Consider the following 70741-nt stretch of genomic DNA (forward strand, 5'->3'; position numbering starts at 1 on the left):
TACAGGAGTGGGGTTCAGTGTGGGCTGTTCAGGAGTGGGGTTCACAGGATACAGTATACAGTAAGGTACAGTACACACCTGTATTAGATGAGCATATAGATATAAGGTGCTTTGGATCCTGAGCTGTTATGTAATTAGCTGCTCGTTAAGACGGAAGTACAGTGAGGTGGTGGAAGGCCCTGAAGTGTTAATGGGCATTTTCAGAACTGCTAATACATTGAAAGGTAAGGCCTCTCCATTCCCACGCCCGGTTTGTACCGACAGGTTAGAGCCTCCAGAAACGGGCGCAGTACGAAAGCCTACCTTGTCCGGGCGCAGCTGATGGACGCGAGGCCGCAACGGTCTGTCAACAGACAAAAGGGAAGAGTTTGCCTTTAATTGTGTTTCGTGTGCTGCTTGCTGGGGTCTGTATTGTAATTTATTCAGAGCGATAGCTCCCCACAGACAGTCTGCTTCCTGCAGGGCAGTCCAGGGCACTAATGGAAACGGGCAATGGCTGGATCAATATGGGGATGGCAAGCAGCCCAGCCTGACAGCTGTTGCTGGGCGAAACAGCCTCTGTAATGGAGTGGGGGAGGGGAGAGTGTGTGTGTGTGTGTGTGCACATGGTTTGGTATGTGTGTGAGTGGAAGGGGGGCAAGCTAACCATATAGCAAATTAATGGGCTACAGTTTGTTCTTTAGTCATTAGTATTGAGCGCGTATTGGATTCCCAGTTCAGGGATGGGGGGGGGGGGAATATTCTCCTATAATGGCTCATACTGTATTTGTCTCCCATTTCACCCGCGTGTGGTGTCTCGTAACGTCCTTCTGCGGTGCCACCCTGCGCTCCTCCCCCCTTCCCGGGACTCGCAGCCCTGTGCCCAATCCCGGCCCCTCCCCCCCCGCCCCAGAAAGCGAAAGGCTCCCCCTTTCCTAACGCGAGATCCCCCCCCCCCGCCCCCACGCGCTCGCCGCCAGCTCTGACGCAGGCTGAATTCGCGCGGCCCGAAAGCGCCCTGGCCTGCGTCAGGGTCCACAGGCCGGCCGGCGCAGTCACGGTGAGCTGCAGCCGCAGGAACGCCAGGCACTCAGGAGTGGGAAACCCACTCATGACTGTGCTGTAAAGATATATCGCAGATCAGTGCGATTTAAACAGGGTTTCATTGAACTGCCCTAAGGTGGATTCTTCTCTGCAAAACACTGCTTGTGCAGGTTTTATTTTTAATAACGCTACCTACCGAGTTTTGCAGTGTAAGGAAATGTCATGCAATCTTTCCCCCCCCCCCCCGAGTTTTTAATTCATATCTCAGAAGTATTTTAAAATACAGATCGTGAATCCCAAGCGCTGTGTTTTTACTGCATGCTTTCTGCTGTAAAGCAATTAGTCAGTTCCAGGGGAGAAAACCTTGCATATCTGAGCCTCACCGGTTTAAAGTAAGTGGATTATTATATTTCTCCAACTGGAAGTGAACTCTAATAATCACCTGCTAGGGTTATTTACTGCTTCACTGAGGTGATCACAGGGCTGCTGTCAACAGGCCTGCAAAGCTGTTAAGTATTCTGGTAATTTTGACTTCAGCGCTATACAGAGCTGTACGCTCCAGCGCTGGCACTGACAGATTTTATGTTTCTAAATGAGAAAAGCTAATTAATTAATCCTTGCACCATAAATTACATTGTAGGAACCTGTAGCCCCGAAGAAGGAATATAGCTCAGACTCCCCGTGTCTGCCAGATTAATCACTTCATATTTAAAAAATGATTCATAAGAACCTGCAGTGGTGCTACTCTCCTGGTTTTGCCAGTCTCTGACTCTCCCCCTTCTTCCACCCCCAGCTCTTCGAGAGGCTTTTGGATTTTTGCTTAGTTCCAAAAAGACCGTCATGGGGCCAGGTTGGATCAGCGGTTAAACACGCACAGAAAAAATCCCACCAGCGTGAGTTTGCGCTCACAGGAATGGAGCATTAAAGGGCTCGCAGTCGTGATTGCTCATCTTCCCCAGCGAGACAAAGGCAGCTCCCCATCAGCACTCTTTCTGTTCAGCTTCAGAGAGCTAGCAGTGGGTTTTGATTTCCAAATCTGTTTCTCTTCTAAAGAAAACGCCAGGCATATCAGGTAGAGTTTAAAACTGCCGGGGAGGACCACATATAAACATGAAGCCATTGGCTTGAAGAGATCGGTTTCTTTCTTTCCTGCAAAATGCGTTTTTTTTTTTTTGGATGAAGCTACATAAAGATTAAAAAAAAAGTCGCTGAAAAATGTTCCGTTTCAAATGCCCTTAAATTAAAGCCTTTAGGGGATTGACAGCATTTTTGTGAGGCAGTGATGGGGGGGTCATCTGTGTCTTGATTTCAGCTGGCATCAAGGACACTTTAATTGGGACAAAAGCACAACAGCTTACATGGAGACTCACTGGCTGTCTGGAAGTGATAAACACCCCAAGAGCATCAGGAATAACAATCCTTTGTGTCAATCGGGAAAGACGGTCATGGGGAGGGGCTGAGGCGTGGAGAAACAAGAAGGAATGTGTCTTATTTAACCCAGCCTGCTGCTGGTATGTGAAGAATTCCTGGTCAAAGTAGGGCCGGTGGTCCTACAAAAGACACAGTTCTCTATCTCCAGTCAGAGCTGCGGGAGCTTTTCAAGAAGAGCACATACTGGCGGCAGGGGCTTCCCGAGTAATAGGAGGAAAAATTAAACACTCCTGTTTTAACATTTTGGTTCAAAAGTAGAAGAAGGTATCATGAATGGAAAACTCCTGGTAATGTTTTATTGGAATAAAATACAAAACAGGCGATCGATCCCTACCGGCAGGGATGGGCAGCGGGAGCTGAGGGTTGTGTCCACGGTGGAGCCGGCAGACAGCCCCAGCCTGGCGTCCCGATGCCTTTAACAGAGGCACAGCTGTGGCAGACCGGGCAGAGAACAGATCCACCAAAAGAGACACACTGTAGAAAAAAAGCAAACAAGAAGACTCTTAAAGAAAGTGAAAACAAGGTGGAACACGCCCTTACAACCTGGTTTTTAAAAAAGGCCAGGAGGCACTTCTCTACCCAAAGAGTTGTGGGAGCGGGCTGTTCTCGAACCTTCCCAGGCTGCGGTCGAGAAAGGGGCGGCGTGAGATGCTTGAATCAACGAACCCCTCGTTACCAAACGAGCTCACTGGAGTGAAGGGCCTCCTCCCGTGTGCGTAACCTCTCCTACAGCCGCGCGTCCTCCTGCTCTTCGCTGCTCCGAAACGCCCTGGCGGGCAGCACGACTGTGCGGAAGTGCCGGCTGGCGCTCAAGGAGAGGCCTCTTCTGGCTGTGGTTCAGGAGTGGGTATGACCCAGCCCTCCCCTGCCCTCTGTCACGGATGTCGGAAAGGGCATGGCGTGGAAAGGCCGGGAGAGCAATAAAGACCCCATGCGTAGTGGCAAAACGGGGGTTAGCCGACGTCAGGTAGAAACCAACGCCCTCAGGCCGCGGAGGAGACGACCTGGTGCTAGGCATCCCAACCTGGAAATATATAGCCCCACACAAAGACACACCGGAAGGACAAGAAAAGCACAGGGAAACTAGGGACAGGACAGAGTAGGAGCGCCCTCTAGACGTGACCTCCTCCCCCTGCCCCCCCCCCCTCACTGCGACACTCTCTCCCAGCCTCTGCGCGGTTCCTGACTCTCCACCCCTGTCCGCTGCCGCTGGGGTCGTGTCCCCTGCCAGGCCCGTCACCCTGCTGTCTCCTTCCTGCCCGCGGATCACAGCACGCTGCTTCCCTGGGCTCGCTGGAGAGATGGGGAACTGGTCGGGGAGGGGTGGAGGGAAGCAGGCCAGGCCCTCGCAGCTCAGGCAGGTGCATCTTTTTCATCTTTCGCCATTTTCTTTCGTTTTCGATGCGTCTGCGTACACCCCTGCTACGCCATTTGTTATTACACTTCTTACAGCCTTACGGAACCAGGGCCTTCCGGATCAGCTTCCAATGTCGATCAACAAGCAAAAAACAACAACAAAATGACTTTGACACTGGCAAGGTTAGTAGGTCAGGAAGTTCAACGTCACCCAGGGAGCCGTCAGCCCGCTGCTTGCTACAGCCCCCTGTGGCTGTTTGTGGTATTGTCCCCAGGAGCGGGGTTCAGTGGGGTTCAGTGCGGGCTGTACAGGAGTGGGGTTCACTGCAGGCTGTACAGGAATGGGGTTCACTGCGGGCTATACAGGAGTGGGGTTCACTGTGGACTGTACAGGATTGGGGTTCACTGTGCACTGTACAGGAGTGGGGTTCAGTGTGGGCTGTACAGGAGCGGGGTTCACTGCAGCCTGTACAGGAATGGGGTTCACTGCGGGCTATACAGGAGTGGGGTTTACTGTGAACTATACAGGAGTGGGGTTCAGTGTGGGCTGTACAGGAGTGGAGTTCACTGTGGACTGTACAGGAGTTGGGTTCAGTGTGGGCTGCAAAGGAGTGGGGTTCACTACAGTCTGTACAGGAGTGGGGTTCAGTGCAGGCTGTACAGGAGTGGAGTTCACTGTGGACTGTACAGGAGTGGGGTTCAGTGCGGGCTGTACAGAAGTGGAGTTCACTGTGGGCTGTACAGGAGTGGGGTTCAGTGTGGGCTGTTCAGGAGTGGGGTTGAGTGCGGGCTGTATAGGAGTGGGGTTCAGTGTGGGCTGCACAGGAGTGGGGTTCACTACAGGCTGCACAGGAGTGGGGTTCACTGTGGGCTGTACAGGAGTGGGGTTCAGTGTTGGCTGTTCAGGAGTGGGGTTCAGTGCGGGCTGTACAGGAGTGGAGTTCACTGTGGGCTGTACAGGAGTGGGGTTCAGTGTGGGCTGTACAGGAGTGGAGTTCACTGTGGGCTGTACAGGAGTGGGGTTCAGTGCGGGCTGTACAGGAGTGGGGTTCAGTGCGGGCTGGTCACTCAGGGGACCAGGGTGGCGTGACAACGCCCCTCCCTCCCGCCGCTCCATGCTGCTCCCCTGCCAGGGGAGAAGCCTTGTTTTGAGTGTGCTGCCCCAGCCCCCAGGGCAAGAGCAGGCAGACTGCCCCTGAGTATTGACTGCAGACGCCTGTCTCGCCAGAACCAGGCACGGCAGGTGATCCAGCATTGTTTTCAGACAAGCCTCAGAAAACAACAGAAGAGCTTCTCCCTGCACAAAGGCCAATTTAAAAAGCTTAGCAGATTTTTTTAATAAGAACCAGCACTCCTGTGTTCTTCCTGGTGAGAGGCAAAGCAGATCGAGAGCAGTGCAATTAGTCGATATTCCTCTGTTTGCATCCACAACAGGAACACATGAAATACAACATTTCAGTTAAATAAGAATATTGAACAGCAACAAGATGAAGAATATTTATTTCTATAACATTCATTTAACACCATCAATTACTTAAGCTGTGAATGTAATTTAAAATACCATCGCAAATTAATTTAAAAAAATAAAATGCATAACAATGGATGCAGAACACGTTTCAAAACTGGACAGATGTCATGAGCATTAATCAAACTCATTTGACTCATCTGAAAACCATTGAAATTACACAATCATTATAGAATCCTACCAAATCAAAATGAACAAGTCGAATGAGATAGAGTTGTGCAAAACACCAAGCACAAAACAGAGTTAACACAAACACCAGTGTGTAGCAGGCTGGCTACGTGCACAGTACGGTGCCTGAGGCATATGGTCACGCAAAGCACCGATATTCATTCCAGAGATAGTTGCACTGTGTGAAACCTGGAAAACTCCACTATTTGTGAGGGCCTGTCTGTGTTAATGGGCCACAGCTCTGTGTTACTTGCTAAGCACAGAGCTGAAAACACCTTCCTCCTTGCCAGTTTCAGAGTAGGGTGCTCTCATTCCCTCTGACCAAGTAAGGCAAGGCCAGAGAGAGATCTGATTGACACTGTTTGTTTTGGCAGAGGATTAATACATTTTCTTTGTAAAAAAAAGAGCTATTGCCTTAAATGCATTAGGGCTGCTGAATGAACAGAAGACCTGACCAAACGATGAGATCAGCTGGAGAGAGCGTGCAGTGTGTGAGTCAGCCAGTCACTAGGTGTTAAACATGCCTGTCAGACCAGACTGATCGCAAACAGAACAAATGACATCCTGATGGAAAACAAATTGGAATGTAAACTAATGATGAGTGTAAAACAGCTTGGTAAAAGAAGAAGAATTTGCTCCCTCCTGCTGAACGACACACACAGAATCATCCAATCCCTACGAATTGTAATAACATGGGAAACTAGTGTGCAGATACACAGACTTCCAAAGGGAGCAAATGGTAGCAACACGATCTTGTCTTCTGTTTAACCACTGTGTCACGCCCTCTGCAGCCAGAGGGCACTCCTTCTCTGTCCTGTCCCTAGTTTCCGGTCTGCTGTCCTTCCTGTCCCTCTCTTTCCCTTGGGCTATATATTTCCGGGTCTTGCACTCTGTCCTCGCTCAGCATTGACGTTCGGATGTCCTGAGACCCGCCTAGCACCAGGGCGCCCCACGTCCGCTCCCTGAGGGCATAGGTTTCTATACGGCATTCCTGAACTCTTTGCACTACGAGCCCGGGCCTTTTTCCCGTCTCGCCGCTACGCATATGGGTCTTTTTCCGCTCTCCTGCTCCCCACGGTTAGTCCCTTTTGGACGTCCGTAACACACTGTTCATCCATCCATTTTCTAATTCTTCCCGTGCAGGGCTGCAGAGGAGCCGGAACCTATCCCAGCAAGCAGTGGGCACAAGGAAGGGTACGTCCCGGACAGGACTCCACACACAGACACGCACACACACACACTCTCACAGCAGGGTCAGTTTTCCCAGAAGCCTACCAGTATGTCTTTGGATGGTGGGAGAATATCGGAGCACCCGGAGGAAACCCACATGAACACAGGGGGAAACATGCAAACTCCACGCAGACAGTCCCCCAGTTCAAGAACTGAACCCGGGGCCCCAGCGCTGCTAGGCAGCACTGCCACCCTTAACCCCTACCCAAGCACCCCAAAAGTACATGAGCACCAACCTTGTATTCAGCGAATTTACACTTCGCCTCCTGCAGCTTGGAGATCATACTGATTGAATCTGATGGTGCTGTCCGACTTAATGGGACTAGAATTACAAAGGAAATGTTTACCATCATAATGCAATTTGCAACATATTCCTGCCTCTGTTATACAAGGTTAGCCTTCCAAGCCAATCAATACTGCTCGCTGGGAAACAGCGCCCACCTCTCCTCCACGCTCAACAGCATATATGGGCTGCAGGTTCCAGACTCAAATCGGGGGGCTACAGGTTTTCCCGTGTGCAGCGCCCGCCTGCTGGAGGGCAGAGGGGAGGCGGGGGGGGGAGGCCTGGCTGCAGGAGCGGCAGGAGCACCTTGGCGAGCAGGCGGTGCCTTGATGCATGTGTGTTTAATTGTAAAAGCAAACTCATTTGCGAGGAGGCCCGCGCAGATCGACTATGTGACAGCCGCCAGTCTCGGGCGGGACAGAGTCCCCGAGCTCCGCCGGCGAGGGCTCCCGGGAGGGGCTCCCGTGCCCCTCTCTCCCTCCCAGCAGGCCTCGCAGAACCGGCGTCTTTTTCTTGTTGTTGTTGTTGCTAGCGGTATTTTTTTAATTCACTCTTTTTTTTTTTCCATTTCGATTTTTTCCTAGTCTTCTTACGGATGACTTTTCTTCGATTTCTTCTCGGTGGAGAAAATGATTTTCGGTGTGGCCCCTTGCGGGCTGTGACCTCAATTGACCCTGGTGGCTACTGGATTCTCCTCATAGAAAGAATAGAATAAAAAAAAACAGACCGTGACGTAAGGATTATGTGCGTTTCCAGAAACATTTTCGTGTCGGGTGCCGGCGATCAGTCTTCTGACACGTTTTGCGAGGGATAGAAAGTAAATTCCGCGGGGATTATCTGCTTGCAGTGGGAGAAAGGGGGGAGTTTAACTTCTGATGTCCGACTCTAAAGGCCAGTTTTGATCCAGAGATTGCGCGACACCCCTAATAAGACGATGCTGTCTTAGTGTTTCCCCTTGAGCGGTTTACAGGGCTCCGCGGTGGGTCGGGGTCTATCCAGGGCAAGTAATGTCTCCTGTCTGTCTGGTGCATCCAGCTTCGTCACCTCGATTCCACACAGCGAGTTGGGGTTTTATTTGGGGGGTGCAGTCACTGCGATATCTGTGAGGCTCCCTAATCCTGTTAAACCTGCCCAGATCATTTATTTTGTTGTAGACGTTTGTAATATGTCTGTAGATTTTATTTTGTGTTTTGTTTCATGTGAATTCCATTATTTTATTTGTTTTGGCAACACTGATTGTACCCATCGGTCATGCTCATAAAGCACCTTGAATTGAATTAATCCCACTCTCTCTCTCTCTCTTTCCGGTCCGGCGTCCCCTGTTCACAGCTCTGAAGAGCCGCCTCGCTGGGCGCAGCTTTACGGCCCTTCCAAATGGCCCAGTTTTGTTGTTTTGTTTTGTTTTTTTTGCCGTCTTCCATTAACGCTACCATGGGGGACCGAGGGGAGACTGGCGGAGGTAGCTGTTGACTGTGCAGCAGGGATATCAGAGTGCGTTTGCGGTATTTCTACAACGTGCACACCAGCGCTTCACGGGCCCCTATCCTCCGTCTGCGACACATTTACTGCGTCACTTATCTCCTTGCTTCTTGCTCTTAGCTGTCGAGTCCCCGACTCTCCGGTCCTTGTCTATTTTATTAAAACTTTAAATCTCATGTTATCCTCCCTTGCCTTTTTTGTTGTTGTTGTTGTTGTTGTTGTTGTTGCTGCTGCTGTTGCGGGCACTACAAAAGCATGACAGCTGCTCGGTGCTCTTGCGGGAGAGCCCCGGTTGTGAGCCTGTTGACACTGAGACCTGGCGGGGGGAGAGTGCGTGGTCGGTAACGGACTCGGACAATACCGTTGGACAGACGCCCAACAAGTCGAAGCCGCTGTGCCCAAGGTGATAAGCCTGCCAGCGGTTATAAAGCAACTGGGATAAAACAACTTCCAGGGAAAATGTCGACAACATATATTCTTTAAACAAATGCTCATACTTCTTTGAAAGGTCAAGCCAATCAGAAATGACGCAGAGACAGCACAATTGTGCGTTGTATAACTCATAGCATCCCGTCTGGTCATAGGAGACGCTAGCTCTTCGGGAGACGAGGTAAAATATAGCGCACGGTTTAAGGACCGCTGAAAGACGGGTCTGGTAACCAGGCGTCGAACACGAGCAAGACTATCGCGGTGTGTCCCTTGAGTATTGAGTCTTCACGCCGTTCTCATCCTTCCTCCTTTTTTGGGGGGGAGGGGGGGGTCTTGGTGCTCGTCCTGTTTGTGGGGCGTCCTGAAGATCCCCACCGAGTCGCGAGGACCGGCGTGCTCGAGCGCTGAGGTGTGGGAGCGTTGCGCGTCGACAGCGCGGAAAGGCTGAAGCGTGCCTGTCACGCCACACGCCTGAGGACGATGAAAAGCTCCAGGTCACAGAATACACGCATCTTCCAACAGTTACAGAAGGCGCTGCGAGCGGGCTCAAGTGTTGACAGTTACGGCGGTGAGCTGTTGTGGGTGACATACCGGACCGCGTAGATATTGTTTTCTTTGCTTGCAGGCTCCAAATTGCAAACGCAGGCACTAGGCTGTGTGCTGTATGCGAGAGTGCGCATTTTGGAATCTTTGAGATAGGCTTTGGGTGGCAGGAAGGGCTGAAACTGCAACCTTTCACTGTCAGACAGAGACTCGGTCTCGAAATAAACAAAATAAGGCTCACCTATAAGGCTCTGCATGGCTTGGCACCTCAGTACCTGTCTGAACTATTATCGCCCTACTCCCCACCTCGCAACCTCCACTCTTCTAATTCTGCCCTCCTTACTGTCCCCCAAGCCCGTCTACATTGTATGGGTGACAGGCCCTTCTCCTGTTATGCCCCCAAGCTCTGGAACTCTCTCCCCAAGGATATCAGAGAGCCACCTTCTCTAAACTCCTTCAAATCCAGACTCAAAACCCTCCTCTTAAAGTAAAAAACCTTTACTTAACTGGCTCCATTCTTCACCCCTCTGCTTTTCTTAGTACCACCATCCACGGTCTCCTCTATATATTGTAATTGTGTTGTATCTTGTGTATTCTTCTTATTTATTGTTGTTGTCATCCTGTAAAGCGCTTTGAGAAGCCACCTTTAAAGGAGCTATATAAAATAAAGTTTATTATTATCATTATTATTATAAAATAAAGACCCTGGTGTGACACTTCCTCTCAGTGTCACTGCCGTGGAAACGGGCACTCTCCGCAGATGCCCAACCATACAGCCTCAGTGCACCTGCGATTACTGTGCACATGATATCCAAGACCCGAACAAGGAGACAATGTTTGTAAAAAGACAATACTGTGCTTTCTGGGCTCTGTGCAAGTAGCTGTGTGGACGCAAATGGCAGCAGGAAGCCCTCGGCAGGAAACACGAGGCTCACACGGTTGTGTGATAATGCCCATCTCCACGCTCTGCACAGCGCTGTCCCCAGCCGTGCGAGAGCTCGACAGCGCACTCGCGCCCAGAATTCCAGACGAGCCGCCTCTTCTGCGGTTCCTTTCAGAGGTCGGGTCCGGCGGTCCAGAGAGTCTTCACACACCAGGCTACCCGCCATGACTGCGGTCCCGATGGCCCCTGATTTCAGGACTCTGTTACCTGCCCCCCCCCCCCCACACACACACACACACACACTGGGCCCCCTCTGCGCGTGTGATATCCTTTCAGTGAATAAAAAACATCCCGAATACGAAGTGCCCTCGGCTGTCTGAAAACACTGCTCTAGTGACCAGCTGCGCCTCAAACCAGCGGATTCATTCTGATATTTTAATCTGAGTGTCAGCTTTGATTAACCTCGGCAAATGAGTCTAATTACCACAAATTACTGCAGACACAATAAGCTACTCTTAATTTAAAATTAAGCGCTGAGGAGACGCTTGCCAGCAGGCACGTCTCTGTTCTCTCCGGTTCTCTTGGTCATGAGTTTAGAGTCTTGCACCCCTGTAGCTCTTCCTGCACGGAAGGAGCCAGAAGCAAGATCGGCACACCTCTCTGAATAAGAGCCTTAGAGTAGCTACAGGCCAGAGGAGATCATTCAGACCAACAGGCGATTCCAGATTCCAAGTCAGGGTATCGGCTTCAACAACAGGGCTGGGTAGCTTGTTCCACTCTCCCACCACCCTCTGTGTAAAGACCTGCCTCCTGTCCTGACTGGAGGATCTCATCTGGCCATTTCTTGGAAGAAGCCAAGCTATTGGCTTCAACGGCATGGCCGGTCTGCCTGAGCCCTAATCCCTCAGCAGGACCTGACCGGCTCCCCCAAATGTGTGCCAACACCTGACAAGACGCGAGCACAAAGGAAAAATCTCAGAAGCAAATGGGGCGTCGAGCCCACTCCCCTCCCTCCTCTCCCTCCCCCCCCAAGGCTAAAACAAACTGGAGCACGTTTGCAGAAAGAGACACGGAGGGGACGCGTGGTGGGCGGGTGAGGGTGCCGATCAGAACAATCCCAGCGCTGGGTATTCTGGGAGCTCGGCCGGCTCTCCGAGCGAGCGTGGGCGATTCCTTTTTTTCATCCCCCCCCCCCCAAGTTTGGCTCAGAAACCCCTCATCCGTCCGCCGCCAGGACTGCTTTGAAGCCTTCAAGCCTTTGTAGTCGCGAGCCCTGCTGTGGCATCTGCTCGTGTCAAGGCTCCTAATCTGCGCTGGGCGATCTGACTGGAAAGGCAGCTCCGGAGGCAGTTCAGTCCCGAATTCGGACAAGGCCCCGGTACATCCCGGGCCTTTCCATGTGACTGAAAACTCCCGATTCTTTCGGAACGGGATTTGCCTGTTCTCTTGACCCAGGGTTCGACCTGGGAAAGAGAGGCGCTCGCACCTTCGTCATGCCTGCAAGATAACTCCAGACGACATCTGCTTTTCTTTTTGCACAGCAGACTGCAGGATGTTGCAGCCTTCCCTGGAAGTTTCTGTAGCTGGTTTGATCAAAGGCACAAGGAGGTCAAGTGACTGAGGAGAGCCAGGCCACACGATGAACATGTGATGTGCAGATTCCTGGACGGTCTATTTATTTAGCACACTGAACACATCTGTGCATCTGAGAGGCACATCTCTCCACAATACTTCCCTTTCATCTGATATCTGTAAGTGCTAAAAGGCCACCATCAAGCCTAAAGGATCTGCTGTTTGTCCAAATTCTATGCTCACCGAGGATCGGCAAAGAACTCAAGTTTTTCTTCACATTTTAAGATCGCGTTTTGATCGCAAAAGAAAAAGAGAATCAACAAAATACGTACAATACCTGCAGATAAGAAATGGGAGCTCACAGGAAAGAAGAATGGCACAGGTTCTGGAGACAAAAGAAAACGTTTGAGCGCATCGTCACAGATCCCCCACTGGCTAAATGTCACCAAGATGTGCTTTCTTACACTGAAGCGGAAGTCAAGTCTGCCGCAGGTAACATGGGCTCCAAGCTCTTAGGCCGCTGGCCGGGCTCCAGATCTCCAGGAAGATGGCTGTAGACTGAGTGCAGTACATGAGATAGAGATCAATGCCAGCTACCACTCCACAAGGCCCTGGAGACGACACGCTCACGAGCTCTTTGTCTTTTTTCTTCTTCTTAATTTCACATTGAATCTCACATGGTCCACAGAAGGACATGACATATCCCGGAAGTACAGGGCAGGGAGTGGACCGGACAGGACACACTGAGCAGGGGTTGGGATTGCTCCCTGGACAGGACACACACACAGGAATAACGTCGAGACACCCGTTAATGTAGCCAGCAGGCCTGGGGGAGGCTGGGCTCTCCTGGAGCCCCTCTGGCCAGACTGGGCCGTGCAGTGAGCTCTGGGCCCAGTGCTGCAGAACTGTCCCGCACAGGTGTGGCACACGGGACAGGCCCTGTGCAGGAGCGGCAGCCACAGGAGAGTTCACACAGCGCCCGTGCGCTGCCCACTCCTTCTCTACACGCCGATTCCTGTCAGCCAAACAGGTGAATCTGCCTTCGCGCTCATTGAGACCTCTCAGAAATACAAGCGGCAAATAAACATAATTACCGTTTCGAGCAAATATTTACTGTGAGGATGTACGCACAGGAATGGGAGCTGTCGGCGGGAAACCGGGGGAAATGATATATTACCATATATATAATTTATTCACTCCTGCTCTTTCATGTCAGAATTTTAACAGCCCTCCCCTCTCTTCTAGTGAAGGAGCCGCAGCGTTAATCAGGATCGATACCTGACAGCTGTCATGCTGTGTGCTGTTGCCATGGGTTACAGCAGGGCCACTCGGCAACCTCATCTTTAGAGGTCCCGTCCCTCTGTGGCTCAGGAGATCTCCTGCCCGCTGACCTCCCTCCCTCAGCGCTGGAGTCTGTGTCGGGGCTGGCCCCTTCTCGACCTCGCTGTTTCCCGGCACGCTCGTCAGGAAAGAGGCTTCCCCGCAAAACCCAGAACGCGCCCCAGAAGGCCATCCTTTTCACTTTTCAGAATTAAATACAGCCATTCGTACCTCTCCCTACTTTGCATTACGTTTTCGAGGATTTAAAATGCCTGTTCGTCACCTGTATGTCATCTTTTCCATTATGTATGACCCATCTCTATATCTCATCTGTATTGCTGTTAAATTGCTTTTCATATTCCCTGCTCCCCTGCATTGCCTCTAGGTACAGTTTATGGTGGTTTGTGGAAATATGTCTCCAATAATCACGATTCACTGCAGCCACTACATTAACATCACATTAACCTTTCAGAAACACACGGGGCAGCACACAGGACGGCCAAATGCAGGCGTTGATCTTTGATTTCTTTCTTGTGTAGTTGGTGTATTTTGCTCATTGTACAGGCTGTTCAGGTGGCCCTGTTTGACGTCTATTTCTGCTCTTTATTGTGTCTCTTTGGCAATGGGTGCACAAACACAGCATTAAAAATTCACCGCGCTTCCTGCTGGGAGCGAGCCGCTGTCTTTCTCCCCCCACAGCTTGTGGACAGAGCCTGCCTCGCCCGTCCCTGTCACCGTCGCCGCTTAAAAGATCCGCTCGTCACAGGAATGTCGCCCCAGGGGATCCCCGCTCCGCTAAGAACCGTCAATTATTTCCAGCTTTGATAAAGTCCCCGGAGTCAGCAAATATGCGAGCTTCTTCCATCTTTAAATCTGCGTTGTATAAACTGATGAGTATATTTTCATATCCGCTTACTGTGGCACAAAGTGAATCCCATCTTGAAGACGGGGTTCTGTCCTGTGTGCTCTGCGCTATTGCCCTTGCCCGGGCTGTGGAAGTGGCCTGTGTCAGGGCTGTAGGAGGACTCATAGATCAATGTGATGGGCTTGTGCTCGGAGGCTCTCAGTGTGGGAACAGGTATGGGGAGTCTATTGCGATGGCCCGCACTCTTCTCAGGAGAATGGGGTTTCAACTGGAGTGTCACACACCAAAAAGTGAAAACGTTTTAGAAATGAGCTAAAATGGTTCGTGCCCACCTATCTTAAAAAGATAAGATGGATACCCAGTCCCTGCTGGAGCAAAAGTGGCCCCTAAATGGTTTTTTTCTTCATGCTCCTGCGTGCAATTGCTGGTCCTGTGGCTGCTTTGTTCCAGAGTCCGTGGGGTGCTCTGTAAGAGTACTCTGAAGTCACAGGAAGACTCCAGCCCGACAGGAGGATCAGGCCACAGTCCAGGCCGTGCGTGATGTACTGAAAACTGCAGCTCAGCGCGCTCCATGCACCTCAGTGAAATGCTGACGCAGGAATTTGTTAAGCAGCTTGAAATTATTTATTCGGTTATATGTGATATTCCCTTGAAAAACATCTGAAGTTTGGGGATTAAGGGCGGGATTTGTGGATGTACATCTTGTCGAAGATACATTCTGATGCTGTCTCACCCAACGTGAATAGAATTTAGTGCAATTTAAATAATAAAATATAGCAAATCCGGTAAATAAGAGCTGTCGGAGTTGCTTTGGGATGGACTCCCATCGGGGCTGCCTGTCTGTTCATTTATAATTATCTGGTACTTATTTCTTGAAAAGCATATTTCTGAAATAAACTCTGCTGCGTGTCATTCAAGGAGCGAGTTAGAATTGCAGACACTTATGTTAAATACACTCACCTTGCCTTCTGGGTCTGAGAAAGGTAAAGATATTCTCCGTCTAACAGGGGAGGACCCCGTCAGTCACACAGAGGCACGCGGCTCCGCGCTGTGGAGTATCGCACCTCTCTCATGCCAGCCCTCACGCCTGCCCGTGTCTCCTGGCAGAGAGGAAGTGCCGGTGTGCCCAGACTCCCTAGGCTGGACGGAGACGCAGGCTGTGTGCGAGGCCGGAGGGGGGGGGGGCGGTGTAGTCTTTGATCAAGAGGGTGGATTAACGCAGAGTGGCAGTCCACCAGCACGGAGCTCAGCATGGCCAGGCTTCGGTTGCTGAAGAGCCACGGGGAGCTGGGGCTGACACACACACACACTGGCCTGCAGTCTCACACACCTGCAGAGACAGGAGAGCCTCTCCCCTCTCTTGGCCTGTCCTTATCTCTCTCTCTCTCTCCTCTCTCCCTCTCACTGACCCCACAGTGACCTCACCAGACCCCACCAGACTACGGCGTGGGATAGAAAATGCTGTGATTTCTGTTATACAAAGCCAAGAGCTGTGCTACCAGGGTGCAAAGCGTGTCCGACAGGCTCAGCACGAACGGGACTATGGATAACAGCATTATCGTTAAGAAATACAGTGATGATGATGATGATGACTTACCGGGATTTTGTTTCTAATGATGAGCGTAAGGGAACAGCACCAACGATGCGACAAGGGCACAGCACCCTTGCAGGGAAACTGTCCTGCATTCATGGCTGGGTCACAGTGCTGCGTGATTCCAGGTGCAGCTTCCCTGCTATCCGCTGACACCCAGCTGGGAATAACCCGGGATCTGCACGCCTATTCCTTGTGGGAATAGGTGTGGGGAAGACTGCCGCGGCCGAAGCACACACCTCCCCACCTCCGTCCTCACCCCAGGGTACCAATCAACCCCCTGCTCTGTGAAAGAGGGGCCGTGGACGGGTTCAAGACCCCTCAAACCTGAGGTCACGCGGACCTTACTGGAATTCTGGGCTTGTACAATCCTTGCCCCTAAATAAACGGTAAATAAACATTTTATATATATAATAAATCATTTTTTGTATAGTGCCTTTCAAAGTGGCTTCTCAAAGTGCTTTACAGAAATCAAAGAGAGACAGTGGTGGGAGCAGGTACAGTGAGGGTTTGGAATGCAGTAGGACAGCAGAGGGGCCCACACAGAACCCGTTACACGAAAGTCCTTCTGAAGAGGAAGGCTTCGAGTCTGGGTGTGAAATCACGCAGGGTGGGTGACTCTCTAATATCCTTAGGGATAGAATTCCAGGGCTTTGGGGGCGCAGCAGGAGGTGGCCCATGGAGTATAGACGGCCTAGTGAGGATCGGGAGACTCACGGAGCTCGGACTGAGGCTCCCAGGCTAAGAACAGCAGCGCTTGGTGTGCTGTCACGCCAGCGGTGCTCCCCGAACATCCGAGCGCTCGCCGTGCGTGTGAACCCCGCAGTCCGACCTGCCAGCCAGCCACGCGGAGAAGGATAATGAGATTATAGGTTTTGTGCAGCTCTTGTGGAGGAGAGGCTTATGTGAAAGAGCTAGCTGAGGCTAGTAAACATATTGAAATCCAGCAGCTTTACATTCAGTCCGATACGGATAACCTGGTCTCGCCCTCTCATCCTCTTTGCTTACTTATCTGAAGCTATCCCTCTCTGTGTCGAGAGAGATTTAAAAGTGTTATTATAGCCTAATTCAATCTCAGAATACACAGCACTACAAACACTGGCCTTTAAAAAAATTCTCTTGAATCCATGAATACTGTAGTTCCAAAAGCACAACGCTACACAAGATTAAAATTAGATCCTAAGCAAAAAAAAGCCTGCAGTGCTGTACAATTTTCACTGTTTTATTTCTTCAGGGTACAGACAGACTCAGTAGAATAATCTTTACATACAGATAGCTGGTTTTTCTGTCAAAGACCACAGGAAGGAGAAAATCTCCTTATTTTTTATCAATCGAGATAAATAAACTGAAATGCTGAGAGGTTTTCTGTTTTTGAACCCGACAAACTTAATATCACTGCATTTGGTTTTATGACAACTGATAAATAAAGATCTATAGTAAGCAAATGCTAGTATAATACTTCATTGAACTTTATTACATCAACACTGCTGTGGGCCTATTTTCTTTATCTAAATTTGTGTCTTAAGTAATTCCTGAAGCTCGGGAATGTTCAGTGAATGACATCTCAACGTCTTTCAGAGCCTGACTGTAATCTATACAGACACATCATTTCCACCGCGGTGCTCCAGTCCAGCTTAACTGGGACAATTCCCACTTGTGATATAATTTTGTTTTTACCTCAGCGTGACTTTCAGAATCGAATGCCTCTTCATCTGCTGGGAGAGTGTAAACAGTGACTCAATCTCACTGGTAACCTGGTGCTGAAATGCTTGCATGAGAGACAGACCCACACTGACGTGGCTTAAATCAGCCTGCCAGTAAAACTCACTTTGTAACTGACATACGGGGGTTTGGTTGTATTTTCTATCTTAAATAGAAAGTCGCAATTCAGAATAAGGCCCTGACACAAAACAATTTTAAAAAAGTGCTTTCCAAATTGAAAAATAAACGGTCTACTGCTGGTAACATGATGGTTACCATGACCTTCTTCAATGGACCATCTCCATCGTCAGAGAACTCTCTCCATCCTTGATAGGTCTTGTCCATTGTCAGTGGGCTCTCTCTGTCGTCAGAAGGGATTAACTACCTGCTCTCTGGTCCAACATTCTGAGCAGGATGAGGTGGGTGGAGGTTTGAAACTGAACAGTCAGATCTTGCACACCACACATGACTTAAAAAGGCTAACTTTGTGTATAGATGAGTTACTGTTATTATTGAAATTACATTGCAGACAAGGGCCTCTTTAATAGCCCTGTACAAGACAGTTAGAGATCTATCATCTGTGGGCTCTCTCCATCATTGCTGGTCTCTCCATCGTTAGTGGACTCTCCCCATCGTCGGTGGGCTCTCTCCATCATCAGTGGATCGCGACTGGGGAAGTATTTCTGTTTCGTGCTGGAGGAACCTTCAGCAGGCCTCCTGTCGGCACGAGTGCGCGATGGGTGACTGAGGCAGTCACACGTTCAGCGCGCTCTGTGGCACACGTTCACTGTGAGCTCTGTAGCACACGTTCACTGCGAGCTCTGTAGCACACGTTCACTGCGAGCTCTGTAGCACACGTTCACTGCGAGCTCTGTGGCACACGTTCAGCGCGCTCTGTGGCACACGTTCACTGCGAGCTCTGCACGCCCTACTTCTCCTTGCAGATCGGCCTGTACAAATCAGTACAGGAGGTTACCTTTAACAGCCAGTCTGTCGGCCAGTCACCCGCTGGGGCAGTCCTCTGGCTGAGCCTTTACGTACGGCCTCTGCATAGAGCTCCCGCTCAGCAGAGACCTTGAGACTGGAATATTTCGGCCACCTATAAAATCCACTCTAGAGCTCAGCAATAACCATCCTTAGATAGGATGCTGAACCACTTGCTGCTTGCCTTTGCTGTCCAACTGAGTACCACAGAGCACATATACAGTACAGCATCACTGAGACAAGAACTGGAGAAATGTTGCAAATGAGATATGAGCAAGTCACCGACTAAAATGTGAGTAGTTCATTCCAGACCCCCGAGACTTATTGCAAGAAGTGCACTGCATCTCCATTTTGTTCAGATTTGAAGGCAGTTCCACACTTATTTTCTGTCACGTTGACTGCTGAGCCTAAAGTCGCCCTTCAGGTGAGCTACGGTACGCCAGCATCATTTGTTACTGACGAGACTGAAACTGAATCCTGTGTTTGCTCCTCTTCAGGACTGAACAGATGAAGCTGCTTTAAATATAAAAAATAGTACCAGTACGCTTGTGGCTCTGATAAGCTCCAGATAGGAGCTGCTTCTTTACGCACAGGGTTGTGGGGGTGTGGAGCAAGCTGCTGCTGCACGTTATTGAAGACCATACCCTAACGTCTTTCAGGAAAGGACTAGATGAGAGCCTTGGATTTCCTGTATGCACTCAGGATCATACACATTTTAATAGCCTCTAACCACGACACACATAGTGAGATTTGGGGGCCTGCATCCTTATGATGTGCAATTCTTTAGGAGTTGAAGTTAGTTGCTTACATTGAAGAAAAGAATATGCAGGATATTTGTGCAGGACCCCTTTTTAGCAAAGACATGGACTTCTCTAACAGCTCTTCCTCCACTCCTAGGGTGATTCATACAGTATGTACAGCAGTGGAAGGCCCCAGAGACTGCTCCACACATCAGCTAACATGCCGCCTAGGTGACAGCGGTGATCCCTTATCGGGAAGCTCCAGCCTTAAAACTAGATGGTTGCAGGTTCAAATCCAGAGTGGGGCAGAGCTGTCGTGCCCTTGAATAAGACACCTCGGCCAGACTGCTCCAGTGAAAAGCTGTGCTCCGTCAATGAGCGCAAATTCAATTGCCTTTTCACAGCAGCAATTAACCGAGCGTGAACACGGCGATTTTGTGCAAGGGCCAGGGTGCAGGGACTCAGTAACTTGGGAAGTGCAAACACATCTCAAACCACTTATGTGTCCCCCCCCCCCAAAAAAAAACAACACATCATCACCTCTCTATCGGCCAGTCGTGAGAAACGCAGTGCTCAACGGTGAGACACACCCGCGGGCTCAGACAGAAACCACTTTGCTTACGCCAAGGGCGGTGGGAGTGTGGAACAAGCTAGCTTACGTCAGCTTGTCAAAGCTGGTGCCCCAGCTTCTTACAAGAGACAGCTGGATGAGACCAGTTACTGGCCACTCGAGGAGCCAACGGGCTGCACAGCCTCCTCTCATTTCCAGCCTTAACCATCTTTAAAACCTTTACTTAAACAGATTTATTAACTTTGCCTCTGCTGTGTTTATTAGCGGCTTCACGCTACAACAATCAAAGTAAGGAGCATTTTTGGCACTCTGGAAGTTGTGTCGTACTGACTGAATAAAAGTGTCCTTCAAAAGGCCATTGTGGGATAAACAGCAGGAGAAGCTCACGCCGCTGTTTCCACAATACGGGTGCCGTTTGCTACGCCGAGGGCAGGCTGCGGGATCCCGTGGGAGGGGCTACTAATGAGCGACCAGCCTCTTGCCACAGCTGCCCATGTCCACTCCGGGGACGCACGGCGACTCGCTGCCGGCCACGGCCGGCGTTTCCCACGGACGGGCCTGCTTTCCTCGCGTCGCGCGCCGGCTCCAATCGTGAACTCCGCGGTGCGAGGGGGAGAGAGGAGTTCAAACTTGTGTTCGCCCATCTTTTGGAGTTTCCACTAACCGAGACTCCTGTTGCTCTCCTCCTTTCCCACGAACTCGCTTTCTCAGTGTGCGAGCGAGCGCCGCTTCGGCGCTTATAAACCCCTCTAAAAATAGCTCGCCTTTCACTGCCATGTATGGCACGACTGACAGCCGGCGTCGGCCAATCACAGGGCCCGGTCCTCGTCTGGCTCCTCCCAGACGTCCTGTTTGCACCGCCCTCATTGGTCGCCAGTGAGATCATCAACCCTATTTACCATATATGGTCACGCACTGAGCTGATTGACAGCCGAGCCAGCCGCCCGCCCCCCTCTTCCCTCCCTCCCAGTCCGCTGGCTTTGCTGCGCTCAGTAGAGTGCTACTTTGCTTGCTGAAGCAGAGCAGAGGGGAAAAAAAAAAATGCAACCTGGAATTTTAAAGAGCAAAGATTGCAATCTGGCAATGCGGAAATAGATGGACGTTTCATGTCACCGAGCTTGTATCCCTCTCCTGGACTGAAGACCCAGAGCGATCAGACCAGAGACGGGAACTGCATTTTAGGGACACTGGCTGTCTTGTGATTGTTTTCCACTCTTCACTTCGAGCTCATTATCTGTTTGTTTTGGTACATCTATGCTTCCTTTCTGGTGGACAGCGCTCACGGCTCTGAAGACTCTCCATTGTTTGCCTCGACCATCACTCACACTTTGAAAGACGAGTGTGTTTTTTTTATCTCTCTCTCTCTTTTATTTTTATTTTTTTTTCTGGTGCGTGCGTGGATCAAAGTCGTTTTTTCCTCTTTTTTTTTCCCCCCCCTGTGCCGTACCCTGAGCATCAACATGGACGTATTGGCGAATTACAGTATTTTTCAGGAACTGCAGCTCGTTCACGACACCGGCTACTTCTCCGCGATGCCTTCGCTAGAGGAGAACTGGCAGCAGGTGACCAGCCCCTCTCTTTTCTTTACGTTACTGTAACTGTTACTGGAGTCGTTAGATGAGCGCTAGCTCAGTGCCGGGCTGCGGGGAAACCGCTCGGCGGTGCCTGTCGTTCGCCCCGGCCAGATAAAAAGCGATCATCGCCCCCCGGTTTCAGCGCTGGTCCCCAGCCCGGCGCGCTGCGATGCTGCGAGCAGCTGAGCAGAGTGGCGCTCTGTCTCTCCCGTCTCTTTGCTGCCGTTTCCGTACGTGTTTATTCCAGACAAAAGCCCAAAGTTACAGATTGTCAGAGACGCTCGGTTCACTGGTGTTCCTGTGCTGGCGGTGCGTGTTGTTGTTGGGTTGGTTTTTTTAACTTAGGCACGGGGGGGGGGGGGGGATCTGTCAGCCGTTCTCTGGCAGGGAGGGGGGGGTCTACAGTCACAACAGTGAAATGAAATGTCCAGACTCTCAATGCTCCTGGTGATCATTACACAATTGTGTGGTGTGGTTGGGGTTTTTTTTTTTAGAGAATGTCAGTACGTTGAAACAATACGCGCGCAGGGGGCTGAAATCTGGAGATGTCGCTGGAAGTCCGTTACAGACCGTCTCATCGCTTCTGCGCGTTTCTTGGCTTATCGGTTTGGCGCTTTTCAGAAACGGGGTAGTGTCGCGGCGTGTGTCAAATCCGCGCAGCTTTTTTTTTTAAAAAAAAAGACTGAGGTGGTGGTGGTGGTGGGGTCAGGTTAAGAGGTTGGGGTTCCGTGTCGCACGTCAACCAGCCGCAGAGCCCGGCGGGGCTGAAACTGTGACCCAGACTCCGGTGGGACAGACGCCTCTCCGCGTTTGGATGCCCCGTCAGTAATACAGGCTCCCCGTCCCTGGCAGCATCTCTCTGAACGACCCGGACCCGCGTGTCCGTGTGTCCGTGTCTGTGTGTGTGTGGATGAGCGTGTTTTCGGGAGGCGCTGTGCGCCGGTGCTCCGCGCGCCTGCCACCTGTGCTCCGCGTGCGCTCCTGCGTGTGCCGGTTTAGCTCGAGCGCATCCCGGCCCCCAAAAAAATTGATGACAAAAACAGAAACGGGACGATTCTCTGTTCAGAGTTTGCTCGCTGTGGCGCAGGGTCCAACCTGAACGGCATGTGTTAGAAAGTTGTGTTCTCCTCAGAGGGGGTATTCTCTGCAGAATTCCCGTTTGTTTGTGAAAAAATCTTAAATCTTTTTGACCCGGGAAAGAGGATGTGCGAGGATCGATTTCTTCCATGACAGCACTGTCTGTGTGAGGTGGCCGTGCCGGCTCTGGTGTGCGGAGGCCGTGCCGGACCTCAGCGGGGGTTGTGTCTGAATGGCGTCCACGCCAGGGTCAGGACGGTGCGGCCGGTGTTGGTGCCGGCGGAGGCTGCGCCGGTCCGGTCGCGGAGCTCCCAGATATCTTACTGCTCCACGTGTTGCTTTTATTTTTATTAAAAAAAAAACCTTCAGATGCCTTTTTTTAAAAGCAGAATTTAAAAAAATTCTGCAAAAATAAATCGCAAGTTCCGCTGGCCGTTTGAGACGACACTATCGTCCCATCTTGGACCGGGTTCGAACGTGTGCGAGCACCCCTTTGTCTCGGGGTCCCCCACAGAAGAGACCCAGCCCACGTTACAGAACTGCGTTACAGCCGCCAGCCTTGACCAGCCTTGACCACAGCCTCTGAGGCCGTTGCCGGGATGAGAAGGCGACTTCATTTGTTTATTTATTTTTTTTATAATTAAAAACCCTTATAAGGTCCATAAAACTGTTCAAAGCTGTCGCGTCTGTCGGGTTTTGCGTTGCGTGTGCGATGCAGCACGTGGAGCGAGCTCATGGAGGGGCCGGCGTTAACAGTTCATACAGTCCGTACACGATGCTCGTTTCACAGACGGCGAGGAGGACGCGTCCATCACTCCACGGCCCCCGGGCGGCTGCAGGAACGGGGGTGTCGGGTTGGAGGCATTTCGCCAATAAAACCAGGCGCGTGGAGCCGTCCCAGTGGGCCGGCCCGTGATAAAGTCTTTAAGACTGACAGGGGGCCCGTCCGCTGCGGGACAGAGACTGCGCCTCGGCATCCGACCTGCCCGTCCAGTCTGCGGCTGCCAGCCCCGTGTTAAGAGACTGGAGCAGCAAAAATAAATTTTAAAAGTCACTCATGGGGGGGATGAGAGTCGAGTGGCCTAATTTGTCGGCACGCCGCGTGACTCTCTCTCTCTAGGTGACGAGGGGTGAAGGCGAGAGCCCAGCAGGTTTTCATACTGTCCGAGGACCGTCCACCCTGGCCATCGGCCCTCCTGTACTGGTCTCTCATTTCCTCCCAGTTTCCTGCCCGACCCGCGCCTGGGTAGCGGGGAGGAGGAAAATGGGTCATCTCGTTGTCCCTTTGACTCCGCCGCACGCTCGAAACCCGTCTCCTGGTCTCCAGCGCTGCAGCGCGGTTTTTCTTTTTCATCCCTGATCTGGACATCCCTGACGTGTTCGCGGACCGCGTGCTCTTTCCAATCGATTGCTGCTCTGGTCGATTTCTCCCCCCCCCCCCCCCCCACCTCACGTTCCGGTTGGCAGCTGACTGCGCGCGGTCCTTTCCCTGTGTATATCCTTACCGCGCACGCAGGAGGGAGACAGCGGGGTGCCGCGGGGTGTCCGAGGCGGTTCTGCGGTCCGGCCCGGGTTACGTCAGCGGGCTTGCGTTTTGGGCTTTAAAGGGCCGCGGTGTGCTGTGGGTCACGGCGCAGGTCGCCGCAGACCCCCCCCCCCGGCCGCTAGTACCGTGCGGGGTCAACTAATGTGAGGAAACCGGCAAAAGCCGACGTCTCTCTCTGGACTCTCGTCCCCTTCATGAGTTTGGGGGGACCTGAAGGTGCTGTCGGTGCTGGAGAGGCCTGCTCCTTGCTGGGAGTGTGTCTCTGGAATGCGTATCCGCAGTACCGCAGGCCAAGAGAGAGACTGCGTCGTCAGTTCCCTGTTCCCTGAGGCTCTGGTTTGTTAGTGTACCACTGTTTACGCAGTTTAGACAAAAGGAGGACCTAGAGGCCCAGATATCTTCTCTGTGAAATGTAAGTACCTCTCTGGAAGGCAGCTCACCTTCTTCCTCGCGGGTACAGGCGATGTGCTGCAGACAGAGAGCTGGGCGCAGTTCTCACTTGGTGTGGTTTTACATTGAAGAGGTGCAGGTGCTGAGCTGTCGGTCAGGAATCAGTCTGGGGAGGGCAGGGTGATTTACCTGGCGTCCCGGGACAGCGCCGTCGGGTTTGGGTGGAAGGAGCAGGAGCCGGGTTTTTTGTGAGCCGGACTGTGCAGAACCGGGGTTTCGTGGCCCAGCTGTGGCTTTTTAGGGGTGCCTCGTTGAGGCTCGCGGGGAGCTGGTCAGCGATGGGGTTGAATCCCCCACACCCCGCCAGCTTGCTCTGCACCCCTGGGATCCCCCACTGCTGCTGGTGCCCCGGCCTGCCCCCCCTGCTGGGGTCACGCGCCCGCCCCCGGAGTTGGGCCAGTGGGGCGTGGGGTCGGAGGTCGTTGAAACGTGTGTGCGCGCCCTGAATCTCCTGCTCTCCCCCCAGAGCCTTAAAATCCTGGAACCCGGAAGTTGCTGCAGTGTTTTGGCTGTGAGTGAATGGTCACAGAGCCGTTGTCATCCTCAGCGCCCCCCCTTCTGAAGAAGGGGGGGGGGGGTGCGCTCCAGTGAGTGGGCAGAACTCAGGCCGCAGGTCCTGGGAGATCTTCTCTGTTTCGGGCCAGCCTTCGCCGCTGCCCGCAGGAGAGCGCTGCTCCGTGCGACATGCTCTGCGGAGGATGATTGTCGCCGCGACTCTCTGACACTGTGCGTGGACCCCCCCCCGCTCGCTCCCGGGCTGCAGCCCCCTCCCGCCGGCCCGGAGCCCCGGAGCACGGCGCTCATGGGGCTGAGGGCACCCCGCTCGGGCTCCTCCCCGGAGTGTGCAGCCCGACGTGCTCTCCCGGGCCATGCGCGGTGCAGTTCCTCTTGGTTCCTATTATCGCGCGGGACCTGACCTTTTCGCCTTGTCGGATTTCCGGGGGCTGCCGCTAACAGGTCCCGCGTCTCCCTGCCGTATTAAAATGAGCAAGGCCGCACACGCTGCAGAGCCACCCGTCCTGACCAGCCAGCCGGAATCACGAGCCACCCCACCCGAGCGTCTGCCTCGGGCCCTGCCGGGCTAGCAGGGAGTGCTCCGGGGAGCTGGGTTCGAGTAACGGTTACTGATGGGAGAGGTTTGTGCTTGTGTCTTGTGTCTTTTTAAACCCAACAATTACGGTAATGCTAAAAACTGCCGATGGGGGCGCTCCTCCGCGCCAGAGGCACATCCCCGGAGCACGTCTTGGCTCTGCAGCAGCAGTGTTTCCACGGGCACCGCGGGGAATTAAATATGTCCTGGAGGGCTCTGGCCACATCGAGCCTCCTTGGTGAGGAGATGCACACTGCTGCACTCCCTCCACAGCGTCTCCCCACCCGCTAACTCTGCACCCTGGACGACGGAGCACGTGGCGCGCAGGCCTTGCGTGTCTCCTCTTGGACGAGGGCGAGAGGGATTCTCACTGCGTATCGTGACGCGCTGGCACCGCCGCGTTAGCCGCGCCGGAGCATCCGCGATAGACGCGTTGCGGGAGTTCTCGTGAAACTGGGGCGGCCTGACTGACAGAACGTGGTCAGCATGTGGAGAGCGGGGGCGCAGTTTGTAACGCAGGCGACCTGAGTGTTCCTTAACCTCTGATCAGCTGGGGTGGGCTGTTGTGGGATGTGCAAGGGGTCACGGGTTAGACGGTGTTTGCCAGGCACAGCACTGGTCATGAGTACACCTCAGTCAGTCACCGTAGGAGGTATTCACAAGTAATGCTGTAGCACTGCGTACCTTTTCCTGCGCTGTCTTGCTGGATTCGAACCTGGGTTTGTAGGTTTGTATATCCCTGAAGGGCTACCGGATGAGCTTAGATTGAAGGAAATCGGGTCTCTGAGTCTTTTGGGAAAAGGAGCCAAAAAATGTTGGACAGGGAGGGGAGAGCCCATCCTCACGACCGAGGGGTTGCGCTGTGTTTTGAATTCCCAGGGAAAATCCTGCTGGGTGCCCCGTGCCACATAGCAGGGATTAGCGTTAGGGTTGCTGGGCTTCCAAAAATAGAGCGTCCTCTGACACGTGCCTTCAAAATCTTCAGGGTTCAGGGTCTGCAGAGTCCACAGCGAGACAGCAGCCAGAGGGCACAGCAGGCACTACGGGAGAATGCACTTAAACTCGAGAACAGGAGGCACGTCTTCACACAGAGGGGAACACAGAGGTGTTGAAGCCAATACCCAGAGATGTCTGGATGAGATCAATTAGCTGATAACGAATAACTACCAAGCTCTCCACCAAATGGGCTGAATAGCCTCCAGTGATTTGTGATGTAACAAGTAGGTACTGATCGCCTATGCCAGCGACCGTCTTTGTAACGCTGGGCATAGTGGTGTCATCAGGGCTGGAGGCAGGTGGAAGGACCCCAGGCCTGTCACTGGCTTAGCTTTCTGAAAGATCAAGCTCCGAGTCTGGTTGAAAGCAGCAGAACACTTGCTTGAAAGCCACAAAACATTTTTAAATCTTTCAAATGACTTCATCCCCAGACAGTAATTCACAGTTTCTGGAATTAACCCACGGCGGTTTTCCTTCCAGCACCTGTATTTCTTTTGGGTTTTTTTTCCAGTTTTGTCGCTCTCATATAAAAAAAAAAGGACTTAGCAGCCTGCCAGATCAGAGGTCCCTCCTGCAACGTTTGTAGAGCAGTTTCATGAATAATAGATTTCGGTATCATCATTATTTTTAGTAGCTTAAGGAGACATTCCTGGAAGAGCTCCTGAATGGGGGCTCTGTGTGCAGGTTCCTGCTGTGTGCTGAACTGAAGGGCGTCTCCGTGTGGGTTAGCTCATCTTTATGGATCAGCTCCCCAGCTCCACACACCGGAGGGGGAAATGGAGCTCCCATACTGAATGTGTGCTCCAGCATAAGGCCGATTAAATGGTATGAAAATCCGTGGCTTCTATCGAAAACCACTGTTATAGGACTTCAGAAGCTTAGAGGGAGTGTGTAATTTTTCCTTTATTAGATACCGTACATAACCTTCACACAGGTCCATCTGGGTTTCATTCTTAGCTGCACTTAGCACTTAGCTTTCATTCTTAGGCGGTGCGGTGGCTCTGTGGCTCAAGATCTGCGCTTGTGGCTGAGAGGTTGCCGGTTCGTATCCCACGGCCGGCAGAGGAATCCTACTCCGTTGGGCCCCTGAGCAAGGCCCTGAACCCCAGCTGCTCCAGGGGCGCCGTATAGATGGCTGACCCTGCGCTCTGACCCCCAGCTTCTCTCCCTGTCTGTGTGTCTCATGGAGAGCAAGCTGGGGTCTGCAAAAAGACACATTCCTAATGCAAGACATTGTATATGGCCGATAACGTGATCTGACAATCATAGGAGTGCTGTTTGGGTTACAGAAGGAGGGGCAGGCGTTATCGTCTGAAACAGAGGGGTGCCCCAGAGTCATCCCCGGCCGGAGAGGCTGTGACGCGGCTGTGGGAGGCCGGGAGGCGGAGAGGCTGTTGTGTGGTTGGTCGGGTGGAAGTTTCCTCATTAGGGAAGAAAGCAATGAGAAGCTGAGTGTGGGAGAGGTACAGCAGCCTGGTGATCAGGTGTGAGGTCATGCCGCCTGGCATGAGCTGACTTAGGCCACGGTTATTTTTACTTTGTCGCTCCGACTCCACTGGCTGCAGTGCCGGAAAATAAGGGTTGCTTGTGATGACCCTGCTTCTTAGCAACAGGAGTTGCCAGGGATACTTGGTTATGTAGAAGCATGCTCAGCTCGGTGCTCAGTGCTCAGTACTCAGTTCCGGGCGGGACTAGTCATGGTGATAAGTGGTGTGTTTTGGTATGAGTCACAGTGCCAGAGATGTCGGGCAGAAAGGGGAATGCCGCGGGACTGGCGCTGTAGTTCTGGGAGTTTTCCCAGGTGGAATACCCGGGTCCTTTCCTGTGCTCCTGCAGCAGAGGTGACAGACAGACGGCACGCTGAGGTCCGATCTGTCAGTCCAGCCCGAGGCGCCATTCAGACAACAGCGAGAGATGATGGGATGGGCCACATGTATCTAGTGTCTGCTCGGACGACGGCCAGCGATTTATTTCCTCCTCTGAAACGGCACTGCGTGCACCTCGGGCACACTGCAGATGCCCTGCTGAAAGCACAGATCAGATTTGTGGTCACAAAGCAGTGACACCACGGTTCAGGAGAAGGTGAAATTGTGCTGCGCTGTGATGAAGCTCTGTCAGAACTGAAGGAGCAGTAGTTTCTAAATGCCACACGTTTTATTCATCAGACATTACGCTGTGCTTCCTGACTAGAGCCATGTGCTCGGTATATGCAGCTCATATGCAAACCCAGCACTATTTGCATATGCTTTCTGTAGTCTTGACGCTGTCCTTGTGCCCTGGCCCTCATCCAGCCTCGCACTGTCAGAGTGTTTGCATATTTCCTCTGCCAGCGATCCTGCCTTTCAGCGCGTTGCGTGCCAGCGCAGCTCTGTGCTTGCTGAGGACCAGGTTAATCCAGGGTGAAGACGTGAAATGAGAATGCGCAACTGGAACGATTCGGATTCCATTGTCTGCGGGGGGGGGGGGGAGAGAGAGATGGGAACAGCATCCTCTGTCTTCTGCCCCAGGAAGCTTCTTCTGCACCTCGGGGTGCAGCTGGGGCCGTGACGAAGGCGTGATTCTGCACCTGTGCGGTCGCCCCTCTCAGTCCTGGAGACCCCGGCATGGAAGGAGTGTGGAGATTTAGAAACAAATCGGAAACGCCTTCCTTTAACTGGGCACCATGCTGCAGGTGGAGGTGTTTGTGTGTGACTGGGAGAGGGTGGATTCGTAAAAATCTGCACCCCTTTTTTACAGCACCCCGCGCTCTGGCCAGTAGAGCTCCCGTGTCCCTACCTGCTGGAGCAGAGGGGCGAGGATGGGGGCCGAACGAGCCAACCCGCCTCAACACGCAGCACACATGGTTTATTCGACCGTGTTTCCCAGGCTCTGGTTCGGCTCGATTTATAGGGTGCTCACGGAGAGATTAATGGGCCTTTTCCAAAACATGATTACCTTGGCAGCCGCCTGGGTTCCGGGCACTCGCTGCCGTTGAGTTATTATCGGGAGCGCGGCGCGAGGAACCCGCTGCCGCGGGGGACGCTGAGCTGTGCCCAAGCTATGTGGGTCAGCAGCTATTTTCATCCGTGATGTCATGGCGAATGCCCGTGGGACAGCGCCAGCGGAGCTGGAAAGGGGCCTGTCTCCGGATCGGCGCTGCACCGCACTGCGGGCACAGCGCACTCTCTCCGACAGGGTCCCTGGTGCTCGCGTGCCAGCTCATTCATTCAGATTTTCAGCGGTTCAGATTTTTTTTTATTGTCATTGGAGCGTTAATTCCGGCAGAGAGGAATTACAGGTTGCAGGTGTTTGGCACACATTTGGCAGCCAGTGGCAGCGATCATGTGCCAGGCACCTCTTGTGCCAACCGTGGTTTTAATGTGTTGGCTGCTATATGACTCCTGACTCCTGACTCCTGACCCCTGACCCCATGACCCATGACCCATGCCCCCTTGGCCTCTCTGGTCAGGATGAATGCCTGTTCCTGAAACGGAACCCCCTCTCCTGTCTGTTGTCCTTGTGGCCTAAGCATTGTCTCAGTGGGGTCTGGTCTCCCTGGCTGACAGCCCTCTGGAGAGTGTCAGTGCCATGGACTGGCTGTGCACACTGCTCCTGCAGGCACGGCTGTCACCCTGCCCTGCCTCTCGTATGGAGACAGGAAGGGCAGAGGATGTGCCAGTCTTATTGGCATGCACAGCCTTAACCGTCAGAGGCTGGCCTCTGCCCATCGCCATGCCAGTGCTGCGCAGACCCAGCAGGGAGCCCTGTCTCTCTGACACGGCCAGTCCAAGGCTGTCTGTCAGACGCTGAAACTGAAACAGGCGCGACCCCTGCCTTGAGTCACTCCGCATGCCAGTGTCGCTGCAGTCTAGAATAACACGAGCTGGGAAATTCTAGACTGTTAAACAGAGCGGTAATGCTAAATATAAAGATGGTTTGAAAAAGAAGTCATTCACAGTCGCCCCAGTGTGAAACATCTGCTGTATTGCCAAACGATCAGCAGTTCACTTCACTGATTGAAAGATCCTAAAGCCGTGTTGTCTCATTTGCCTAAGAAAGGCAGAGGGCGTCTCTTATTGCAGGCCTTCCTCACAGTGGTGCTTCAGAGTCATTCCTCACGGTTGCTGCTGACTGTGACAGAGTGCCAGGCTTTCCAGCTCCTTTTCAAGTGATCCCAGCCGAAGCGTCTTCTTCCGCGCTCCTCCTGAGAAATGTCGGGAGCTGCACGCCTGAGGTCACCCCTGCCTGACGGCGGGAGTGTAAGGGGATACTGTATGCGCGTGAGTCAGGCAGGGCTGGTTCGTCTGTCTCAGGTGACCTCACTGCCCGGCCAGCCGCTGGGGGGAAGCGGGTGAGCTCATCGTTTCGCTGAAACTGTGTGACGGTGCGCCTGGCTCTACGGTGGCGCTGATCAGGAGTCTGGGATACTGTTAATCATTCACAGCCCATGCCGGTTCCCGGAAAGGCCAACCTGTATTTTCCTTGCAGATATGGTGCACGTCAATGCCAGCTCAGCACGGGCTGAGTGTTTGATTCCTAAACACGGCGGGCGCCTTGCGTGACTCCTGACGCTGTTGTGCTGAGGCAGGGCCGAGACGGCGTCGGGACTCGATTGATGAGTTCTGACCCGGTCCTGTGCAGTGGGGGCACTGATTGGTACTCCCAGCACAGGATCTGTTTCAGTCAGCCTGGGAACCAGTGGGGGTGTCAGAGTGGTGGGGGGGGGGGGTTCGAAACCCCATCTTTCCCTGCAGACTGTCCTTGTCGCAATCCCAGCAGCTCTCACTGTGTCTCTCTCGTCTTGACGCTTTCTGAAATTTGAGATTTCCCTGCCAGAGGGAGACGGCTGGTTCACCAGTTCACACCGGTGCATGTTATCATCCCTCGGGCTGAGATCGTGGACACCAGTGCGTGAGGATATGGCTTGGCTTAGCTCTGTGTGCTGCTCTTTGTGTCCTGTCCAGCCTGGGGACAGTAAGTGGACACGCTTGCCCAGAGCACAGAGGCTGCCTGGCCTGTGACGTAGCGCAGGCGGTGAAACTCTCAGAGCTGAGCTTGCACACCTGTGCCGCTGCCAGCCCTGAAGCAGCGTGTCACATGGACACAGCCGAGCCTGCTGGTATCAGCTTTCACTCTGTGTCAGGACCGTTCAAGTACACGGTATGAGTCATCGCTGTCTGCGGTGATCGCCTGATTTGTAGTGTCAACAATTACAGAGGGACTCGGAGGTAAGAAAAAGTGAAAGCATTTGTAATCCTTGAGTTCCTCTTCTGACTTCTGACCAGGTTTTATGATTTATCGGCACAATTATAGATTAGATGATTCCAAAGGAATGTTAACGACGTTTGTGACCTATTTTCTGACCTATCCTAATTTTTCTAAACTCTCTTGAAAAGGATAACAAATTATGTTATCCCTCTTGTAAGACCTAGTGGTTTTCTACACGTAACTAATTACCATTCCAGAAGGTAAATAAAAAGAACGCTGTATGGTTAACAGTGATTTATGTGTACTTTGCTTGTCATCACAGGAGTAATTTTCCCTGATGAAATATCAAACCTCTTATTACAAACTTACTTTGAAATGTAGCTGGTGTTTCAGCTCAGCACCCAGACAGTGGAAACTCTTTTTTATCTCATGAGCACAGCTAAGAGAATTATTGGACTTTCCACTCAGTGCTACTGCAAGAAGCTCTTGAATTTGGCAAGTATTTCAGTCCATGTAGTCCGTTTGCTAGTCAGCAGTTAACTGATCCCAGAACCTCATCCAGCCGTTTCTTCAGAGAAGTCAGGGTATCGGCTTCAACAACATGACTGGGCAGCTTGTTCCACACCCCCACAACCCTTTGTGTAAGGGGGTGCCTCCTGTACTCAGTTTTGAATGCACTTCCACTTTACTTGCATTGGTTTAGAAACCTGTAGTGAATTAGATTCAAAGGCGTGCTAATCACCTCCCTGGCTGCCTGGGGGTAATGCTGAGCTAAATCGGGGCACAGCAGGCTGTTCTGTGAACTGGCTCTCGTGAGTCTGCTCCCAGGGCCCAGAACGTGACCCGTGCAGAAACCATGTGGGCCGTTGCCATGAGAACTCCCCTCCATGCTGGCTGGGATCTGCTGGGATCCCAAAAGTGGGAAAAGCCTGAGAGACTGATTCCCATGGAAGGAGAAGTAGGATCAACAGGGAAGTACCGAAAGAACTGACTTTGCTCGTTCTTGAATGTTGATTGCACGAGAGGTTGAGGTTATGATTCCTGCCGATTCTGAATTGCTGAGGTCCACATTTCCGTAGCCTGTTAGGGGGATGGTGGCCGGTGGAGGAAATGACTGAGGATCTGGGGGAATTAAATTCTCCACACTGGGAAAGCACCCGAGATCAGTAACATTGGAGCTACACAGGACTTGTGAAGGTTTTCTTAAGGAAAACAAGTAATGAAGATATTTTTAGATCATAGACATTATAGCATACGTACATTTTATTCCATGTTGAGTGACAGGCCCATCATGTAGGATGTCCTGTGTGCCTGCTGTTGGAGGGCAGAAGTCACATGACCGAAGGGCGAAGCTCCTCTGCCCTCATTGTTGCTGCTCTTTGTGGTGTGTTAAGAAAGCTTCTGTCCGGAGGAGACAACAGGATGAGTTCCCAAGCTTGTTTTCCACTCGCGCGCAGACGTTTCCTCCTTTCCTTTACAGCCCACCCACATAAACACCAACTAGTTAGGAAACAGCAGTGTCTCTTGCTGGATTTCAGCTTTTGTGCTGGTACACGTTCACATGTACGTTAGATTCTTCGTCGGGGCAAATTGCTTAACGTGTCCTCCCTTTTGCTGTAGTTTTGAAAATAAAAGCATGTTGAAAAATTCCTCCTATTCTGCGTTTATTTTGATGTTCAATATTGCAGTTCCTAAGCAGCACAGTGTGGTGCAGAGACTCCCTGTTAAAACACCATGCGAACAAAGAGCTGTCGGCTCAAAAGAAGGGGGTGCTTGTGAATAACACGCCTTCTGCAAAGAACAATGAACTGCCTTGACCTTGACCTCCTCGTTTGACGTGATTTCACAAAGAGTAACACGGAAAAACATCTCCTTGAAGATCTCAATACAGAACTCAAGGCTCCAGTTGATGTGCGTCTATTGAAAAGATACAGGTCAAGATACAGATCAAGGCGCTGAAAAATACAGTATCGCAGTAAATCCTATTCATTGTTAACCACGTGAATTTCCCTCACCTGTCACCTGGTGAGCACGCTTACTGCACAGCCAGCCCCTGACTGGCCCCTGTGGACTCTCCCAGTTCCACCACATCCCATTAACCTTCCCTACGTCCAGAATCGAAACACAGAATTCACACTTTGTTGCCACAGACTGTTAGACGGGCACGGGATATGTGTCGTCACGACAAGGGACCGATACAAGTGCCACCGAAAGGGCCGAAACGTAGGTTTTCAGGGCACTCTTCTTCGGCCTGCTCTGACGGGGATCGTGGGGAAGACACCCCAGGAAACAGCCCGTTCGTCTCGCTTTGCAGCTGGCGTGATCACGCGGCCGGTATCTCCCAGTTTAAGGGGGGACGTCAGGAAATCCCTGGAACACGGATCTCAGCAGTGGCCTTGCCGTTGACTCCCAGAAGTTTTAATCACTTCTCGCGCGATGCTCGCCCGCGGTTCGCTGCCGTTCCAGTGCGTCTGATGCCTGTTAGTGGGGGCGAGGTACCGCGGCCGCGCCGGGTCAGCGCCTGCAGAAGCCGAACTCTTGCCCTGTTTTCCTGCGGGGGCTGACAAACTCAATCCATCGGCATCGCTCTGGAACGGCCACCGAGCGGTTGCCTTCAGACACCGCCGCCCTGGCAGGCCGTGATCTGATAACGCCTGTTGCTCGGGGAGCCGGGGGGCCCGAGACCCTACGCTGCCCCGTCTCTCCCACACGGGGTCTGTGATCCCACACACCAGCCAGGGGATCTTCTAGGCCTCAACCTCAGGAGCAGGACTCGGCCTTCCCAGGCGTTTCCCAGACTCTGAAGGTGCCAAGGCGAGCAGCGATAAGGCAGCGATAGAACGTGCAGGACTGAGATTTGTACAGAGTTCTTTTGGCTACAGAAAATGGATGCTTTTGTCTGTGGTAGAGCTGCGAAAAAGAAAGAAATGGGGTAGTTTCTTAGACAGAGGGGGGCGTACTGTAGGAGGGTAGGGCTGAGACTTGTCATTTCCATAGGTCTGTAGCAGAAGAGCAGAGTTCTGTTAATTTAATAGTTAAACAAGGTCTAGATCTTGAGAGTGAGAACAGAGACCAGGTAAAGGAGAACCGTGTGTTTATCGTCCTTTTTTATTTTTATGCACTTGTTAAAATGTGTACCTCGCTGATTTTAGATGCACTGCATGTCGTCCCTGTTGGAAATCAAACTCTTGCCCAGAACATTGCACTGTGTGGAATTCAGTCCTCGCAAAGAAACAAAACACTCCTGAAGCACCGGTCTGCACAGAGAGGATCACATGGCAGGCCTCAAGTCTCAGAAGAGCACTGGAGCCTGGTGCACTAGATGAGCTTGTTAGAAAGAGTTTCCTGTATAGATCCAGGAGAAAAATACTCCAACTGAAACAATGAGAAAACTTCTTGTGGGTACAGAGTGCCAATACATATGCCTGCAGCTTTAAATATGCTATTGCAACTGATATTGTTACAGAGAATTTCTTATGGGAGTGCATTTTGTGGCCCAGAATGAAGGTTTGCGATCTGTCCTGCTCAGGTGACTGGTAGGAAAAGCTGCAGACGAGATGCCGTTCAGCTCATGGTGCTTCTGTTTTTTAAGAGCTAATCCCGGGGTCTCCTCCAGCCTGTTCTTGAAAGGAGTCAGGCTATTGGCTTATGCATGAAAGCCCCAGCCCTGTATACAGATGTACGTGTGCGAAGGAAAGGCTTTACTCTCCTGATTAAAGGCTCAGGCGTACAGAAGTCGCAGATGAGAGTGAGGTCGGCCGCACTGCGTCAAGGACACGAGCTGGGCCCTTCAGTCAGCCCGCTGGGGGACCTCGGGAGACTCTTACCTGAGAGGCCGTTGTCCAGAGAGGCCATTGTCTGGACAGGCCTGGTTCCCTCTCATCCTCAGTGATCAGGCTCCTACCCACAGTTCCTTTTCCCCTCTCTGCTGGGTGTAATTCGGCCCCTCTCGGCAGGCGCACAGCTATGATATAACTCCCGGCCGATCGGTACAGTAGGATAATTTTAGCGGATGGGAATGTACAGTAGCTGCTCTGTTAATGGGCAGCGCTGAGTGAGGAGGCGTGTGCTGGCCGGGGGCCGGGAGTCTCTGAGGCTCTGAGAGACTGGCGAAAGAGGAGAGTGTTCCTGTCGTCAAGCCCTGGCTGCCCTGCGGGTTTCGACAGCTTGTGACTGAGGGAGCGCGGTCGTCGGGGTGCTGAGGTCCTGCACTGGGCTGCGTGCCTGCGTCAGACCACCGAGGCACACTGAGACACGGCGCTTTTTAAAGCGCGGACTTTGTTTTCGTGACGTACCATCTTCAGGCGGAGCAAGGGCGTCTGGCTCCTGACAGGAAGGTCGCGGGTTCACTCCCAGGTACATCGCTTGCTCCAATTCCTTCCAGACGGCTCCCAGGTCCAGTCAGCCTGCTTTCCAAATGAGTGCCGGGGGTTAATCCTTCCAGAGGTAACAGGCTGGCCGCAGCGTGATGCTGACCGCATCACCTCCACCTCCAAGAAATATGGCCGCCCTTGCCCCCCATTCCCCCATGGGCCTTGATGGCCTGATAAGGGGCCTACCTACCTACCTACCTACCTACCTACCTATTATCTTCAGGCCCACTGGGAGTCTGCTCTTGTGTTGGGTGGGGTTTTCACTGGGAGTTCTAGGGAATGGCATCCTTGCCAGGCTCTGACCCTGCCACGGGCAGCCAGGAGAGAAGGGGCTCGTCCGGGTGTGCGTGCGTGTGCGTGTGTGTGCGTGTCCGTGTCTGTGCGTGACTGTCCTGGGTGTATCCTGCCTTGGGCCCGTTGCTTGCTGGGATAGGCCCTGGCTCCCTGTGTCCCTGAATCGGATGAGGCATGCCTGGTACTAAACCTGCGGACCTGAAGTCTCCTGTCGGGTCTGGACTCCGGCAGCCGCGAGCGACTGGAGCCTGTCTCCCGCGCGCGCTCCTTTGTCTCCCCTGCTCCTTTGTCCCCCTCTCCCCCCGGCTCCTCCCCCCTGCTCCAGCTGTTTTTGTCTCCCTTGCCCCTCTCGTACCTCTTTTGTCTCTCCCTCCCCTCCCCTCCGCTGCGGCGGAAAGGGGGATTAGCCTGGCACACGGCGCAATTAGCTTAAACACCCCTCACTCCGGCGTGCAATCTCCTAACAGGCAGTTAACCCCATTCAGGGGAAAGTGTCTCCCTTCAATGGGATTGCGGTTCAATGAGAACCTCCGTGAGCCGATTAGATTACTCCGGCTCTGCCAGCCGGCCGCTGTCAGGACGCCGAGCGGAAAGACAAGCTGTGCAAATCCAGTTAAGGAGACACGAGGAGCCGCGTCCTGAAACGGGTGTCGCTGCCTCTGCGGAGGGATTATCCGGGTTTGGGCACGAGTCCCCCCTGATTAACACGCTGGCTGTGTCGTGCGTTCAGGGGCTCTCCTGTTGCCTGGGAGAGAGAGTTAAGGGGTGCTGTGCGGGGACACGCTGAGAGAGGCCACGCGGGCCGCTCGCTCTGGTGGGCTGGTGTCCCACGCGGGCCGCTCGCTCTGGTGGGCTGCTGTCCCACGCGGGCCGCTCGCTCTGGTGGGCTGGTGTCCCACGCGGGCCGCTCGCTCTGGTGGGCTGGTGTCCACTTTTCCCTCTGGGAAGGGGCCGGCCTGAAGGTCGGGATTGGGTCTCGGGGTGGACGAAACGGCATCGCCGTGCGCCGTCCAGCCCGGCCCAGCTCGGCAACAGACTGATCCGTCAGGCGCGTCCTCCCTGTTGCCGTGGAGGCCGTCGGGAGCGGAGACCGTTGTTTTTCGGAGTGGGGAAGAGGTGTCACGGACCAGGTCACATTCCCACGAGAAACAGCATCGCAGGCAAGGTGGCTAATTTTAGCCCCTCCCGCTCCTCGCTCTCGACAGGCGCTAAACCAGCCGAGGGTGTGAAGGGCGTGTTGTGGTGGCGCTGGGGGTAGTCGAAAGGTAGTTTCTATCGATAACTCGGCTGTGCGGGGCAGGCTCTCCAGGCTCTGTGACTGGTGTGCATGTCCCCGGGCAGAGCTCTGAGGCGCAAGAGAGCGTCCCCTCGACTCTGAGCCAGGAGAACGCTCTCCCTCCGGCTGGGATTGCTCAGCAGTCTGGTGCCCTGCTGTTGCCCCGCCTCCAGGGGGGCGTTAGTGAGCAAACTTCCTTGCCCAGGTTCAGCTGCTGCGTGTTTCCCCAGCCCCCAAGGACGCCCCGGGCCGTCAGGGGCCAGGCCGAAGCCCGAGTGGCCGGGATGGGTCTCGTGGTGGACGGCTTCTGTCCAGCCGGAACGCGCTTGGCGTGCACTCGGTGGGCACAGCCCCCGCAGGAAGCACTGCTGCTGTTCGTTCAGTCACCTCAAGACATTCAGCTCTGCAGTGAGACAGCACCCCTCCCCAGACAGTTGAAACTGTCAACAGAAATACCTAACTTTACATGTAGCAATTTACCCGTCAGCTCTGGAAACCTCACCCAGAAAATTCCTTCCTTTTCGTCTTATTTAACGCCTGTTTATACCCATTAAGAAAGGGGGTGTCACGGGGGCCCGGACTTCGGAGGACTGGGATCCTATGCGAGGCTCTTCAGAGAGGAAGGTTTGGAGTAGAGATGGGATGCGAAGACGTGGTCGAGTACAAAAGCCGGGTCCAAAATCCGGGAAGGCGTCTAGGGTGCATCGGTACCAAATCGGGAGGCGAAGGCGCAGTCGAAGGGAAGCGTAGAGTCGAAATGCTGGGAGTCTAATAACTAGACTATGAGGGTTGGGAATGTACAAGTACGAAGCTCAGGGAGGAGACCTCAATCGTGAGCAAGGAAAGGAAGACTGGTGAGCGTTTCAATAGTGCTGAGAAGATTGGTGCGTGGACGTTTTGGGAGAGAAGAGCTCGTGGGAATGCGGGAGCGCTTACACGCGCGAGTGCGATTCGTGACGGGGGGGTGTTGCTCTTTCCCAGAGTGACGAGGTTAGTTCTCGTTAGCTGCGCTGCTGTGTCTTCTGAACAGGGACGTACTGACGACGCTCGGCCCCAGCATTGCTCTTGTTCACACAGACTGCGTGACACAGCAGGTCCAGGAGTGTCACAGAACGTTGTCCGTTAGAAATAAGGCCACGCGGGGAGCCGTGGATCTTGAGAGATATCCGGCCTCGTTCTGGATTTCGCACTGCATGGACTCTGCTGACCGTGTCCTGTGAATGTTGATTATTCTCTGGAAAATGCAAGAATCCTGGGTGTTTAAATCTTATTTGTGACTCAGTGATTCTGCAAGTGACTGAGTCCGTGTTCCCTAGAGCTGACAGATGGCTTTTCTCACTAGAATTTTAGCGTATTGATTTCTCCTTCCAGTAAGGGTGGCTGATTGTGTTTTTAAATGAGGTTTGTTGATTTTGCGTGAATATGCAAGGATAGCAGGAGGAACAAGGTGCCTCAGAGACAGAAAGCATTCGCTCCCGGAGGGCTGAGCTCCATTACAGATGAAAAGACGGGAGGTTTTACCAGATCTATCAGGCTTTACATTTACAGAGCAATTGGGTCTGGATATACACTGCTGCCAAGCAATTGTTAAAGTGGTGTAAACACAGGGCCGTGAGTAAGCAGAGAGTGAGGAATGACCGCAAGGAGAATTGCTTGCGTGTTCTTCATCAGAGGGATGGGTCTGTCTCTGCCAGCCACGCACCTCTTTCACAGGCTGATACAGCGATGGGGTGAATACTGCCGTGAGGCATGCTGGGTGATGTAGTTCTGGATGCTTCACTGCAGCTTGCAGGCTGGCTGTAAGCCATGCAGGACAGTGGGGTCTGTGAATGCAGCTCCCTCCTACCCTCCCGAATATATCATCCGCTGGGCTTTGAGAGGGAGCCGCTGAACGAGCTCCAGATTTTGCGCGGGCCGGTGCACGAACGCGAGGTTAGCCTGTTTCTGTTTCTCCTGTCTCCGGCTGCACCCCGACGGGGCTGTTCCCTGCGATGCTGAGCTCGCTGTCAGGAGCGGCCCCAGGCGGGCGGAGGGAACGACCGGGCAGCCCTGAAGGAAAGGGAAGGCCACCGGCCAGCGCAGGGCAGTCACTCGGGAAGCAGGAGTTCCTCCAGGCTCAGTGGAAGAAAAGCAGCAGATAGAAAAAAGCGGAGCTGGAATCTGTGGACAGTGTTCTTCTCCCTTGTCTTATCCTTTTGAATAGTTGCATCCTACTTTAAAATCTGGTCTTTTGGCTTTCCCGCTCCCACACTTTATCCTTAGTGGGTTAAACAGTTTTTATTTTAGTCAGTCCTTTTTAGTACTGAGCAGTTTCTCAGAGCAACTCAAATCGACAGTGTGCTGTATGAAACTGTGTGAAACTGCGTGCCTTTCGTTAATAAGTACCCAGGTCTTACAGTCCAATTACATGATCTTCCAGCCACTCTGAACTAAACAGCTCCATCATTCACACTCCACTGCTCTGGCCTGTGACACTTTGTCGCTCTGGGGCAGGTGTGCTTGTTCTTATAATCCACAGTGCAGAGGACTGCAGCCGGAGAGTGGCACAAATTCTTTCTGTGTCTTTTAAAAGAAAGAAGCGACTGGCAATTAAAATTGACTGTCTTGTAACGGCAGTGGGCTTGGCCCTGCTCCAGCACCGCACGCTCTGTTGATCACGCCGCTGAGCGCCAGCCTTTCTCCCTCGTCTGTGACCCCAGGTCTGCGCGGGTCACCTGAGAGGGCACTACATGCTTGGAGTGAGAGCAGCTCTGAGCAGCGCCTTGCTGTTTGTCTGCCAGCTCTCTCCTCGCTTCCCATAATGCTGTGGAGATTTAGAGACGGTGTTTTTGAGCAGAATGTGCCCCCAGTGACGTCAAGTGCCCACTAGTGTTTCTTTGTACGAAGTGATTTTCTGGTTTCCTAGTTTATTTCTAATCCCACCGATTACTGCTTTACAGACAAAGAGCTATCCTTGCTATAAATCACAGGGGCACAGGTGGGCATTGCCGTCCCTGTGTCTAATCCAGGGATTTACGATGTGCTTTCCCGTTTTCCACCCGCAGTGTGGGGTGTGCCGTAGTGTTGTGGTCAGGGGGAATTCAGTAGATGTTGGTTCTAATGTAATGAGGATAAGGGTGGCAATAGTGTTGAATGGAGGGATTTAATGAAACCCAAAGGGGTGTTTTCTGTGAGACCGAAGGGGCATTAAATCACAGTATGGAATCGGGACGTTCCCAAACGCCCAGAGTGTTAGTGGACATTTTTCTAAGTGCGTTTATGACTGCACGTGAACAGCTTATCGGGATGTCAGATCAATTTTTCCCTTAGATTTATTTTAGCTTGTTGAAGTCGTTTCATATGTGCTGAACGGAAGCGTCTTGGTATTTTAAGGTACCCTAAGGTTTTCAGACTGTGAAATTGCAGCTTCAGGAGCTGTGAAGCATTTCCAAAGCGAGACTGGCTCTCTCACAGACCCGTTCACCAAGGCACAGGTGTCGCCTTTGCGTGAAGAGACAAGAGCGCGAGAAGAGAGCAGCTCTGTACTGTAAGACAGCACAAGGCCAGCCGGTCCGAAGAGTGGCCTGCTGTCTGTCTTTAAAAATACCCTTGCATGTCCCGAAAGACACTCGCCGAATAGCCCCGCTGTGCAGTCTGTGGCAGTGCCATTCTGTGAGCACCGTGGCGCCGGGCCAAGAGAAACAGGATTAAATTATCCCAAAATTAAAAGGGCGAATCTGCCTTGTCTGCATTAACAGCTGTTTGCATTTCTCTTCAGCCGTGTATATGTGCCATCCATTTATTTTTATAACCTGTTTTTATTAGCCCGGTCGGGTGGCTGTCAGGGGAAGATGGTGCTTTAGTGCTAATTGCTCTGCAGTCTGAGAGGTGTCAGCGGAGCGAGAGGGGGTGTGGGGGAGGGGAGTGGGGGTTCCTCGTGGACTGTCTGGGCTGGAGCTGGAGGGGGGGGGGGGTGTGAGTTAATGGAAGTGGTGGGGGAGGGCCTGGCCCTCCCAGCTGCTGCACACGGTGACACAGGTGCAGAAACGGGGGCCGGTGGCCGCTGATTGCACAGCGTGAGCCTGTGCAGGCCTGCCCCGTTACGGGCTGCTTATTAAAATTTCACTGGGGGGGGCTGAGGAGGAGGGGGAGGGGGTGTCTCTGTCTGTCTCGGAAGCTGCTACACGCCGGGGTACGAAACACCAGGCCTTCCTCTGCCACCCTCCTGAGCTGAGGAGGAGCACGAGGACAGCGCGCCTGTGCGAGATGGAGGGCGGAGGGAGAAGAGACTGCTTGTGCGACTCATGCGTGTGCGGGCCACGGCGCAGGACGGTCCTGTTGCTCTCACAGAACGTTTCCCCAGCCTTCTGAAGCTGGGCAGGGTTGCTGGTGGGGAAAAATAATAATAATTCCTTACACTTCTATAGCGCTTCTCTAGACACTCCATTCCACCAGTGTGCAGCCGGAGTGCACCAGTACTCTCCCCATGCACCAGCTCTCAGTGGGGAGGAGAGCAGAGTGATGAAGCCAGTTCAGAGATGAGGGATTATTAGGAGGCCATGACTGGTAAAGGGCAGGGGGAAACTTGTATCGGCAATAAACTGAGCTGATCACAGCACCATCTTTAGCAGTTTCATGATTGGTAGCTGAACAACTCCTATGAGACTTGAAGCCAGTGTGCTGTGGTTTCTTCCCAGGGCTGTGCACTGGTGCCCGTGCTGCACACATGCCAAGACGGGTATTGTCATTGTCCTGTTCCGCAGGGCATGTAATGATGCCCTGTGGCTCCAGTGCGCAGGAGGTATGGCGATTGGCCAGAATTACATTTGCATTGGTGGTGAGAGTGTGATGATGAGGGGGGGGTGTGCAGGTGGTGAGAGTGTGATGATGAGGGGGGGTGTGTGCAGGTGGTGAGAGTGTGATGATGAGGGGGGGTGTGCAGGTGGTGTGAGTGTGATGATGAGGGGGGTGTGTGCAGGTGGTGAGAGTGTGATGATGGGGGGTGTGTGCAGGTGGTGAGAGTGTGATGATGAGGGGGGGTGTGCAGGTGGTGAGAGTGTGATGATGAGGGGGGGTGTGCAGGTGGTGTGAGTGTGATGATGAGGGGGGGTGTGCAGGTGGTGTGAGTGTGATGATGAGGGGGGGTGTGTGCAGGTGGTGAGAGTGTGATGATGAGGGGGGGTGTGTGCAGGTGGTGTGAGTGTGATGATGAGGGGGGCGTGTGCAGGTGGTGAGAGTGTGATGATGAGGGGGGCGTGTGCAGGTGGTGAGAGTGTGATGATGAGGGGGGGTGTGCAGGTGGTGAGCATGATGATGAGGGGGGCGTGTGCAGGTGGTGAGAGTGTGATGATGGGGGGGGTGTGCAGGTGGTGAGAGTGTGATGATGGGGGGGGGTGTGCAGGTGGTGTGAGTGTGATGATGAGGGGGGGGGTGTGCAGGTGGTGAGAGTGTGATGATGAGGGGGGGTGTGCAGGTGGTGTGAGTGTGATGATGAGGGGGGGTGTGCAGGTGGTGTGAGTGTGATGATGGGGGGTGTGTGCAGGTGGTGTGAGTGTGATGATGGGGGATGTGTGCAGGTGGTGAGAGTGTGATGATGAGGGGGGGTGTGCAGGTGGTGAGAGTGTGATGATGGGGGGGTGTGCAGGTGGTGAGAGTGTGATGATGGGGGGTGTGTGCAGGTGGTGTGAGTGTGATGATGGGGGATGTGTGCAGGTGGTGAGAGTGTGATGATGGGGGGGGTGTGCAGGTGGTGAGAGTGTGATGATGGGGGGGGTGTGTGCAGGTGGTGAGAGTGTGATGATGGGGGGGGTGTGTGCAGGTGGTGAGAGTGTGATGATGGGGGGGGTGTGCAGGTGGTGAGAGTGTGATGATGGGGGGGGTGTGCAGGTGGTGAGAGTGTGATGATGAGGGGGGCGTGTGCAGGTGGTGAGAGTGTGATGATGGGGGGGGTGTGCAGGTGGTGTGAGTGTGATGATGGGGGGGGTGTGCAGGTGGTGAGAGTGTGATGATGAGGGGGGTGTGCAGGTGGTGTGAGTGTGATGATGAGGGGGGGGGTGTGCAGGTGGTGTGAGTGTGATGATGAGGGGGGGTGTGCAGGTGGTGTGAGTGTGATGATGAGGGGGGGTGTGCAGGTGGTGAGAGTGATGATGAGGGGTGTGTGTGCAGGTGGTGAGCATGATGATGAGGGGGGCGTGTGCAGGTGGTGAGAGTGTGATGATGGGGGGGGTGTGCAGGTGGTGAGAGTGTGATGATGAGGGGGCGTGTGCAGGTGGTGTGAGTGTGATGATGGGGGATGTGTGCAGGTGGTGAGAGTGTGATGATGGGGGGGGGTGTGCAGGTGGTGAGAGTGTGATGATGAGGCGGGGTGTGCAGGTGGTGAGAGTGTGATGATGGGGGGGTGTGCAGGTGGTGAGAGTGTGATGATGGGGGGGGTGTGTGCAGGTGGTGTGAGTGTGATGATGAGGGGGGGTGTGCAGGTGGTGTGAGTGTGATGATGAGGGGGGGTGTGCAGGTGGTGAGAGTGTGATGATGAGGGGGGGTGTGCAGGTGGTGTGAGTGTGATGATGAGGGGGGGTGTGCAGGTGGTGTGAGTGTGATGATGAGGGGGGGTGTGCAGGTGGTGTGAGTTTGATGATGGGGTGGGTGTGCAGGTGGTGTGAGTGTGATGATGAGGGGGGGTGTGCAGGTGGTGAGAGTGATGATGAGGGGTGTGTGTGCAGGTGGTGAGAGTGTGATGATGAGGGGGGTGTGTGCAGGTGGTGAGCATGATGATGAGGGGGGCGTGTGCAGGTGGTGAGAGTGTGATGATGGGGGGGGTGTGCAGGTGGTGAGAGTGTGATGATGGGGGGGGTGTGCAGGTGGTGAGAGTGTGATGATGAGGGGGGGTGTGCAGGTGGTGTGAGTGTGATGATGAGGGGGGGTGTGTGCAGGTGGTGAGAGTGTGATGATGGGGGGGGTGTGCAGGTGGTGAGAGTGTGATGATGAGGGGGGGTGTGCAGGTGGTGAGAGTGTGATGATGAGGGGGGGTGTGCAGGTGGTGAGAGTGTGATGATGAGGGGGGTGTGCAGGTGGTGAGAGTGTGATGATGAGGGGGGTGTGCAGGTGGTGAGAGTGTGATGATGGGGGGGTGTGTGCAGGTGGTGTGAGTGTGATGATGAGGGGGGGTGTGCAGGTGGTGTGAGTGTGATGATGAGGGGGGGTGTGTGCAGGTGGTGTGAGTGTGATGATGGGGGGGTGTGCAGGTGGTGAGAGTGATGATGATGAGGGGGGGTGTGCAGGTGGTGAGAGTGTGATGATGGGGGGGGTGTGCAGGTGGTGAGAGTGTGATGATGAGGGGGGGTGTGCAGGTGGTGTGAGTGTGATGATGAGGGGGGTGTGCAGGTGGTGAGAGTGTGATGATGAGGGGGGGTGTGCAGGTGGTGAGAGTGTGATGATGAGGGGGGGTGTGTGCAGGTGGTGAGAGTGTGATGATGGGGGATGTGTGCAGGTGGTGAGAGTGTGATGATGAGGGGGGGTGTGCAGGTGGTGAGAGTGTGATGATGGGGGGGGTGTGCAGGTGGTGAGAGTGATGTTGATGAGGGGGGGTGTGCAGGTGGTGAGCATGATGATGAGGGGGGCGTGTGCAGGTGGTGAGAGTGTGATGATGGGGGGGGTGTGCAGGTGGTGGGAGTGTGATGATGAGGGGGGGTGTGCAGGTGGTGTGAGTGTGATGATGGGGGATGTGTGCAGGTGGTGAGAGTGTGATGATGGGGGGGGTGTGCAGGTGGTGAGAGTGATGTTGATGAGGGGGGGTGTGCAGGTGGTGAGAGTGTGATGATGGGGGGGGGTGTGCAGGTGGTGAGAGTGATGATGATGAGGGGGGGTGTGCAGGTGGTGAGAGTGTGATGATGAGGGAGTCAACATCCTGTCCTTCCTCTTCCCTTTAACAAGCAAGCCCAGATCATGAAATGATGGATCACTTTTCCTTACACGCTAGTCTAGGAAACATCTTTCAGTTTCTGTGTTTTGGTTTATTTTTGGCCCAAGACAAGAATAATGCTGAACACCTCAGAGTGAAGGGACAGCCCCCCCCCCACTCATGTTTGCATCCAGGGTCTCACTTGCACCCCCTTCTGTCTCTGCTACATATGACAGGGCTGTGAACAAACTGAGCCTGGTGAGCCCGTTTGATCTATATCCTGCAGCTGATCATCAGAACGTTTTCCTGCAAGAGCTGTTTTAGTCTGCAGTAATCACTGTGTCATTATGAAGTTAACGAGGCAAGAGATATTGCACTCTCTCCACAACACTTTCCAACCTTATTTTTTATTACTTATTTTAATCACTCGTATCCTGCTGATCCTTGGGTTTCTGTGAATTACCACAATGAAATACGTTCCGAAATACTTGCTTTTTTTTTCGAGCAGGGGAAGCATCTCGGATTTTTAAGTAATTTTTTGAGAATGTTATTGACTCATGGCGAAAGAATACGTACGACAGGACTTTACAACCTCAGACATCTAAAACAGTATGTACTCGCACATAACAGAAATATACATTCCAACTTGCTCAATAGAAATGCGAATCATTTAAAAAATTTGTTAAAAGTAAACACTCAATAGATGTCTTTGCAGGACCTTATTTTTGTTTTCTCCAGTGAGTATAGCAGAGGCTCGAACCCCAGCTCCTCCGCCCTCTGTTTTCCAGAGCTCCTCTGCCTCCTCTCTCCCAGGGAGTCATTTTCTATAATAATGGCCAGTCAGACTGCATGCCCTCCTTTAACAGCCCCGTGTTCCTCGCCCTCCAGGGGGCGCCCTGTACCTCATTATTGCTCACATCCCGTCACAGACATCAGGGATGCCGTAGGTCGTGAAACCTGGGGTGGAGGAAGATTTGGGTGAAAAGGCCTGGAGCAATCGTGTTTTCACCTGTCAATGTATAGTTCTTCGATCAATACAGCGGCTTCGCCGGAACAGTAGGCTGTCGGGGGGAGGGGTGTTTTTCCCCAGTCGGAAGATCTTCTCAAATGAGGGGGTGACTTGTGCCGCCTAGCTGGCGTGGGCAGGCTGCTGGGGAGCCCGTGTCTCTCGCAGAGTCCTCAGGATCGACAGACCAGCTGAGTGAACGCCCTGCCTGGGCTGGGTTGTTTGAATGGCTAATTGCACATCAGCACACGCTGAGTGGGGAGTGGGGGGGGGGGGGTGTCGGCGCCCAGAGGAAGCACTTCAACTGCTACCTTGACAAAAGGAAAAGCACTCGAATTAAAAAGCTCTTTGTGAGAAAATTCTTCAGAAAAAAAACTAAGCCGTGCGTGCCGTGTGTGACTTCCTCGCAGCTCTGGAGTGTGGATGATGCAGGAGCAGGCAGGGCGATGGGCTGGGAGAGGGCGTGTGTGTGCCAGAGCCCCTCGGCACAGTCTTCTTCGCTGGGGACGCCTGCACCCCAGGCTGGCTGCTGGAAGAGAGTGGCAGACCTTCCATTCCTCTCGGCGTTACTGTGCATGAAGAGTGACCCTCTGAACGCCTTTTCGCTGTGCTGTGTGTCTGCACTGGGACGGCCGGCATGTTTTGGCCTCACATGGGAAACAAAAGGGCAGAGGGAGAAGGAAGGCTTCGATCATACCGCATTTCTCACACAGCGCCGAGTGACAGTGTTGTTGTTATTCAGGGCAGATGGTTTCAGCATTTCCCTGAGGAGTTTCTTCTCTTAGTAATTATACCTGCGACTCTTTGTCCCAGAATCCAACACTTCCCCATAAACAGCTCGGGAAGCAGCGTTTGCATGTAGAGAGCAAGATAGGCAACAGGTAAAAGACACAGGGATTCACCCCTGAAGCACCCTTTGCGTCTCAGATAATACGCAGGCGGTAAAGAGTGTTGCAACTTCTTATTCATTCACCAAAGCATTGTACATGCCCTTTGACCTTTGAGATCACTTTATTGGCCATATACAATTTCTTGTATTAGGAATTTGTCTTTTCGCAGACCCCAACTTGCTCTCCATGAGACACACAGACAGGGAGAGAGCCTTGGGTCAGAGCGCAGGGTCAGCCATTGTACAGCGCCCCTGGAGCAGCTGGGGTGAAGGGCCTTGCTCAGGGGCCCAACAGAGTAGGATTCCTCTGCCGGCCGCGGGATACGAACCGGCATCCAGGCTGAGGGGGTGGGCTTGCTGCTCTGGTCTGCCCGCTCCGTGGTGACCCCGGTCTCTCTCTCTCTCTCGTTCCTGTGGCAGACGTGCCTGGAGCTGGAGCGGTACCTGCAGACTGAGCCGAAGAAGCTGACGGAGCTGTTCGACGAGGAGCTCGACTGCCTGCTGACCCCCGCCTTCATGAAGGGCGACAGCGAGGACCTGCAGGGGCCCCTGCTGGACAGCCTGCCCCAGCGGCCCAGCCCCACGCCCCTCCTGCGGGCCGCCCAGACCCCCGACCCCAGCGCCAAGGAAGGCGGCGGAGGGGTGAACGCCGCGCAGCTGAGCGCCGTGACCTCGCTGACCCCGCCCTCGTCCCCGGAGCTCGGGCGGCACCTCGTCAAGCCCGCGCACACTCTCACGGCCACCGCCGACGGCACGCTCACCCTCAAGCTGGTCACCAAGAAGGTGGGCCTGGGGGCCGCCAAGCTGGTGGCCGCGCCGGCGCTGCCCTCCTCCGCCAAGGGCACGCAGAGCGACGGGGAGCAGGGCGGCGGGGCGGGCGGCGCGGGCGCGGCGGAGGTCACCCCCGAGAACAAGAAGCGGGTCCATCGCTGCCAGTTCAACGGCTGCAGGAAGGTTTACACAAAGAGCTCGCACCTGAAGGCACACCAGAGGACACACACAGGTGAGGCTCACGCGCACACCCACTCCCACTCACTCTCCCAGTCACACTAACACGCTCGCTCCCACTCCCACTCACACGCTCGCTCCCACTCCCACTCACTCTCCCAGTCACACTAACACGCTCGCTCCCACTGCTACTCACACACTCACTCGCACTAACATGCTCACTCACACTCATTCACGCTCACTCGCACACACAGGTGAGGACTCACTCACACTCACTCAGACACACAGGTGAGGACTCACTCACACTCACTCAGACACACAGGTGAGGCTCACTCACACTCACTCGCACACACAGGTGAGGACTCACTCACACTCACTCACACTCACTCAGACACACAGGTGAGGCTCACTCACACTCACTCGCACACACAGGTGAGGACTCACTCACACTCACTCAGACACACAGGTGAGGACTCACTCACACTCACTCAGACACACAGGTGAGGCTCACTCACACTCACTCAGACACACAGGTGAGGACTCACTCACACTCACTCAGACACACAGGTGAGGCTCACTCACACTCACTCACACACACAGGTGAGGCTCACTCACACTCACTCAGACACACAGGTGAGGCTCACTCACACTCACACTCTCACACACACAAGTGAGGGCTCCCACGCTCATAGCTGTCTGCTTGAGTTCTCCATCCATCCATCTCCTAACTGCTTTACCCAGTATGGGGTCGCAGGGAAACCAGAGCTTATCCCACTCAAGCAATGCACAAGCACAGGGCAGGATGGGATACACTCTGGACGGGACGTCATTCCGTTGTCCGCACACAGACACACAGCAGGGCCGATCTCCCCAGAAACCAGTGCTTCCACTGTGCTACAGCGCAGTGTCGGTGCAGGAGGGGAGCACAAGCAGCGAGCAGCCCTCGAAAGGGCCCTAGACCCGAGTTCGGGGCCCGTGTTCTACTTCTACTCCCAGGGCAGGAAAGGAGTGGGAGCAAATGAAGTCGAGCTGCTCTCCTCCCCCCCCCGGGCTGGCATGCTTACTCCACCAGCCGTGTGTCTGTTAAAGCTGGGAAAGAGGTGATGTGCCCCTCCTGATGTCTGTGCAAGCTTTGGCAGATATGTTAGAAGGACTTGGAAAAACTATTTTTTTTTAAATTGTGCCATGCATTTAATGTCCCTGCATACAGTATATGAATATTTATTTTTTATTAATTTGTAAATTTGCTGATCAGTAGCTGTAATGAGTTAATTATTTATAAACAACAAATTTGCCCCATGAAATATGCAAGAGCCCCCTCTGCTCTAGCGTGGAGACCCAGTGAGCATTGCACAGGGGAAAAAAACAGAAGACACAAAGCTGACTGAGCTCATCCTGTAAAGAACAAATTGGAACAGAGATGTAATTAGCTTAATCCTCTTTTTTGGTTATTATTTCCAGAAATTACTGGTACAGTAAGATTAAGATTGGAACATGACTTAGAACTAGCCTGTATGGAAATTACATGGTCTTGCCAGGCATTCTGAAAGGCATTTCCGAAGCAGATAAGGAATTGTACAATGGGATTTTGGGGTAAACGATGTACTGCCTCTCTGTCTGGAAGCTCATTATATGCAACCAAAATTGGGAACTTCAGGAAAAATAATGGACCATAAATGGCTTTTACCCTGTGACTTTAACAACCTCCAAGATCATAATAGCTTGTTCTATCTCCAGTTGACTGAGAAAATGTAATTAACTACAGCACAGGCACCTGTGAGACTGGTGGGGGGTGGGAGGAATGGAGGGGGGGGAGAGGTTGCTAGGAAACCACATCAGCACCAGGCAAAAGGCAGTAATTGGCTGATTATGTGATGCTCTGGGTACCAGTCTCAGCCTGCTACACTGCTGTTCATTCGCCCCCCCCCCCCACTCCTCTATTTTCGTTGCCAGGCAACTGCATCACACTCCATGTGTGTGAGCCATAATTGGCTCGTGGTACAGTGTGTCCGTGGGTGCCTGATTCGGCCGGCTGCACTGCTGTCTCCTCCGTTTCTTTTCTTAGTTGCTAAGCGACCGCATCATGCTCTGTGGCTCCAGGGCTATAATTGGCTGGTGTTTCTGGTTGCCGTGGGTGCAGGTCCCAGCCTGACTAGCTGCTGTTGGGCCTCAAGGGATGGTGAGCAATTACTGGGAGTGGGGTGCGAGCTCTGTACTGTCTCTTGCACCTGCGTCCCTCCAGATCACTCTCTGCAGGCCTAACAGAAAAACAGGCTGCAGACAGCCTGGGATGAAAGATGAGCACTAGAGGGATGTCTGCTGCCAGGCCAGAAAATGGAATATTGCAATTTTAGGTAAAATATAGTGCCTAGGGCCACTAGGTTATATTTCTGATGGAACTGGAAAAGCAGACTGGAAGTTAATTGGATTTTGTGCACGCATATATTTTTTGTTCAAAAAGACATATTTATATAATTGTCTAAAGAAATGGGCAACATTGTAAATGCCCAAATACGTTTTAATCAATAGATGTGTAAAACAAATGATTCATTGATGACTAAAATTTAGGCGTCACCGTGCTCAGACGAAATCTGATTGCTAGCGAGCAGAATGACGCCATGAATTGTTTGCTTCTGAAATTGTCTTGATAAAATAGGAAAATGCAGGTTGGTCCTGCAATTGGGCTACAGGAAAGAAGCCATCCCTTTGTTTTCCAGGGGCTGTGGGGTAAATACAGTTCAACCATGAGTGTATTTAATCGTTCTGAATTAATCACAAACGTCCACAACTGGTTTATCACTTGATTAATTGAGGGAAGCATGTAGGTGTGATTGGATGTGGCTAGCCAGATGGAGTTGGTTCTCTTTTTGCAGAGGAATTTCTAAGATACTTGTTCCTTATCTTCCCTGAATGGCAGCAGTAGGAAGGCCACTGAAGCACATGTCCCATTATTCTGTGCTCACCGTCACAGTAATTGGTCTCCTTAGTCCCAAAATAAGCCTTGGATTTGCAGTTGCATTTCATCCCCGTGTTTTTGCACAGATTTTAAATAATAATAAATAATCCAGGATATTAGAAGGTTTAGCATTGACCCATCATCTTCAGACCTCTCCCCCTCAGTGTGCATCACCTTCACTCGAGTTCAGCTGATTGCATGAAGACTCCGGTGAAAAAGTGGTTTTCTTTTCTGCGGGCTGCTTTGACAAGGAACATGTGGATGATCCATAAGCAGGGATGGTGCTGTGATTGAAGGAGCGTGCAAGAGAGCAAACACAGAAGCGGGCAGCCCATGGCTGGACTGTCGCTGTGATGTAGCGAAATGACATCCGCGCTGTGCGGTGTGCACTCCCTGTTTGAGGAGAAGGGGGGTTTTCAGGTGTGTGAGAAGAACATGGTACATCTGCAGCAGTTAGCATCAGACCGTTTATTCAGGAAAAATTCACTTCTTTCGAATGAAGCTACCCCCTGTGTGTTTGTTCCTTTTTCCAATTTTGACTTGTTAATTAAAGTGATCGAGTGCAGCTTTAAATAATGTAGCTCTTGTTTTCTATTGTGCAGACAAATGGATTGTGTTGGTTTTAGTTGTAAGATATCTTTGCGTAATCATATGAACAGAAGAAGTTACGAGATGAGACTGTTCTGGATCCTTGGTAATTAGTAGTTAACTTAATCCCATCTCATCAAACTGTAAATCTCATCAAGCTGTTTCTTGAAAGAAGCGTTGATAGTGGCTTCAATGACATGGATGAGTAGCTTGTACCACACTCCCACCATCCTTTGTGTAAAGAAGTGCCTCCTGTTCTCAATTTTAAAAGCACTTCCAGGCAGTTTCCAGCAGTGCCCTCTGGTTCGTGTGTCACTGTTCATTCGGAAGAAATCAGAATCGGTACAGATTGAAGCAGCTGTTCTTTAATGTGTTAAATTACCCCCCAATATACATCACTACCCCACCCCCAATTAAAATTGCAAATCCCCTCCCTAGGGGTCTTGTCATCTCAGCTGCCCAGACAGGCAGACTGATCCCTGTCGGAGGGGCCTCTGGGAAACTGGGGAAAGTAAATGTGGCCGGCACAAGCTGGAGGAGACTGCAAAGATAACATTGTCTGGCAGCTCTTTATGGACGGCCCTTGTTAACTTTTCAAGACACGAGTCTGAAAAATACAGGTGCGGAAAACAGAATGGTGTGAGGAATCGTACAAGGGCCTGGATTGAAATGGGCCGTTTTAATGCATCTCCGCACAGAGCTTTGAAGGCCGCCCGCTGCCTGCGCGCGAATGTGTGTCGTACTGAGGATCATGGGAGAAGGGGGCGGGCCTGAGGTGCGCTGTGACGTGATTGGCTGTTTCCCTCCGCTCTCCCCGCAGGTGAGAAGCCCTACAAGTGCTCGTGGGAGGGCTGCGAGTGGCGCTTCGCCCGGAGTGACGAGCTCACGAGGCACTACCGGAAACACACGGGCGCCAAGCCCTTCAAGTGTAACCACTGCGACAGGTGAGGCTCGCGCAGGCCGACGCCAAACCCGCGCCCACACATGGCTGGAGTGCGGTTCCTGAAGCCCTCCCCTAACACTCCGCAGGCCGGAGCCGACTTCTGGGTCTCGGGCACGCTGGGCCGACTCGTGCTTTGACGGCAGTCGGCTCCTGTCCATCGCCACCCTGCTTCGTTCACACGAACGCATCTTGTAACGTGTCGAACGCACGGGATAAAATGAAAAAAAAATGCATTAAAACAGCTTCTATAGAAATTAGAATAAAGACTCGTGGAGTAAATAGCAGACATTATTTCAGAAAGTGACACAAAGGAATTGGGTATATACCACTTATGCATACGTAGCCATAAAAATGTACACAAATAGGATTTGTTTTCCATTATTTACGGTCATTTCATATTAAATTCCCCCCCTAAAGGTAGAATTTTGCAGAAGTCAAGTGTTACTTGTTTCTTGTAATCCGAGGGGAGTCTGTCCTTCTGCAGAAGGTTCCCAGGACAAGGAGTTCTGATTTTGTGATCTCATCGGAGTCTAATGTCATTGCTTATAGTCAGGTTGCCCGGCTCCGGTCCTCTGCCCCTAATTCCCTCTGCCTCCCAAGACTTCGGCCCACACACCGGCCCACACTTCTGATCCGCTTGCCCGTACCGCCCCCCCCCGAAGCAGCAAACACCCCCGCCCGCGAGCGTCACGCCGACAGGCTCTCCCAAAGCAGCGTCCCGAGAGACGCAGGCCACCCCCTGCTGCTTCCGCTGAGCGGTGCACCCCTTCCCTGAACCTCGCCCACCTTTCCTTGAGAAAGTGTCAGAGGCCCGCGGTTCTGTGAGCGGCCCCCGGGGGGGACGGACCCCCCCCCTGGGAGAGAGAGCGGTCAGCAGCCCCCGCGGTAGAAAAATAGCGACCTGTGTTCTTTCCGTCGTGATGGAGGCCTGTCAGGTGACACTGAACACTGACCAAACACCGCTCCTGCTGGCAGGAAGCTCGCCTGGGCTTTTATCTGCACCGCAGCAGAGGAGTGCTGCCCTGCGAGAGGAATATTATTGTTTTTCCTGTTCATGTTTCAGCTCCGTTCTTATTCTGAAACGCTGGGTGTGGTTCTGCCTCAGCCCAGCTGCAAAGCGAGGGAGAGAAATGGCCACCTCGTCCTGCGAGGTCATTTTCAGGGACAGTGACCAAAAATTCTGGGTATGGCTGGGCCAGATCTTGCAGTGTTTGTTGAAAGCATTCTCCCCTGAATAAGCCCTGCGCCCCGTATGGAAGAGCGAAGAGGCAGCGGGAAGGAGGCGGGGTGGGGGCTGGGTTTGTGTGTACTGGGAATGTCGGGCCAGGCTCAGCGCCGAGTGGCAGGGGAGCTACAGATGGTGTCCGGGAGACAGAGTGACAGAGCAGCTCGCTGGCTGGACGGCTGCAGGCTTCTGCCTCCATTATCCAGCTTCCCCAGGGGGGTTACAGTGGAGGAGAACCCTCTCAAAGCCTTGGAGAGGGGGCACAGTGTGTCACCCCCCCCGCGTCCACTGCATCGGCGTTAATCCCGGATAATCGTGAGCGGACGCCCCGCAGGCCCGAGGCTGCCCGACTGCGGGGCTTCCCGCTGGCCGCCCAGACCTGCGGAGGAGAGCCAGCTGGTGCGAAGGCCCCTGGCGGTGGCTGGCGGTGCCATCTGTCCCGCCGCCCTCCTGCTCTGGGCTGGGCGCCGTGCGCTCTCAGACACAGCCGGGGGGGGGAGGCGCAAGAAGGGAGGGGAGCAGGAGAGGCCGAGAGAACGAGGGACCTGGGGGGGGGGGGCATTCTGCTGCACGGTTTGGCTGTCGGCAGACGGGGTGACGGAGGCGATGGCAGTTCTGCAGACAAGCCCAGCCCTGTTCTCTCGCACAGGGTCATGGGAGAGGTTTTGCGGTCCTGCTGTTAGCAGAGTGGGTTCTGTAGCGCTACCCAGGACCGAGGATAATAGAGTTCAGATCTTCCAGGATGACATTACCGAAGATGCTGAATTTCACTAGCTTCCAAGGCTGAAGGTTTCTGTATGTTGGCACCACTTTCTCTTTTGAATAATTGAGTTAATAACCAAGTAATCAAACATTACTACCTGGCTCCTGCAGTGGATCAAGTTGGAGGGTCCGGTATTTGACTGGTATAGTCAAATATAGACCAGTGGTATAGACCTGGTATAGACCATGAGGGGGGCTTGAAGTGTTGAGCCTGGACTGAGAGAGGACAGACTGCCAGCTGTGAGAAACAGAGACAGAGATGCACTTTCTGCTGCACTGGAAGACACAATAGCTCAGTAACAAACTAAATCCCAAAATCCCCACACCTGACAGATTCAGAACAGACTGAGAAGCAGAGAGTGTGCCTCTCTGATAATATTATTTTATTGTCCTAAATGTCTGTTACTGTTTACTGGTTGTGATAGCTTTGGCAACACTGTGCATCATCAGTGATGCTAATACAGCTCTTCCAGTTTGAGTGTGAGAGCCCTACTGTGCCAAGAGTGCGGTTTCTCCAGGAGCACGGCTGTATGTCTGTCCTTGTTCCTCCCTCACAACAAGTGTTCAAACACTTGAAGGGCCTGCTGCACTGTCTCCTGGACGTGGTTCTGAACCGCTTCTGTCCAAAGCTCATGATTATTATCGATTACAAATATCCATGTCTGTTTTACTCATTTTCTAGCAGGGAGGTGGACAAAGGTTGTTCGTCCCAGTTAATGAAGTATTACTTCATTTTGATCACTCAACTGGTCAGCAGTCCGGCCTGAATGCTCAATGTCCAAAACCTTTACAGGAGGTTTGAGAGCTAAAACTAAGACAGGCACGCACACATGCAAATACACACACACACACACACACACACAGGCACACAGGCACACAGGCGCACAGGGGAATCCCAGCTGCACTGTCTGACCACTGGGATTCCCCCTGTTTTGTTGATTTCCCAGCCAGTGTTGGGGGTGTTGATTGTAGGAGATGTGTCCAGGTAAAGGACGAGCGATTGTGTGCTCTTCCCAGCACTCCTCGTTGGTGTTGGCTTCTGTTGGAGGCAAGAGTGCTAACCCCCCCCCCCCCCCCCACTCCTCTTCCTCTCCGTGTCTTTCAGGTGTTTCTCGCGGTCGGACCACCTGGCCCTGCACATGAAGCGGCACATCTGAGGGCCCGTGGCCGGTCCGGTCCCGCTCGGGAGCCGGAGCCGATCAGAGCCCGGCTTTCAGTCAGCCCGTCCTGCGCTCGCCGCCACCGGGGAGGGAGAGTACGACACAAAAGAGAGAGAAAAATTCTTTTTTTAAAAAACAACAAAACAAAACAAAACAAAACGCACACTTTGAAGACTGTCCATCATCTTTGTAGCAGATATGCGATTAGCCATGCCTTACCTACCTAGCCAGGGATGGGAGTCAGACACTGCCAAACAACTGCTGATCCAGTCATGCCTCATATGTACATATTTCTATATTTTTTTTGGAGCTACTGTTGCCACGGAATCTGGAGAGGCTAGAGTACAATCTTCTGCAACGCCCACCAACCACCGGCCTGCCTCCGGACCGGACACTGTGGAGGTCGTGGTTGCTTTGAGAGGCGAAGATCGATTCGCTCCACAGTGGGCAATTTCTCCTCTTTTTCGGAGAATGGGAAGGTTCCAAACGATCCAGGGAGGCCGCACTTGATCTCTGGCTGTGGGGCGGAAGCTCGTCTGGAATCGCTGGACAGGGCCAGCGGTCAACCAGCAGCTGGGCCTGTGCTGTGTGTTTGGATGACTACACAAAGAGGGGGGGGCAGCTCTTTTCTGCCCACCTTAATGCCTGCCGATTCGCAGGCGCCCGATGACTACGCAGCGACACTTTCTTGCCTTTTTTTAAAAAAAAATGTTGTTTCTCAGCTGAAACGTCTTAAAAACTCACCGAACGGTTGCTTTGTGTATGTGCGCGTTCAGCTGCGCGTGCCACAGGGGGGGACACGACTCGTGTGCACTAAGCGAAATCAGTAGCTTCTTCCTAAGCGCTGACTACGAGGAGAAGGACAGTGGACAGTGGTTTGATCGAAAAAGCTTTGTGATTCCTGAAACGGAAGGGAAGGCCTGTTCTGTGCTTTCAATCCAAACTGCAGGGCTCTTAATCCCAGAAGGCTTTGCCTTCTTATTTGCGACCTAGAAAACTTGAAATCCTCTTTGGCAAATGGAACCTTTTGGTCCGTTCTGGAGCAACACAGCCCAGGGGGACCATTATCCCTGCCGGACAGCCTTGGGGAGTTCCTCGGGGGGTGGTGAGACGTGACTGTGGTTTGGGGTCCAACTCCATTGCAGGAGCTACCAGGACCCCAGGACTCTGATGTTACTTCCAGCACAGCTCGCCCGATTCTTATCCCATCGTCCGCACTGACTGTTTTCATCCGTGTTTTCTTAAAATCTAAGGAAAAAAAAAGTAAAAAAAAAATACACTCACACGCACACCAACTGACATTAACAGGACGTTTTCTTTGCTCACAGCTTTTCGTTATGAAAAGCAGTAAAAACACACACACGTTCAAACCAACACAGAAACTGTAAAACACTGCGTGGCAGAGCGACAGACCGTGTCCGGGAGTGGCTCTGCGGTAAAGTGTTTTAACGGTAGAGGATTAGCTACCGCTGTTCTGTACTAACGGTTTACGTCACCTCGGACTGAAACACACGGGAAAAATAAGGGCATCACCGTTTGCCCTCCCGTGTTTAACTGCCGTCTCCAGGTGTCCTCGGCCTTGGCATTCTCCACCCTGTACTCCCGATCCAGGAAAGAAACTGGGAATCTCCCCTCCTCCTGATCGCGCCGCCCGCAGGGGAGTCGCCACTGTCGCCCTGCTCGCCCGCCGGTAATCGGGACGGGTCGTTGACACGGCACGACGCTCCGCCCGGCTCAGGAAGCCGCTGCTGCTAAGCAACCCAGGACTCCGAGAGGCGGACTGACAGGCCGGCGGGAGGGCGGAGTCGCGCGCGCTCGTCGGGACGCGTCAGCGGAGCGGAGTTACAGCAGAGTCCTGTCGCGTTTCTCTCAAAGACCGACAGAAACCGATCGCTCAGTGAAGGTGTGTTTATATCTGTTGGGTCTTTCCGTTTGATTTGGGCCGGGAGGGGTAATGTGAGAAAACGGGAACTTTAAAAAAAAAAACAAACGAAAACGAACATGCCAAATTTCGCGAGGTTGTGCGTATGTTGTTCCTCCCCGCTCTCGTACAATCAGCGGGCGCCCGTCTGCCCGCCGGACTCTGCGTGACTGCGCATGAGGGCTGCGCATGGCCAGAAGCCTGCTGTCTGCCGGGCTCTGATGTCACTTCCTGTGTGGTGGTCACTCCCACGAGTAGAAACAATCCAGCCAGCTTGCTGCGTGCTGCTTTCTCCAGGTGTACATTGTTAGTTTGAAGTCACCCAGACACGTCTCGGATTCAGTTCCTCACGTTAAGGCCACTCCCTTGTTTGAAAGGGGTAGGAACGGATTCATGATGTCACCAAAACAGAGTGGACCTGTTTAAACTGCGTATAGCCATCAAGCAGCTTAAAGATTTATGTGATGTTGCACAAACCCAGCGTGTTTGGATCTTATAACGGGGAGAGAAGAGCAGATGTAAAGTTAGGGTGAGGGGAACTGCCACCCGTCGGTGCCAGCTGGTTGACATCTCCCCTCCCTTCCCACTGCCTGCACTGTCAGGGGGCCACAGTGGCCCCACGCTACACTCCCCAACTCTGGACTACCTGTTATTTAAAACTGGCAGCAGGTCTGTGAGGAAAGAGCCCGGGATCAGTCCTGTCCCTTAACACAGATTCAGACCTGAGCTGATCGGCCTGACTTTTCCACTCCCACCTGTTTCAAACCATTTCACTTTTCTCCGAGCAGTCCCCCCCCCCGATTATTTGCTAGATCTTCAACAGCCGGGACAGATGAGCCGTTCCGAATCGGTTAGTGGCCCTGGAGGGGTGGACAGGTCTCGGGTCCCACACTGGTGTGGACCAGGCTGCCAGGTTGTGACTGTCGCGGGACAGCTTCAGCGGCACCATCGCTACTCTGGTTCTAACAGAGAAAAAAAACAGTTTTGAAACTGAGACCGTTTCGACCAGCGAGAGGGAAATATGTGGATACGAGATGACCAAAATAACGGTGACCGAAGAAGTGATGAGGGAATGTGCTTCAAAACGAACCAAAAAAACGAAGAGAGGAGGCCCGCCAGCCTCAGTCTGGTCTGGTCTGGTCTGGTCTGCCTGGAGGGGTCCAGCCGGTGGCCCTCGTGCGAGTGGACCTCAGTCCCCCTGCAGTCTCTTACTGCCCTTCCTGCGCTCGCTCCCAGCACGATCCGCCGCAGGACCGCAAACGCCCTCCCAAAGACTGTGCATCCCCTCAAACATTTCCTCCCGACCCTTTTCTGTCCTTCCCAGTCTCCTCATCTTGGCGGGGGGGGGGTATGCCCTGTTCGGGAGCAGGATCGGGGGTGTAGAGTGGCCGCCAAAGGCAAGAAGCCTGACACCCGATGGAGTGGATATAGCTTTATAAGGTCCGTGCTGCCTGTCACTATGCAGGTTGGACGTTGAACAAAAACACAAAAAACAACATGCATAGAAAAAAAAATAGAAAAAAAGGAAAAAGCACCCCAAAAAAAGCAGGCTTCGGGGCCTCAGTGACTTATAGGAGTTGTGGTGAAATAAAATGTTCCTCTTCTTAATCACAGCATAACATTTCAATCCATTAATCGCACTCTCTCTGTATACTACTAGCCTAGCCTATCAGTTCGAGCACTCCTCTGTGAGATATCCACTTAACATGTTCTGATTCTCGAAGATGCACTGTCCACCCTGACCCCCGCAGGACCCTGTAACCATCTGACCTCCAGAGCCCCTGGGACGTCTCTGGGCTTTGGATCAGCTTGGAGGTGATAACTGAAAGGCGCTATACAAAGCACATTGGAGTGGGTAGGGCAGTTTGCCTGCGCAGGTCAGCGGCTCTCATGGATATTGCATCTTTGAGTGTGTTTGTAGCTGCTGTGTTTGTCCATATTCCGTGTGTCAGTGTGTAAAATCAGGGGGTCCGCCATTTCACCCTTCCTCCCCTGACTCCCCTCCCGGGTCTCAGAGCAGTGCATCCTGGGAGTTGAGCTGCCTGGAAGCTCAGAGCATGCTGGGACTTGACTCCTGGTGGAGCAGAGGGGCCCAGGAGTTCAGCCACTGCCTTGGGCTCCAGCCACACAGAGCACTGGCACAGGGAACGGGAGTGTGGAATCAGAAATCTGCTTTCAATCCCTCGTACAACTGTAATTGTACATTTCCTACAGGCCTTGCTTTGTTTTGGTTCGGGGTTTTTTTTTTGTATTTTTGTTTTTTTAATTTTGTGAGAGACGGGGCTTGACACAGCACACTTGTCTGTGAGAGAGCACCAGGCAGGTACCTGTCAGCGTTCTACAGACTTCAGTCCTGAACTGTTTCAGTTCCAGGAGAACTGCTTGCCATTTCTACAAGTGCTTCTTTTTTCCCGGTCAGAGGACCAGCCACTGTGTGGCAATAGGGTTCCTGTTGATTCCATGAAATTAGCTAGTGATGCACAGGAGGTGTGTCAGCAAGACCTGTCTTGACGGCACCTGGTTTTGTTTTCATTATTGAAGACGTGACGACTTTGTGAAGAGTGCCCCCTATCTCCCCCCTCCCATGCCTGCACCCATGCTCACCCCCCTTCCCCTAGCCAGAGCTTACTTCTGTCACCTACACTTTCTTATTTCTTTTTTTTTTTTTTGGCTGTACAAAGTGTTTAAAAATATTATTTGTATTATATGATGTTAGTATGGTAATGTTCTTTATTAAGGAAGAAGAAAATTTATTTTTGTTACTGGTCTGTTTCATAATTCTTTTTTAAATTGGTATTGTAAGATATCTATGCAAGAACTGTTCTGTGGAGCCTTTTTATTTAAGAATGTAATATGTGTAATAAATGGTAGAATCTGCTTGGCTTGGGATTAAAATTTCTCTTCCGTGTTCTTGACTGCTAAACGATTTGTCTGGATTCTCGGGGGAGGACTGGGAGTGCAGGAATCCAGCTTGTTATCCCAAAGGCGAGCAGACAGCTTTTCACTTTTTCCTGGCACTCGCCTTCAGAGCCGGTGACGTCTGGGAAACTGGGTTACTGAGCCTAGTGTAGCACGTGTGGAATTAAAAACTCGCCGCCATGCCGAATGTCCATAGAGCCATTCTGCCAGCGCGCTATTTCCCTGGGGCCCCTGCTGGCCCCACAGGTGTGGCGCTGAGGGACCCCAGAGCGCTGCACGCAGGGTCTCCTCGTTCCTCGTCTTTACCGCTCCGCAGGCACCCTCTGTCCAAGTGCTGGCTCAGTGGGGACATGTTTAGCATTTCTTCACGGCCGTCTGACGCAGACTAGCTGAACGGGAGTCGTGGTGCCTATAAATCTTTTCTAAGGCTGAGGTCAAAGTAGTGAATAGTCCCACTTAAACAAGCGAAGCAGATCCCAGCCGGATGGGAGAAAGTGCTCTGATTTTGGGGGGGGTATCATCCCCCTGGTTACAAATGGAGGTCCTGTCTGTAACAGCTGTGCTCCCCGTAGCCTTCCCCTCCCTGATCTTTGACCTGGGGTCACCTGGGCACCTGCCCCCCCCTTGTTGTTATCGGGGATCGGAGGTAAAGGACTCCGGGTCCGGTCCTGTGAGCTAGACACCTGCAGCTGCACTGGAGCCCGGTGAGGGAGGAGGGCATCAGCGTGACAGCCGCGAATAACACGACCCCGCGCTCTCAAAGCCACGCCAAGCGCCTCCGAGGGCGGGGCCTCCGGCGAGTCGGCAGCCAGGCGTTCTGGCCGAGTAGGAGCCCTGAGACGAACGGGGCTTCGGCGCGGAGGAGAGCCGGGAGGGGCTGCTCGGCCTCGTTGTGACTGCAGCTCTCTCATGCCAGGGAGGAGCAGCCTGAGCCCTCCGCCGGGGAGCTGTCTGTGCCGAGCAGCCCCCGGCAGTTGAACGTTGACGGCGCCTCTGTGCCTGCTAGCTGCCTGCTGCCTGCTCTCGCTGTCCACTGCGGCTGCAGGCCGTGACGCCGCCGATGGATTGGTGCGCTGCAACACTGCTAGGAGCGCTCACGGGTTTCAGTTCTGGCGTTTGCTCCGAGGTTGCTGAAAGCATTTCTGAAAATGGCTTTCAAGCAGGGAGATGTTTTCATTCCAGCATGCGTAGACGCTCTTAAGAGGCGTGCTTGCAAACTGGGCCTGTCCATGTTGGCAGAGCCAAGCTCCCTCACACTGTGGCGCAGCGCTGCAGAGCGAAAAGCACACGGCACAGACCGCAGCTCCTGCAACAGCCGCAGCTCATATAGCGCCTTATCGGAGCCCGCCTGGAAAAGAAATACAAAATAAAACAGCAGACGCTGCACAAAGAAGTTATAAAACCTTTTTTAAAAGGTCACATGCGCAAACCACTTGCAAGAAGCCTTATTGACATAATTGTTGGCTAATGGTTAAGTATCTCTAATAGAGGATGAAAGCAGTGTGACTTGGAAATCAAATCTGAGTGCTCTTTTCTCATGGAAGTAAAGCCTACTGAGACACGTCGGACTCCCCAAGGAATCACTGCCTGGAGTAAAGACCCACACAGCGGCTTCCCGCAGTAAAAGCAGTGTAACACTTCGGTGAAATTAGAGCAAAACCTACACAGAATAATACAAACCATGAGAAACCATAGCACAGAAAGGTCCATCTATGGTATCAGGAGGAAAATTGCAAATGTCCCATACAGTTTTCGAATGATCAAAGAGATTAACAGCACCTAATATTTGTAAATAGTTTGTTCCCCCTGCCTATTGTTACATATTTAATTCCTTGCATTTATACAGCATTTTTTATTCCAAAGCACTTTCCTCACCGGCGTCCACCGACCACGTAAGTGCAGAACAGAGGAGCACAGCTGTGTGAGGAGCTGCAGCCTCTCTGCCTCGGCACAGAGCACGAGAGAGCGCACCTCAGTCCTCTGAACATGCAGCCCCTTCCCTGGGTTTCTGCATCAGTGGGGATTTATCATGAGGATGCATTGTTAGAAATGCAATTTATTACTAATTAGAGAAGCTCATGAATACTTACGACCCAACTCTTCTCTCTCTCAGGAGCAGTCTGTATTAAACATCAGTTAATTAGGAATTTTATTAACTCGTCAATGACTTATCAGCCCGTTGATAAACTCTTAAACCATGGCAAACAGATGAAGTGATGTAATCAAATAACGAATGGCTAATTAGTGAGTAATTATGTTTAAAGAGGTGGCCTAATAAATCAGCTCTCCAAATGTCTTTCCCGAGCTAATCCTGACAGGTTACTCATTCATGACTAATAAAGGACACTGATGTCTGTCTTATACTGTACATATCATTTCTAACGCTGTGAAGGATCGTGGCTAATTAATCATGAATCCCGCAGTTCAGAGTGACTTCTGCTTGCTTTTAAAAACTCCCAAACTCAGGCACACATTTCTCAAGAACCATGTCTCACTAATCGTGCCCGTTCTGAAATGAAATCTAACAATTAGGATTCATCCAAAGACCTAAAACGCAAGTGGAACAGCAACCAGATGTGGCCCACTGGAAATGTGGATGGAAGTCCTGTTCTCACAAATGTTTTTAATGAGAAAGGTTATAGAAAACGCTTGGAAGATGAAAAACAAAATCTGCCTAATTGAGTTGCAGACAAAGGAAGTCACCAGGGGAAATATCCGCACCAGGCAGTGCTGGGGGGGCCTGGGAGAGGCAGATGGTCGCTTGTGGGTGGCTGGGGGGGGGGGCAGGACAGGAGACAGGAAGGCCCTGTGTCCTCGGCCCTGCAGCAGGGCTTGAAGGGAAGTGTGTCACCCCCCCCCCCCCCATCATCCCATCTCCCCTGGAAGATCCTGACTAACAGACCTGCCCCCCCTTCCTGGTGGGTTTCCTTCCCTGCTCTGTCGAAGAATCGCAGGAAATGAGGCCCTGGAGCCCTAGGACAGGAGTGCGTTGAGACACAAAAGCAGATTAGACATTTCCCACGTGGAAACTCAGGCTCAGAAAAATGCACAGGGCTTCTACGACATGAAACACTGCGTGTGTCAGCTGAAAGCCCCGAGTTTCAGACCAGGTGCTGCTGCGAGGTCAGTGTTCAGGCATGGGCCACCCAGCTGGAGAGTCTGCAAGATGAGGTCTTTTCAGGCTCTTTACTATAGAAATCCAGGGCCCTCCGAGGCCAGTACAGAGCCCCACAGTGTCCCTGAGACCACCGAGTCAAACCCTCTGGACCCAACTCGCTCGTCGATGTAACCAATGACAGCTGCAGCAGGGTGAGTTCTGAAGTGAACAGAAACGGTTTTGTCTGCCTACGTAGAAGAAAATGCTTCCGCGCCACGCCATACAGCATCATGGTGGCCCAAGACATACCGCCAACGGAGCCAAGGCATTCATCAGCAGAAACAAGGAGAACATCTGAGACTGTCCAAGTCCATTTCCAGAAATAAATATAACTGAGCAGCATTTTAAATCATAATCATAATCAAAATCATCCCTTACACTCATATAGCGCTTTTCTGGACACTCCACTCAAAGCGCTTTACAGGTAATGGGGATCCCCTCCACCCCCACCAGTGTGCAGCCCCACCTGGATGATGGGACAGCAGCCACACACCGGTTATCAGTGGGGAGGAGAAGAGTAATAAAGCCAGTACACAGATTGCAAATAACATTCCTGAACATACCACCCCTAGAAAAGGCAAGAACTCAAGGTGGCTGTAACAAAGCATACGGTATAAATGATAACACAAAGACGCTCAATTTCTCACACAGAGGGACAGGCAACAGAAAAGTGACTTGTATACTCTGCACCTGGCTGTGTCCCAGTTCTCAAGATCACCTGAAATAACTAAGCAGACCTCATATAGTAGACCTTGTTCTACTATAATCAAATGTACGTACGGAAGCCGATTCGTTTTTCTCCTTGCTGCTAATAGGCTTCCATATTTATGTATGGGATTGGCCAAAAACACAACACAGATTATTTTGTGCTTTTCTGTCCTGATGTTACTGGAGCACTGTATCAATGAAATGTTTCTGACGTCCTACCACGCTAGACTGCTAGAAACCAAAAGGCAATGGCACGGGGATGCATGTAAATCTGTGAACAGGAGGCATATCTTTACAAAAAGGGTTGTAGGAGTATGGAACAGACTATCCAGCCATGCTGACTGAACCCGAAACCTGTATCAGTTATTGACTAACACTCAAATGGGCTCGATGAGCTGAATGTCCTAACACTGCGAGTTACTGCAGCGCAAGCTTATAATTACTGTGAAACACTACCCTGTTAGAAACGGAATGTGGAAAAGCCATAATGCATGGTCACATTTTCCTGCACAGTAAGGAAATGGAACATGCAAAGGAAAATGAGGGAGGGGAGGGGGGGGGGGAGCAAAATTGATTAGCAGAGTTTCTATGGGAAAACTCCGTCTGCACTCCCTTAGGAAAGCGTCAAAACAAATCACTGCCTCTGGTGCATCCTCCTGCGAGGCTGTGCAGAAATTCCTGGTAACTTTTTTTCCAGTGAGCTCATACCTTTGGGATCATGTTCAAAACAGAGGCAAGAAACCGCAGGCGTCTCTAGGAGCTCATGGAGGAAGATTCCTTGCACATGACTCTTACGGACGCGAGTGTGGTTTAAACGAAGGGCTGTTTTTCCTTATCTTGCAGCCCTTGTCCCGTCACCCGACGGGCAGTGATTGGACAGGAGCCGTGAGCTGATGCTGCTGGGGGTGGTGGGATATCTGGAAAGCAAGTGGGAGAGCAATCCCACACATGACACACACACACATCCTGCTCCCTCTGCCTCCATCTGTATCCTGCCTCTACCCTCCAGCAATCTTCGATGACATCAGCTGGGCACATCTTCAATTTCCTGCAGGCTCACAGGGAAAGCGCACATACTTTTAAGCCCATGTGTGGAACCTGAAGCAGATTGTCAATGGGCTGTGCCTCAGATCATGCAGAATAGAGGCTGGCAGGTGAGAGCCTCATGATGGCTTTCGTCATGCACGAAACTCCGTGTCTGCAAGTTTGCTTTTCTTGCGTGTGGAAACGTTACAGTCCTGGCTGCCTTAAGCACCAGCCACAGCCAGTTCAGCCACTCGCAGCAGTGGGATGCTCTCAGTCCATGCGAATCTGCTTGTTTTAACCTCAATCTGGTGAAGAAGAACATGACTGGTATTGCTGTACATGCAGGCAGCCAGCTGGGGGTCCAGCTGTAAAAATACTTATCACCCACCACACCAGCAAGAAAAAAAAATACACATAAACAAACAGAAATCCCAGCTCCAGCCATCCTGTGCCTCATCCTGCCTCCCCCCCTTACCAGGCCATGAGCTGGGAGGAAGAGGAAGTTCCTAGTGAAACAGCACCATGGTTTCCTCCCTCTCAAGGCCTGCCTATTGTTCGGGGGGAGGCCGTGAGCAGCACACAGCATGTTTTGGAGCAGGTGCGTTATGAATCAGAGGTTCCTCTCCTCTGGACCTCCAGCCCGCCAGTCAACAAACCCCCAGGTGTGGAGAACCAGGGGGCTCAAGCGCACAGTGTGACCCCCCCCCGCCTCCTCCCCCAGACATCCTGCAGAGACACGACAGTCTCTGTCACTACTGGCGCGCTCCACAGCGAGAGGGATCAACAGATCAAGCTTACCAAGAGTAAATCCACATGCTCGTACGTGTCACGCCTTCAGAATGCTCTTCCCCATCTTTTAATCTAGTCCAACCTGCTTTCCTGTGGCTTTCGTGCTCTGCTATAGCATTGCATTATGTCAATACCAACAGTCAATAGGTGTAGGGCAGATAATGACATTTTTAAAGTCTTGCATAGCAATATACATAGCAGAGCAGACACAAGCATAACAGTATCTACTACTGAAGGAACAAGTAATAGGTTTATTCCATGCTGAAAACACCTGAAGAAGGCTCCACGGCCGAAACGTTGTGTTTTCTTTCTTCTCTTTTCAGCAGGGAATAAACCTATGACTTGTTCCTTTGCAGCCTACGCCTGCTGACGCAGCTCCCCACCTGCACTACTTCAACCAGTATCTGCTGCTTCTGACTTTGGTTGTTAGTGGCTAATGGACGTGAGGATCCTATCCAGATCTTTCTCAAAAGCCGCCAGGGTATCAGTTTCGGCATCATGGCTGGATAGCTTGTTCCCCACTCCCGCCCCCCTTGGCGTACAGAGGTGTTCTCTGCTGTTCTCAGCTTTTAGGGTACTGGCAGGTGCAGGCGCTCATGCGGAAGGCTGTTTGCCTCACAGTAATGGAAGCCCCGTGGGGGAAATGGGACAGTTCCCCCGTGTTTGATGTGGGCACACGCTGACATGCGGCGGAGCAGGGTTTGTTTACGCCCGTAAAAGCACACCTCTGAGCGTTCCTGCCTCCAGCCTCCGCTCTGGCAGCTGGGACGGAGCTGGTTTCCTCTCTCTCTCTTCACACCGTCCAGCTGCCCCTGTCGGCGTGACTCACTCTGACTCAAAGTTCCCGTTCGCTCTGGCGCGGCTGCAGCACATTCCCAGGAACCCGCGCCGCACCGGGCTGCTTTCTTTTTCCCGGGAAAAACAGAAACACCCAGCCCGGCTTCCTCCCTTCTGCTGCTTCTTCAGAGATGTGGGGTGACAGCAAGACTGCCGCACTGCCCGGCTTCGTCGTCTTGCGTGCTGCTGGGACTTCAAACAGGCTGCTGTTGCTCATCTAACAGAGAAAAGAGAAAGAGGAAGGAATGGAGGAATGAAGGAATGCAAAGAAATAAGAGGCCTGGAGGCCGTGGGCACAAAGCAGGAGAAACTGCACAGACCTGGGAGCCGGAGTGGCACTCCAGCCCTGGCATCAGAGCGCTGCGGTGAGGGAGGCGGGCGGCCGTGTGCCCGTGAGCGGAGCGGCACTCTGTGCCAGGGACGCCCACACTTCCCGACGAGGCAGCGGACGGTGAGACAGCGCACAATATACCCTCTGCGCTTAATTCACACACAGGCACACCCCCCCTTCCAGTGCTTTCCCCTTCCCCAGTTGCCTTGAGCACAGAGCCGGGCAGATTGCAGGGGAGAGGGCAGCCCCACAGCGGCGGGCCGGTCCCGACAGTGGCGCTTGTGGACCAGTAGGAGGCGCTCTTCCCCAGCTTGTCCTCCAGTGGTGTCAGCCTCTCTCTGGGCTGCGTTGCCCCTCTCACCCCGGGCTCCACAATGGAGAGTCTTGCGTCACACAGAGGCCTTCCCTTTGATCAAAGCAAGGCTTCAGCTCTGCTCCTCCAGCGCGCCGCCACATCCAGCCACTATGTGAGCCTATTCCAAACGTGTGACGTCTTCATATCTACAGTTCAGGTTTTGCGCCATGTGTCATCAGAAAACGATCCCCCACCTGCCCATCTCCTCTGAGACAGCGCAGGCAGTGAGGTAATTAGGCAGTGTCTGGTGATCTTGTGCCAACTGCCTGAAGATGCAAACAAACCTAATTGGTTTCCTAATGGGCTCGTTCATTCACCTGGAGTCTTATGGGTGGGCTCACAGCTCTCACAGCACGGCCAAGATATGCAAAAACAAAAAGACTCCTTGTGGATGCATGCGTTTAAGAAATAAGAACCTAATTGCATGGTAATTTCTTTCATGTCTAACTGGGGAATAGATTTTTTTTTCTCTTTTTAGGCTGCTCTGTGTTTGTAAAAAGCGTGCTGGTGGATGTTTCTTCCCGGCTCCTGCACCACCCCCGGTCTGCACTCCCTCGCCGACTCCCCACGACACCCGCCCCGAGAGGCGAGGGGAGAGCCAGCCCAGCTGCTCGGGGCTCGGGGACAGAGAGGTCACCCCCGGCTGCCCTGCCGTAGTGTCAGCGGAGTAGTGTGCACGGGTGCCCCTGTGCCCCCGAGGCAGAAACGCAGCTCCTGCAGCTCAGGGACGGCAGCGTCTGCTCACGGCTGCTGGGAGATTCCGTTTCTCCGGAGGATACAGTGAAAACGGCAGGTCAAGACAGGAGGGAACACGGATCTGCTCTGCTGGCTCACATACAGCTGCATACTGTCCTTCACAATGCCCCCATGATTTGATTTTAATGTCTTCCTACAGTGTCCTGCTGAAGTCCTGCGAATTCCAGCAACTGACACCGCGCCCAGGCCCCAAGTCCCACACATTCAAGACATTTCCCACTTCATATCCACAGGCCGACAGCCGCGCTCAAATCTCCTGTGACAGGCGAAAACCTTTTCTCAGGAGTCAAAAACGATGGCCAGCGGGTGAACCGACTCCTTTACTGACTCCTCGGCTGTTTCTCTTGAGGACGGAGCGTGGTGGGCGCTAGCAGGGGGTACCCCCCCGCCCCAGCGCTCTGCGACCCGCGGCGGCGCCGTGCTCGAGAGAAACCGGGCCGGGCTGAGATTCACAGGCCTCATACCTCAGACGGAGGGGGTGTCACTGCCATCGAGGCACGGACTCCTCTGATCAATGTGAGGTCTGTGGGCAGTGAGGCCCTGTGCCCTCTGCCAGGAGGTTCAAGCCCCACACGGGCCCGGCGTGCCGCTTCACTGAGGCGTGTGCCAAAAACGAAGGCCCCCGCCTTCTCCTTGTGTAATAAAACCATCGCAAGGGCCCCCCCCACCTCTGGGCCCAGGGCCGGGCGCTGTTGTCTCCCCCTGCCTTCCTGGTGCCTGAACCCCTCGCTGGCCTGGGACAGGGGGCAGGTGGGCACATCTCCGCCAGCGCAGGGCACTGTGCCAGGGCAGAGCCGGGCCCCTGCTGCTTCCCCAGTGGAGCTAACTAACTGAACAGTAGCCCGATGGTGCGCCGGGGAAGGACCGAGCCCTCCGAAACGTCCTTTCGATTCCGATCAGTGCCTGACACGCCGCCATTGAACCCCACCGCGCGCATCTGTCGTTCCTGTGGATCAGGCAGCGAGTCTACGGGGCAGGAGGAGACGGGGGAGTGTTGAGCGCACAATTCCCCGCCACGCTCTGCCAGCAGGCACGGCTCAATTAGTCCCCTGGCGTTTGACGTCGTTATTAACGCAGAGGTGTTAACTCCAGCCCACCCTTACGCTGCCAGTTCACAGGGTAGAGTGAGCTTCATGATGCCCCGACAACCGGACATCGTTGGGGCGTCACATAAAGCCTTCGAAAACACAGGGAATCCCCAGCGGTTCTCCTCACTCCCCTCGGGGGGCTGAGAGGATCGCTTCTGCGCTCGCCATCGTGTTCCAGGTTCGGTGCTGGTGGGACTCCCCTGTGCACAGCCCGTCACGGCCCGTCACCTCTGTATCTCCCACGCCCAGTTTTGCTGCAGAGGCGGCGCGGCCGGTGTGGAGATCGACTTTGTGAATTTCGCTGCCCGTTTGCTCAGTCAGCGGTGATCAGTAGTCGCTGGGCTCCTGCACTGCACTGAAGCCGATGCGAGACGGCAATGCAGGCAGTGGACTGCCAGTACTGGCAGCGCTGACAATAAGTCAGTGGAGCTGGCAGGCCACATCTCGGGGTGCCAGTAACAGAGAAACACGAGCGTGTTTCCAATCTTTGGCGTCCTGTCCACAGCAGATGACTGACACTATCGCTGGACCGGCTGTGTCTGTGCAGCCCGGCGGCTGGAAATGGATCACCCCTCTCTCGGGCTTATCTGTCCCATCCAACAGCGCCAAGACACACTGCTGCAGCCAGAGCTGTCGCGGCCAGGGCTGCTGTGATTCCAGCCGGCCGCAGCAGGCAGGGAGGTGTGAGGGACCGTCTCAGTGCTTCTGAGCTGCCCCTGCCGACGGACCGAGCAGTCCGACTGACCACAGCTCCCTGCCCAGATGGGAGCCTGACGTCTGCAAGAGAACGAGAAACCATTAGAGCAAGCCCCTATCCTAAATCACTGTCGTATGGAAGAGCTGCCAGGAACGGAACAATATTGACTCAGTCTCGAGCATGTGTCCGGGACTAATGCCAATCAATCAATTGAACGATCAGTTCTCTTAGGCCATGTTTTAAGGAG

At 53.0% G+C, this 70741-nt stretch overlaps 1 protein-coding gene across 1 annotated transcript; it reads left to right on the forward strand.

Moving 5' to 3' along the window:
• The first annotated feature begins 20647 nt into the window (after positions 1–20647).
• On the forward strand, positions 20648–57257 carry klf7b (Kruppel like factor 7b). Its single transcript, XM_088931118.1, has 4 exons — positions 20648–21256; positions 47749–48331; positions 52641–52764; positions 55856–57257. The coding sequence occupies exons 1-4, from the start codon at positions 21155–21157 to the stop codon at positions 55905–55907; spliced, it is 861 nt and encodes a 286-aa protein (XP_088787244.1). The 5' UTR covers positions 20648–21154; the 3' UTR covers positions 55908–57257.
• Positions 57258–70741: the final 13484 nt, after the last annotated feature.

This window comes from Atractosteus spatula, chromosome 13 (genome assembly GCF_055471065.1).
Source record: "Atractosteus spatula isolate fAtrSpa1 chromosome 13, fAtrSpa1.hap1, whole genome shotgun sequence".
NCBI lineage: Eukaryota > Metazoa > Chordata > Actinopteri > Semionotiformes > Lepisosteidae > Atractosteus > Atractosteus spatula.

Excerpts from the sequence above, each read along its gene's own strand:
- klf7b (XM_088931118.1), top strand. The coding sequence starts at position 21,155 with ATGGACGTATTGGCGAATTACAGTATTTTTCAGGAACTGCAGCTCGTT. Across the intron at positions 21,257-47,748 it reads TAGAGGAGAACTGGCAGCAG|ACGTGCCTGGAGCTGGAGCG; the intron begins GTGACCAGCCCC and ends TTCCTGTGGCAG. Across the intron at positions 48,332-52,640 it reads ACACCAGAGGACACACACAG|GTGAGAAGCCCTACAAGTGC; the intron begins GTGAGGCTCACG and ends CTCTCCCCGCAG.